The sequence below is a fragment of the Furipterus horrens genome, unplaced genomic scaffold (assembly GCF_987537825.1).
Source record: "Furipterus horrens unplaced genomic scaffold, mFurHor1.1.pri manual_scaffold_15, whole genome shotgun sequence".
NCBI classification, from domain to species: Eukaryota; Metazoa; Chordata; class Mammalia; order Chiroptera; family Furipteridae; genus Furipterus; species Furipterus horrens.
Window position 1 is genome coordinate 10,000,384 of NW_028327185.1, and position 72,089 is coordinate 10,072,472.

Sequence of the window (72,089 nt, forward strand, 5' to 3'; positions counted from 1 at the left end):
ATGTTTACCAAGGTTTTTACTGATTTCTTTATAGACAAGGTGGATGATTAGGGTTGGAGGTGAATATTCTTAGGGAAATTTGTAGCTGAATAAGACTATATCCAGAGAATCCTTGAGTCAGAGGGTGATGCAAGCAGCAGAATTGGGCAAAAATGACCCTGGAGGTCCCTCTAGGTGGTCTGGACCACAAGCCAGCTGGGACCGGGTCCATGCTCTCCTCCGGGGTATGTGGGATTCTCATGGCATTTTCCCTTGAGCGGATGGGACCACAGCATCCCATGGTCCAGTGCTGGCAGTGTGCTTTCCCAAGAAGTTCCTGAGAACAGCTGGGACCCAGGTCCACACCGCCAGGTGCCCAACGGGGCTGTTCTCAGACCTACTCTAAAAGAAGGGAAAGCAGTTGGAGTCCAGGCCCCTCTCTGGGAACACAGGGCCACATGCGAGGTCAGATGTCATACCCTGGCCCCACCCCTCTCTCATGAGGACAGCAGGAGACAGGAAGACCTATACCTTCCCTTTTCTTGCTGACTGTCACTTTATAAGTTTACCTCATTTTATAAGTTTACCTCTTTTTCTAGTAAAGCCCATTCCCTACCCAATCTGTGTTCTACTGTGAAATTCACGCAAGTCCTGGTATGTGACTTTGAAAGGAACTACCTCCCGTGACAATGAGTCAGTTTTAACCAGAAAGAAGGTTTCTTATGAGCTTTACCAGTGATGATGACTGCTGAGTGTTTTGACCCAGACAAAGATTTGGAAGGGACGGGAGGGTAGTTAGAGATAGATGATGTGTGTGTGGCGGAGTCAAACGCTGAAAGATCTCAACAAGTTGAAGGTCTGGGCCCATATCCGCTAAAGAGAAAATACAACAGGCTCAGCTATAAATGCACTCAGGTTAAAAACATGATGAAGTACCAAACGGGGGGGCCTTGCCTTCATAGAGGTTCATGTGAAAAATACCCAAACGTTCAGTAGACCCAAGCTTCTTATAAGCCAATAGTACAAAGTAGTTGACAGTGAAGCTAATTCAGCCTCAGGTGCTGGAAAGAACAGGGGCATTGTTAGTGTCCCCAAGTTCCCCACTGGCTGGCCCGGCTCTGGGACATCCTGCACCATCTGGGAGCCATGTTTGATGAAGGCCAGTGTCACCCTGGTGAAGAAGAGCGAGACCAGTACAGGATCTTCTGAAGAAAGGGTGAAAGAATTAGAGGGCTGTCGCTTGACAAAGGCAAGGTTTTATTATCACAGAATGGCTTTCTCAGAACATTTGAAGGGCTGTTTATTGTCCAATCACTCAATGCAATGTCCATTTTTATATTGAAGGAAAATATTAATTTTTGTCAGTCTGGTTTCGTGAAGCAGAACTAGTACAACTGGCAAAAGTCAAAGGAAAATGATTTTCAGAGCCAAAAAAAGAAAGAAAACAAAACCTTTCAGACAGTTATTGTTCCAAGTATGTGACAAGCTACTTCTCTGAGAAGTGCCCTCCATAGCACTGAGGTCATGGAAACAGAGCCGAGGGCCAGGCCTCACAGTGCAGAATCCTAGCAGGGAGGTCTCAGAGCTGTGCCAAGGGCTTTTGTGGCAGAAACTCTTAGTCACCTAACCAATGTACATTCCACCCCTTATTTTTAAAAAAAATATAGAACCCTGGTTTTATATGGGTGGTAAGGTGCCTAGCTAAAAGCTATGTTTTCCCGCCCCTTGCAGTTAGGTGTGGCCACATATCTAAGTTCAAGACAAAGAATTGTGAATAAAAAGGTTTTATGGGGCTTCTGGGAAGGCTTGTTAAAGAGAATCGATTCTCTGAGAAGTACACCTTCTTGGCCCTTTCTTCTTTCTGCGGCTTGGGGTGTGGTTGCAATGGCTGGCACTTCAGCAGCCATATTGGAGTATGGAGGAGACTCTGCAGGACAGCGGGGCAGGCCTAAAAACCCCCCTGAGAAACTGGCGATGACAGAGCTGATGTTCACTACATACTTATTGGGGGTTTCCTATGCTCCGTGCAGTGTTCTAGGCCCTGGGTGAACCAAACGGAGAGCGGGTGCCCTCCTAGACCTTCAGCTCCTAGGGAGGAAGCCAGGGCTGCTTCCTACATGATCCAAACTCCAGGGGTGTGGGGCATTAACATGGAATGAAAGGGGCCTCTCGAGGGGAACAAAGGGGCCTTTCTGACATTTTAGCAATATGCTTGTAATCTTGATTACATAGATGAGAACATCGGCATTTATAGTTAAGTTATTTTCCAAGGTTACTCAAGGAGTGATCGGATTGGGATTCAGCCCTTGCTGCTGACTCCAGGTTCATGTTCTTAACCATTTATTTCAGCTTGTTCAAGGGCATGAGGAAGGAGAAGGGCAGGGATGGACTCAGAGAAATACGTATAGAAAGAGCCAAGAGAATGCAAAGTTTTAGAAAAGAAAGGGAGGAGAATTATAAGAAAAAGGAGGTGTAAAGAGAAGTTAAAGAGGGTTGAGGATTGATGGCAATCAGTAGGATTTGCAGACTGGCCGTTCTTGACCTTCTTGAGGACACTTTTAGTAGCAACCTTCCTAGCTTACTTCAGTTCTCTCAACTTGAGTCTCTTTTTCTCTCTGTAACAGGTTCATAAAAACCTTTCATTTTTATATGTCTATTACTGAGATTTAGGTTAAAAATAGATTTCAGCAACTGTTTGGTTATATAATTATTCCTGTGACATCAGCAGTACACTCAGTACCAATTTCTTTTGTTGTCAATCTACCAAATGCCACCAAGAATTGCACATTGTGCAGTGGTGGCAGCTGTTTTGCAGACATTTCAGTATAGAACTGAGATGTTTTTGACAAACAATTTCTTGCATTCACATTCCTGGACCTGAAAGGTGTTTGTACACCATATGCTAGTTCTCCTCAACTGTGGAGTAATAAATAACATTGTCAAAATCACTGCTGAGAAGTAGACATGCCCATTTTATTTGTGGCGGGTGGAGAGTACTTTTCTAAAAATGTTTTCTCCTATGAAGTTGTCTTCATAGTTTACAAGAAACCTGCCCTCTTGTTGTCAAGACACTGTGGTAGGTTTTAACCATCCCAGAAACTCTTAAGCTTTGAAAGATATTTCCCCAAATGGTTTGAGTTGGAAAGATGGGATGGAAAGAGAGGCCAGGGAAGTCACAAGGTACATGAGCATCCACCCCTCTCTAACCTCACCACATCTTCCACGGCGACACCCCCTCCCCCAACCATCTCTCTCCCCTCCATGTGCTGCCCCTATCCAATCCAAAACAAGCAAGTTCATGTCCCTGTTCAGCATCGAGGATGAAGGTCTTCGGCAAGGCCTGAATTAATGCCAGGAAGTCTTTTGGGGGAGACAGAGATGGCAGTTATTCTGGGCTGGATGGATAAGGAATAGAGAGGTGTTCGAACCATCCCACGTGCCCAGGAGGTAAAAACAAGCACATGCTGAGAGATGCTCACTTCCCACCGTGGGGGAAGCATTTGGCCAGATCCTTTTACATATACTTAGTTGAGCAGAGAACACTCATGAGAAAATATTGGGGACAGAACTAGATGCATAAAAGGAATAACAGATATGGATTCAGTCTTCTGCGTTCCAGGTACTGAGCTCATAAGTACATCAGCGCACACACTCCGGATTTTCCACATTCGGAGCTATCTGGCAGTTGAGATCATCGGAATTGTTTTCTTCTCTGTGCAGGGGAAATAACAAAGAGGGAAGCTTTCATCATTGTTTAAATACACACATGCACGCCGTTTTCTGGGGCATGTCTTGGGATCATCACAGATTCAAGTCAACGTCTACCTTCCAGTTCTAGGATAAGGCAGCAATCCCAAGGAACTGGGAGGTTTCCTTAGTTTCTTGGGAATCATGAAAGACTAAATTATGTTCGGTATCAATCCATCATTGTTTTTATTTCACACACACAGAGGAAAACCAGATACATTTAAAGAACTCTCAGCCATATCACCCCTCTTGAGAAACAGGTTTACAATAATACGCATACAATTTAGCTCTTTATTATGGTACTTGTCTCCGAGTCTGCTTTGGTTCAGATTCACATGTGTTTTTCTCTTTTCCATTCACTGTGAGCTGTTGGAGTTTAGGAACTGTCTTAATCATTTTTTAAATTCTTCACAGTGCATGACAATCCTTTTGAAATAAAAGAAGCTGAATAGCCAAAATTTTTAAAGTAGATATTTTCACTTTAGACATGTTGAGCAAAGACAGGAAAGCTCTAGATTTCCTGAAATTGACTGGCTGTGACATAGTCTGTGGGTCTGTCATGTGAGGAGCAGGTGAGTTACACGTGTAAAGCACTTCCCCCTGGGTCTGGAACACAGTAAGGACTCCATACATCAGAGAATCATTGTCATTATTAAAATATATGGGAAGTTCATGGAGGAGGGAATTGACGAATGAATACATGATGGTCTATTTCTTGATATCACCTTGGACATGTTACTTAAACTCTCTGATCCTCAGTTTTTAACAATCAGCAACAATCTTTTATTGTGTTTTAAAGACTGAAATCTGATTTTTTTTTCCCCCCATATGTTGAAAGGGCTTACAAATGCAAAGACATTTCAATACCTTGGTTTTTTTTTTTTTGTTTTTTTTTTTTTCTGTTAAAACTCTGGCCTTACTTATGCATTTTCTTGCTGCAAATCCTATAAAATATTTAGTTTCCTAAGCACCGTGAATTTTAATCCTTGTAAAGAAACTTCCATCTGGAAAGGTCAGGCATAATTTATTAACTCCCTCTCCTGTGCACCGAGAGCTATAGCGTTGTATTTCTGACTGGGAACAGAATTGCATTTATAATGGAGACTTGGAAGTAGACAAATCTCTTTCAAGGTGGAGTCAGATGCAGCATTTTGGGCCCACCTGCACCCCAATTTCCGCTTTGCGAGGTCTGAGACATAAGATGATTTCTGCTCTCAGGGGCTTTAGCTGTTCCCTCTCCCTGAAAGTTCTCCTCCAGGAAGTCCGCCATGGCCAACCCTCTCACTTCCTTCAAACTGAAGGGGAGCAGAGGCTGTTACCCCTAAATATGCCTCTTTGGCGTAAGTACTATCTCAAGCTGGTTACTTTTAAGAAAGAGCAGACAAAGGAAAAGCTATGACAACCAAGTAGAAGTTACCCTTTCGTGAGACCCATTTGTAAGGGCGTCTCCAACTCTATACCAGGATGACGAAATCTCAAGAAACTCTTGTCTGGCTTGTGGGACTGTTTGGTGGAGATAGTGGGCTGACTTCTCTACATCTAACCTTTAGACACAGGCTGGCTTCCTGGGCTGCTACCTGTTGATAATGAGTTAGTTCCCTGTGCTGCCTGGTGCACATTTGGGGTCAGAGTTTTATTTTTGTATGTGACCTGGTCATTGTCCATTGTATACGAAGTCTCTTGTGGTTTAGGATTGGCAGAAACAGCAAGGCAAAGTTTTTTTTTTCTTTTTTAATCACCATTCACATTCAATATTATTTGGTATTCATTTCAGGCATACAGCATCATGGTTAGACAATCATATACTTTATAATGTGTTCCCCCCAACATTTCCAGTACCCACCTGGCACCATATATAATTATTACAATATCATTGGCTATAAGGCAGGGATTTTGAAGCAAGAAAATCTTAGGCCATAAACTGTCTATTGATGCTTCCTGTTGAAGAGTTGCCGAGTTCTTTGGGAAGTTCCTGTAATGAATAATCAGGTTATTTGCTTGGGCAAGAGTATCCTGGAATAGCAAAGTTGTGCTCACGAGGGTAATGGAACAGTAAAGTTACGATAATGTAGCCCATACCCCGAGAGGGGCAGGCAGGTAGTTTTTGCTTTCATTTGAATAAAGGAAGGGAAGAGAAGGAACTGAGATTTGACTAGTGGCACAGATGGTCCTCACTTTTAGTCCTTCCTCGCTCCCCTGAGCCATGCATGGTGCTGTGAAAAAAGTGAGAATCTTTCTATTTTATAGGAAATGGAGATTTAGAGTTTAAGTTGTCCCAGGTTGCACCAAAACTGCAGGAAAGGCAGAATTCAAGGCCAGTTCTGCAGAACTCCAGAACGCCATGCTCCTTCTAGAGTACCAAGCCTGACTTCCATATGCTTAAATATGACCCAACTCACCCTTTCTTTGCCGTGCACGTGTGTGGATGTATAATAGGTATTTCTGTATGTGTGTGTTTCTGAGGAAAGATGGGATGTGGGACAGACCTTGGAGGGGCACGAAATAAGTACTTTTTGAGTGTAGGTTTTTTTTCATGCATTTTTTTAGTTTTACTTTTTTAGGGATGAGCCTGGAATTTATACTTGTATCTGCCTTATTTCAAATATTTTCTCTACCAATAGAAGGCCCATTTAGCTACTGAATTACAATAACACATTTCTCCTTAATATATTTTCCCCTACTTTTTCCCCTTAAAAGTAATTAGCAAAGTAGGTAGAGTTAATTTCCAATAGTTAAATGTATGTGGTTCTTGCAAATCACTTCAGATTTTGTGAGTGCCATGCAGTTTTCAAGAATGATGGAGATAAAATTCACAATTTGTAGTCTCCATTGGCATTTTTACTGAGCTGGCACATTCTTTTATCTTTTAAAAACAATTACAATTATAATTAATATTGTTATTAACTTCTCAGTCACAGGAGGGGGGTGCAATGACCCAGCCTGCTGGAAATACAGGCTCCAGGAGGGTCTCCAGGCTGCCGTCATCTGGGCCGAGGGCAGGGAAGCCTCAGGAATGACTGTGTCTTTGGTGGGAGCCCTAGCAAAGGGAGCGCCCCACTAGAGCCCACACTTGGGGTCATTTTCTTCTCTTCTGTACTGATGGGTTACCAGCTACACTGGTTGCGCTCAGACCCTGCTGCACATTGGAATCACGTGGGGGGCTTTCGAGGCTCCTGATGCCCAGGCAGTACCCCAGACCAATGAAATCAGAAGTTCTGGGGGTGGGGGTGGGGGAGGCACATGTATCTTCTAAAACTTCCCAGAGGATTCCAACTTGCACTCAAGTTGGAGAGTGAGTGAATGTTAGTACAATGCAGGTAGGGTTCGCAAACACCTCAAGAATCTCCAAGAGCAGCTCCAGATAGAGTCCAGGACAAGGTGGGTGGGTGGGGGGCAACGCTGGTGGTCCTGGGCCACAGGGTGTCAGGCGCTGGTCCCTGTCCCGCCTCTGGGCAGGTCAGGCTGGCTGTGCTGGGATGTGATGATGCATATGTGCCAGACAAGCGATGGCTATAGAGTCCTTGACAGACACTTTGGACACCCCCCTCTGGGGCCTTTCCTGGACCAGCTGCTTTGTAGCTCCGCAGAAGCGGACGTGGTCTTGCCTTTGCATAACCTGTGTGTCAGGTTGGGGAGACCCTGCTACTGACTTGGCTCTGAGACCCTGTTGGGGGAGGGGAACAGCTCAAAGCTGAAGGTTCACGTTTTTGTCCTTAGAAGCAGGACACAACCACACGGCTTGAAAGGCAGCTTTTTTTTAAACCCTCACCCACGAACATGTTTATTGATTTTAGAGAGAGGGGAAGAGAGGGAGAGAGAGAGGGAAAGAAATAGCCATGTGAGAGAGAACTATGAATCGATTGTCTCTTGCACATGCCCTGACCGGGGACCGAATGTGCAACCTAGGCATGTGCCCTGACCGGGGATTGAACCCGCGACCTTTTGGTTCACAGGACCACACTCCAACCAACTGAACCACACTGGCCAGGGCAGGAAGCTCTGTAATAGAAGCTACACACTTCTTCAGTAGGCACATATCCCCATGAGACCAAGCCATACCGGCCTCCCCTGAGGACTGAGGAGCATTGGGCAGCCCCAGACACAGAGACATGGTGGGCAGAGCTAGTTGGCGTAGCCAGGACTTAGAGATTTCCTCTGTTATTATAATTTATGAGGAAGATTACTATGGACAACCTGGATTTTTAAAGGATAATAAAATCAGACATAAAAAAAATTTTTTTTTCAGCGCTTCAGTGGAGGCTGCAAAAGCTAACGAACAAAATAGTGGCTAAAAATATATTCCATATTCTAAGATACTTTCTAATTGCTCAGTCTGTATGATGAAGGACCATTCAATCCAGGGTGGGACAATACTTTTGTAAAATACAAGGTCACGTTCTTGAACTCTGTGACAATGTCAGCTTGCCCGAAACGGTTCTCACAAGTACGGGTTTCTGATAACTTTAAAAATCATACTGGGTAAAAAATTTCAGAACTCTAATGAATGAAAAAAATGATGAATTAAAAGAAACTGAATTAATTACATTGGACTATATGAACTAATGAGGATGATTAAAATTTTATGACTTTTTGTTTGACACATTTTTGGTTCTTTAATGTTTTAGGTGTTTTTTTTTTTTTTTCAAATTTAAAGAACACATTTTTTTTTTTCTTGTAAGCTGTCTAAAACAGCAATTTGGGAAACGATACTTTTGTACAGAATTGAAAATTTTATCTTTTTCTCTCTTGGTGGTCCCTCCAGAATTCAGAAACTCTTATAGCTTATTCCTATTTTCATGGAAATGTAGTTATTAGCATAAGTTCCATAAGAATCTGTTCTCCTTGTAACAGGGCACAGTCAGAAACATTGGCTATAGTACCAACACTGTGACTGGGATGCCATATTTGAGACTGGCGTGCCCAGAATCAGATAGGACGCAGACAGTTTTAAAGAACTAAGGTAGACTTTATGAAGCTAATTCTGCTGCCTTTGCAAAACCGGCCTGGTGTCCTGCTTGCAGGGTTCCTAGCCCTAAAGTTGAGGAAGGAAAGCGAGCCACTTCCTGGCAGGGCCAGGTACCTCCGAGTGTTTTGGAGACCTCAAAAAGAGATGCATCACCCAGATCTGTAGGGATTGCAGGCAATGTCTGATGCCAAGTCCTTGTTGGCTTCCGAGCCTTGAGAGGCTTTTAAAATTCCAATGTGAGATTCCTTGTTAAAAGTCCCAGCAAAGCAGACTTAAGAAGGGCCTTTATGATTCATCGCTCTTTCTGCCGAACCCCTGTAAATAATCAGGCCAAGTTTAATGAGACTAGACTTCTTTTGCAAACAAATTAGTCTGACTGTGATTATCTTTGGCAGAAGAAATAGGAGCGACTCCAGAGAGAAAAGTTGTTTCAGTAGAAAAACCATAGCATGCGCTGTGGCTCTCAGGTTCCAGTCCTGCTCCTTTTCCTTAAGGTTTCGTTGGCTGCCTGTATTTTTCTAGGTTCCTCACACACATAGCTGCAACTCTCCAAACTAACGTTTCTGATTCCTCCCATTTTTCTGATTTGGAATCACTTAGAATAAAAACTGCCTTTTTCCCCAAACTCTGAAGTTTTCCCCCAAAACTTCAGAGAAATGACCACAACAGCCCACGGATGGGCAGCCTCTGCACCTGCTGTCTGGGCTACTCAGGAGGGTTGCTGGGGCACCTGACGGCATCTCCAGAGACATTCTAACGGAGAAGATGCTGTGAGACCGACATCCAGAAAGATTCTCAACGGGCTGCCCTCTGCACTCAGGAGCACCATATAGTCTGCTCCAATCACCAGCTTCTGTTCTTCTTTTGTTTCCATGGCAAAGCTTCCTATTCTATACCTGAGTGTCCACATCAAGTAGAGGTTTAAGTTTGGTGAGAACCCACCGGCTACACCACCTCCTGAAATGCGACACAGCTGTTGAACTGAACTGGCCTCTCTCGTCTCAAGAGGAGAGACCGGGTCCATGAGACAGGAAGTCCTCTAGCAGCTCTGCTTCTGGATGGTGAAACCCCTTTGGGCAGGTTCCAAGGCCGGGAAGGAAGGGCGGCAGAATACGCCGCCCCAAAACATGCCTTGTTGGCGTAAGGAGTGTTTTAAGCTGATGCTTCAGAGAAACAGCAGCCATGGGAGCAGCTCTGAAAACGAAGTAGAAGTTACCCTGTGGTAGGGGAAATTTACAATAATAAAGGAAACCTCGATGTGTAAGGGCGTCTCCCTCTCTGTACCAGAAAAGGAAAGAAGACCAAGTCACAAAATAATCCTAGAAATAAAGAAGGCACTGATGAAGGAACAGCAAACCTTATTCTTGTTTACTCCACATTTCCTCGCCATCCCCCACCCCCACCCCTGGAAGTGGTCTCCCCCACAGCCTTTCTTTCTTTGGTTGAGCTGCAGCTGCTACTGAACTGGAATTCTAAGCCATCTCTTTGAGAGTCACTCAGTTTTCCTGGCGGGTCTCTTATGAATACATGAGGTGTACACGTTACTAAACTTGTTTGTTTTTCTCTTGTTAATTGGTCTTTTGTTCCAGGAGCCGCAGCAGGGTGAAAGGAAATTTGTTTTTGTTTTTTTTCCTCCCTTCCATAAGAATCTCTAGTCCTGTCTACTTTTCCCTTCTCTTTCTGGGCTGCAGAATAGCCAGAATTCAGACTAACTTCCAATGTCCTCCAGTCTCTGTTTGCAAATTCTTTGATTTCCTAGCAATCCCTAATTACAAACCCATAAGACATCTCTGCATTTTATGACAACATCCCTGAGTACTTACTTTCTATTGCACTTTGTAAAAAAAAAATTCTATGTGCATAGGAGTCCTTTCCATATTAATTTTTTGGTCTCCCCATGTCTTCTCTGTTGTGAAGGTAGGTAACTGGCCTAACTCATTGTCATTTGTTTCATTTCTCTTTAAAACTGCAAAGAATTCTCAGCGCGTGACTCCATCCAAACTTCTGCCCTAAGACACGTGACATGGTTCCTAGCAGCCTAGGATAAATGTCACTGAGACAACCAGCCTTTTTGACTTCTTGTCTGGAAAAGCTCAGGACTGCAGAGAACTTACTGTTTATTCTAGTCAATACCTGACAATAGGCCCCTGACCTCCCTGTCACAGAGTGATAGAGCACTTACTAAACAGGGCTTACAATGGGGAGTCCATCTCTGTCCATTTGAAGTGTGTGTGTGTATCTCTTTTAACTCAGGAGTGTCTTTCTCAGGGACCCGAAAGCCATCGGGAAACATAGGGCCTCTGTTTCCCATGTCCGTGGGAGGCTAGATCATTGCCAACTGGTATACCACGTTCGTAGTGATCTATCCTCTGTAATTTTTCACTTCTCCTCCGACTTAAACCTCCACTTTCTCTCTCTCTCTTACTCCCTCCTTCTCTCTTGAAAACTCCAGTCCTCCTTCAGGACTCAGTCCTCCTTCAGGGAGCTCAGTTCTTGCCCCCACGGTCGTAGTTGCTGAATAAATCTGTTTGCGCCACTTGGACTAATGTCCAGCTTTGTTTATCTTTGACACCCCTAGCGTTGGCTGTGTTCAATAAATATTTGACCACTCTATTAGCAAGACCAGTTTGGACTCTCGAGGGTGGGCGTCTGGGCAGCACGCATGCATTCATACACTCGTTCATTTATTTATTAATCATGTCCCAGGCCCTGTAGCATGTGATGGCTCTTACGGAGCCACGTGACTTACAGAGGGGAAGACGCAAGACTTCAGAAACCACCTTCTCTCACTGTGGGCACTCTGTCCAGACATTTTGTGTATGGAGGGATTGGTACAAATTGACCAGGCTGAGATTTAATTGCAAGGGTATTTTATGGCATCAGAAAATTTAATATGTTCTTTAAACTCTGAGGAAGGGTTGTCAAATCTCATTTTTAATGATTTCATGAAACAGACAAGTGAGAAACAGTATTTTTTGCATCTGCTTTCTAGGTTTACAGTTTCCAAAAATTGAGGGGGTGGGGTTAGTATCTGCTGTTTAATGTTGTGTCGAACACAGACTTCAGAGAATCCCATTTTAACCTTGTAGAACGAGTTGCAGGTGTTTTCCTTATTTCTTAGCCTAAATATCAAATTATGAGAATCTCGTGCCAATACCACATGAGATGCTGATTATCTCCATTTGATTCCCTAATTACTCATATGTTGTCTCTCCCTTCTTTTCTCGCCTAAAGCTTATATTTACATAAAAAATATCTAAGGATAACACCTTACCGTCAAAGTGGCTGGTTCCCTGACCATTTAAATTGCAAGCTATAATAGAGAGGCCTAATGACAGACATCTCAGTGATCCTGGAACACAGGCTTTGGCACTATCATGAAAGTCATGTCATTATGTAGCTGTCAAATTCAAATGTCTCAGTGACCGCCTATGACAAGCTTCCGCTTCCACACCTTCTGTCTCCCCCAACCCCCACCGACTTTTGTAACCCCTTCCGGTTAAGGACAAGAGATAGAAGAATTATACTAAACTCTGAGCAGTTCCCCAACTGAACTGTGCCATCTGGATCCCCTGAGGAGTTCACACACACACACACACACACACACACACACGCACACACACTCACACATGTGCTCACACGCATGCACACACACACACGCGGACACACACACAGAGACAAATTCTATACATTCAAGATGGGGCTCAGGAATTTGTATGTTCACAGCTTTCCGGGTGCTTTTGATTGGAAAGCAATGGTCTGTGAAACAGTCAAGCAAATTATAGAGCAACTGTTTCCTTACAATACACAAATAATATTCCAGAATTCAAGGGTCCTGAAAAGATAAGGTAGCCTTCCTTTTCCAGTTGGACTAATGCCGCTACTGTTCTTCCCTCCCAAAGGCCATCTTAGGGTACAAATCCCTCTCTACACCCGCTGAGTGCTACTCCACCATCACCAACGACGACACTGGGAGACAGGAACAGAGTGTAAAAAAAAGACACCATCCTCTCAGTAGAAAAAAGTCAACCTTTTAGCAAGTTTTTATGTTTGATTTTACTTTTTTTTTGTTTTGTTTTGGTTCTCCTAAAATAAACTAAGTCAAGGATTAGATGCAAGTGAGGGAGTGGGGAAATCAAGACAGGGAAGGGAGAAAAGCCAGTTAAGGGGTGTGTCATGGTGCAGGGGGCCTTACTGTAGCCCAAGGAGGTTGAAGAGGGCGTAGTTCTTAGAATGCTAATCGGTATGCAAGGCAGTAAATTGATAGCTCTGTTGACTAGGACAGGTTCCAAGTCCTATGGATTACGTGAAGTTGGGCTTCCAGATTCTTCCACCTTCCTTTTCTGTATTCTCCCACGTGGTATCCTGGGTCCTCACAGCTCCTTCCCTGAGGAAAGCAGTGCCCCGGACCCCAAGATTATGGATCTTGATTTTTCACAACCACTCCACTCACACACAGGCCTGCACCGTAATCAAAATCACTTAGCTGCCAGGGAGGATTGAAATCAGATAAGCTAATGCATAATTCAAGTTTAATCATATATGTCCTTTGAAAATCCACTTCTGATTTAATTACAGGGAAAGAGAGTCAAAGTAAAAATTCACAGTAAGTTAGGGACTTGGGTTGTGAAAGTTGTCAGAAGCCAGAAGATTACTCTGTTATTCTACGCAATTAGATGCAAATTAGCGGCCCTAGTTCAAAGAACAGAAAATTAAGCAGCATAAATGAATCAGGTGGAGAGGAAATTACCTCTAATTGGAAATAGACTAGTGTTGGATTTTTCACAAATTCAAGTCACATAGATTCCTGCCTAACTCTTTCTAGTGGGATGTCAAACTGATTATTTTAGGGAAAACAAAGCACAGATAGGAGAGCAGAAACCATCTGAATCAGCAAATCTCTAAGGCAAGGCGACCATAATGATTCTTTTTCCAAGTCTACTTTTTTTTTTTTTTTTTTTGGTTATTTTGCATTCGAATACACTTCCTGTCTGTGTACTGCCAAGAAAGAGTTACACCCCCAGTGGGACTAAATGGGTAAATGAGTTGTGTGGGAAGAACCCCAAATCCAGGTGAAGCTGAGCATACCGTGAGCCCTAACTATTTCACCCAGCAGGAAAACAATGCAGAAGTTGCCAAACTGGTGACAGAGAGAAGCCCCATGATGTACTTTGACAACCTTGCAATGACTCCCAGGGCTTAGTTCACCAAAATGTTTCTCCTGACTTCACCTCCAACTCTGGAAGGTCCGTGGTTGAGCAGGTCAGTCTGGAAACTGTCCATGAACTCAGTTCAGAGTAGATTCTGCCTAGTGACTTGAGAGGGACAACCCCTCTACACTAATTCAAACTTTGGGGACATTCTGGACCTGGGTGAATTCTGTGGGGGTGAATTCTGTGAGGGTGAGCAGCAGCATGTTACCAGACAAGAGTCTGAGGAAACTCATTATTTGGGTAACACTGGCTTTTAATAATATGGCTCATGCCTCTTATTTCCATAGCTGCCTTAGAGAAGCCATTAGGTTTCTCACTAGATGGATACTGTTTTATAACTTGGTTTACATTTAGGAATTTAAGGTTCTTGATTAAGGTTAATGTCTTTCCGAATCCAAATTATTGCCTATTTCTACTGACTATGCTAGTCATGTTATATGCTTAGAAAATATTGCTTTGGATGGTTATGTTAATTGCTATAATTTTCTTCTGTCCTTTTGAGTGAATTTCTTCTTCGAGAAAACAAACCACTACCAATCACTATTACGCATTGCAGTTTTGCAGTAGATTACAGTATATTGCACTAAAGTATTTCACTTATAACATAGAATGGAGAAAATAATCAACATTTACTACCATACTAAAATAGCTTAATGTGCATTGTGTTTTGTAAACATCACACTTAAAACAAGTAGCAATGATGAATGAATTTTGTTTGTTTGCAAATACAATCAATTCTATTCATCTATATGTTTTTCAGTCTGCATAGAACACATTGTCCCTTTTGTGACAGTTTGATACACCTAAATATTATTATCCTGGCCTTTATTTTAAATTAAACATGCTAAACAAATATTTATGGTGTGGCTACAATTGCTAGGTATTGCAGGAGGCACAGAAAATAGACAGGATTTTTGTCCTTAAATATTTAGATTTATAAGGAGATATAAAGATTTAGGTTCGAGGGTCATTTTCTACATGTTTCCACAAATGTTATTTGTACCACCCAATAAATAATCTTTTAAGTTAGAGAAACTACTTTAGGTGGATAATTAGGGTATATTATAAGGTAGATACAAAACTGAGACATCACTATTTTTCAAGGTGTGGGTTTCACGGTTAGCTTGACTAATCAGAAAAAATGACTTTCATATTTTAATGTCAGTCTGCCTCCCTCTAGCTCCCATGCATAAGCTGTAGTTATATGCATCAAAGAATAAATCTATTTCCACTTCCTCAGGATACTCGAGAGTTAGCTCTACGGTCAGTCAAATCATATTATTAACTCGATGAAATCACAATTGACTACAAACATTAAAATTTTTCATGATTACCATTGCTAAACACATCTAATCACTTATATTTTGGCAAAGTTAGCTTTTTCAACCCAAATATATTTTACATACATACACTCCTGTGAAGTTGGATCATGGTAGACTTGAGCCGTTGTTCCAGCTCACTCTCTTGGATCCTGGCTCCGTCACATTATGGAAATCCATTCCACTTTTGGGTCACATGCACCTGAATCAGCAATGCTGTAGATGTCAAAGTCTAAGTCTTTAAATTAAACTTGGGATGCGCCTGGGCCAAGGAGAGCCTGGCAACGTGATGTTAGAGACCCCTTCCCACTAGTTACAAACCCACCTAACCATAGTATCACCACTGTGTTCATAGAATACCATGAGAACCTTTATAGAATGTCTTGCTAAAAATCAAAATAATGCCCTGTGAATGATTTTCTCTTTACCCGCTTACACATTTTACATTTGAATGTGCTATTATTTGCAATTACTTCTATATGAAGTTGATTTATAAAATTGAAGTCTTTTATACATATTCTAGAAATCCAGCTGTCTAGTAAGCTTGCCAACAAAGAAAAAGTCAACGAATTTCTAGAAGTTCACTTTGGTTACAGAATTAAAATATCTAGTAGTTCTCTTCAAGTAGAAAAGGAGTAATGTTTTTGATTGACAGTTCTGCCTCTCAGGGGCTACACTGTGGTTGATAGAATGAAGACCCCCTTGGCGCTGAAGCACCGGCTGGACGCTAAGACGTGCTCCTGAGTATAACGAGGGGGATGCTTCAGGGAGCCAAACCTGTCAGTAGACTTTACTCCAAATTTGGATTTACGTAATTAATATTTTTTATCAAAATCAAAGGCCAGTCATCACCCGCATTTTAAAAAATTTAAATTAGAATGAACTAAGAATAGATTAGTCAGTTAAAAGGATATTTATAGGTATCCATCAGGTTGTTAGCAATGTGGGGGTATTTAGGTAACCTAAAATAACTGAATTTTAGAAGACTTTCTTTTAAAGTGGCAAACGAGCCAGAAGTAAGTGTGTAAAGGAGCAGAGCAATACTTTTAACTTTTAAGCTCATGATTTGAAGGTTACTTCCTTTGGGGAAATAATTTTAATAATAATTTTAATTTAGGAAAGTTAAATGAAAATTATGTGGAAGAAAGAATAGTACATGTAACAATGTAAAATTGCTCTCATTTAACAGTGGAAAAGAAAAACCAGATGACCTTCAAGACCTTTTTCAGCTCTAAAAATGTAGATTTGCCCTGGCAGGTTAACTCAGTAGAGTATTGTCCCATACACCAAGGTTGCAGGTTCAATCCCCAGTCAGGGCACATACAAGAATCAACCAGTGAATGAATAAATGGAAAAACAAATCTCTCTCTCTCTCTCTCTCTCTCTCTCTCTCTCTCTCTCTCTCTCTCTCTCTCTCTCTCTCTCTCTCTCTCTCCCTCTCTCTCTCTCTCTCTCTCTCTTACCCTCTCTAAAATCTAAAAAAAAAAAAAAATCAATGAAAAGAGACTGCTGAATTACAACCTAAACTTACAGTTGAACAGAGGACACTCATAAAAAAAACATTGAGCACAGAACTCGAACAAAAAGAATAATAGACCATGTATTCAGTCTTCTACATTCCAGGTACTGTGGAGCAATTTTGGGAACATTTTATTCTACCTTTTTCATCATCGCTACCTTCATGTTCTAGGTATTTTCCTGTAAGCATTTTCAGGATAAATATCTTGGCCACAAACATTTTCATGGCAGAACTAATTGGCGGTAAGGCCATTTTGCCATACAAGGTAAAAGGACGGGCTGACAATCTGGTTTCACGTCATTTCTCCATTGACAAAGTTCTCATAGTGCTCCTATTTTTATGTTATATACATCTCAGCCCTTGCAGTGACCTATACAGTGATGAGTATATGCGGTGGTCTGAAAATAGTGGATGATAACTATGTATTCGGACTTGAAAGAAAACATGGTGATCGTACTCTCTGGGCCAGGTTGCATACTATACCAGAAAATGATCGCGTGTCAGTCTGCAGATCCTTCAGTGATATTGTATGTACTACACACAGTAACATGTCCTATAGAGCTTTGAAATGTCTCTCAATGGACAGGTGACAATATGCAAATAAGGATCAATCAGTAAAAAAAAAAAAAAAAGTAGAACACCATGAACAAAAGACTTGCAAGGATGTTCGGCAAAAGAGCCTTAAGGTAAATCAGTTCTGCAGTGGAAATGCTTGCAGCCGAGATGGTTACTAAGATGTCCGAGGTGAAAATACCGGGTATGTACTCTCGCACCCTGCAAGTCTGTGCCTTCCCCACAGGTACTGTGCCTGGTCTGAAGGCCATTGCTTTGCCTACTGCCGAAACAGTAGTGATGGAGCAAGGTTTGTGGGTAGAATCCACAGGACTTGGTGATATATTGAATTGGGGAGGGTAAGGAAGGGAGAGGGAGGGCCCGAGGAAGATGCCATAGCACAAGTGAAGATGGCCTCCTTGTCTGCCTCTTTGGTTAATCTCGTTTTGTTTTAAGACAGTTTTGTTGACTGACATTTCATTGCGTTAGGACTCTTAACTTTTTGGCTAATTTTATCACATAGAGATGATTATTGTTACATAAGGTAACATAATTTCCAAAATAATATCCCCTTTTGAAGTGGTATCTTTCCTCACCCCCAATACTCAAACCCTCTTAACAAACTGCTTCCCAAAGACTCAAATTCATACTCAGATTTTACTGTGAGATGATGTATGATTTATATCCAAGCTCATTACTACTTGAAGTTCTTTTAAAATTAAATAGTCTTAGCTACAGTAGACAAATCTCTATATTGTTTGTCTTCTGTGGCCCCTACCAAGAAACACAAGGAAAGGGATCCGTCTAAAATGTGTCCCGCTCCATGCCTGGCACATAAGTGCTTAATAACTGAGTGAGTGAAAAACAGGTCATTCACTTAATTAAATTTTTATAAGACATTTAAAGAAAAAAGAGGTGTTTTCACATACACACAGACACACACACATTTCTATATATTTAATTGTTTCTCAGATTTCCTATATCTCTTAGACCCATTTTATTAAATTTCCATATATACACTTTTGCTAATCACTGAGGCTCTTAAGTACTAAGTTTATGACCACAGGTATGAAAATTTTACACGGTACGTCACTCCTTTCAAGGGTTCCCGGAGTCACCTGTTCTGCAAAGTCCCTCGTTCTCCTGCCTCTAGGCCACGCCTGGGTAGGCAGGTAGGTGGTAGATAGGGGAGCCTGGGGTCTTTAACTTGTGCGCACATCTGATCTGCCCTTAGTGCTTATTTCTGAGCCATACTGTGCGCCCCTCGCCCCTTCAGTGTCACAACGCCCTTGGGGGCTGTGGCGTCGCGGGCGTGGGAATGTGAAAGAGACGCCCCCCCACGCCTCAATTTCAGGCTGGACCCTCGCCCCGCCCCACGCCCCCAGCATCCTTAGCACCGGCTTGGGACCCATCCCCACCCCCACCCCCACCCCCATCCCGGCCGCCCCCCACCCCCATCCCGGCCGCCCCTGCGGCAGCGCGGGCCCTGGGCGTTGCTGGCCGTGGGCAGGGCAGCCCGGGTTGGCTGGGCTGTTAGTGGCAGGAGGGGTTGCTGCCCCGCTGTCCCTCTGGGTCGCTCCTCCGCTGCCCCTCTGGGTGGTCTTCGCCTGGATCTCTCCAGCGCGTGCAGGTCAGACCCTCCTCACTGGGCCCCAAGAAAGGCCAAGGCTGTCGTCTGGCCACACACAGCGCTGCAGGTAAGGGCGGCAGGGACCCGCGTTGACACCTGCCCTTCGAGGCTGTCTGCCGCGCCCCGGGGGCGAGGGCCCTGGAGGGACAGGGCCTGGTGCTGGTCTGGGGGCTGAGCACCTTGTCATTTCCCCAGCTCAAGTCGGGGGTGCCCCTGAGCCCCACCCGCAGTAATCAGGCAGCGGGGATTTGTGGAGCGCCCGCCAGGTTTCAGGCGTGACGCAGACAAGTGGCCCTACCCTGCAGGGGCTTCCCTTCCTGGTGTGGGGGTAGCTCTTTTTCTTAATTGACTTTATTGGGGTGACATAAAATTATATAGGTTCTATAATACATCATCTGTATATTGTGCATTCACCACCGCAAGCCAAATCTCCTCTTTATCCATGCAAGTGAGCGCTCTTCTAGATTAATGAGAGTTTGGGGTGCGTGTGTGTATCCCCAATCATTGGTGAGTAATGAGCTCTTTGAAAAACTGTGCCACCATTTATTATGTAGTATGTACATACCCATGTATGTATACACAACCCAAATGTAGACGAGTATATGTGATTTAATGTAGATAGATATAACTTCTAGTAAGTTAACGTATAGGATTACATCCATAACATTCATAGGTAATTGTACCTGCATTCATGGGATAAACTATCAATATATCTCATATATATATATATATATATATATATATATATATATATATATATATGTGTGTGTGTGTGTGTGTGTGTGTGTGTGTGTGCGTGTATGTGTGTATATCAATACTCATTGTTGGATTTAAGTTGCTAATATTTAGTATATTTTCATTTATGTGCATAAGTGTTATTGTCTATACATTTTTTGGTGCCAGTGTTCTTGTCTGACTTGGGAATCATTGCTAGTTTAGTTTCAAGAAATGAGTTCAGTAGCTTTGTGTCTTTATTTCTGGAAGAGTTCGTATAGGGTTTTCTGTTCCTGTCATGTCTGATCACGCGCACCTGTAAAGCTCTTGGCGTGGTGTCTTTTACTTCATGGGGGTAAGGGAGGGTCTTTTGAGTAGTGGTTTGTTTGTTTTTCTTCATCAGCTTTTAGTTTTATTGATTTTGATTATGGTTTTCTATTATGTTAATTTCTCCTCCTATGAGCGTGTTCATTTTCTAGCTCCTCTAATGAACAACTTATTTTTTCCAGTCTTTAAAATGCTAAATGTGTTTAATACTCTTCTAAATTTTGACTAAGAACTGCTGTAACTCCAACCAAGTTTGACTATGTGAGATTTTGATTGTTGAATAGTTCTAAGGAGTCATTTCCATTTTCATTTTCTTTTTAATCCATAGCTGTTTTCACTTAATCATATATTTAAATAAGTTTAATGCTCTTACTATTATTTTCTTTACAAGCATATGTTTTGGATTTATTTTCACATACTTTTTACAAGAAGGCCTTGTGGATGATACCTTTTCTGAATGTTGCATATTTGAAAATGTTATCTTCATAGTTACACGGAACTTGGCTCTGCATAAAATTCTTAAGCCGCTCATTTTTGATTAAGAGCAAGGCTGAGCCTCTTCTCTTAGGTCTATTGGATGTTTGATGGTAGTGGTGCTGTCACGAAATAGGAGCCATTCCAAAGTTGAAGCAGATGTTGGAAGTGAGAGAGACTATTGTAGGGGCTGGCGAATGATAGGCCAGGGTCCAATCTGGCCTCCCACCTGTGTTTGTAATGGTCCACAGCTGAGTGGTTTTTCCAAAGGAATTTGATCACTGCTAATACTGACTTGGAATCCCGATTAAGTGATGTTATCTCCCTCAAAGGCATTGTTTTTCTCATTAATAGGCCTGTAGTTTTAAAAATTGTACTCAATTTTCATTATTGTATATTGAATTTCTTCAGTAAAACATTTGTGGAAATATGTTTTCTCTTTTGTTATATGAATACACGTAACATTTTTGATTTTTGCCTTCTTGCCCACAAGCCTAAAATGTCTACTCTTTGGTCTTTTTCTTCATAGAAATTCTGCTGACCTCTACTCTACTGCAGATCCAGAATGGATTTAATTAAGGGATGCTTCTTAATCCATTAGGATTCCTCCTTAGTATCCGTTTCTTCATCTTCTCTTGAGTGTGGGCCCCAAAGTTCTATCCTTCAGATTTCCGCTGCAGTGACTGATCCTTCTATGGCCATTCCTGGTACTTGTCTGGGTCCTGACTGGACTCCTTGGGACTCCTTCTGCACCCTGAGTCTCCTCACTGGGTAGACTGTCCTACACTGATACTGTAGTTGTCTGCGTCGTATCTGATACAGAAATTTCTATCACTTCTATTCTAGTAAGAACCACTTTTGCCCTGGCCTATTTCAGTCTGTCTTATGTGATTTGCCTGAAGCTTGCTCCCGTGCCAGTTGAAGCTATTTCTACAGTGTCTTGCATTGATTCTAGCCTAGCACCTTGGCTTATAGAGTTTACTTCCATGCAGTGTGTCATCTGTATTTGGAGACTTTCTGTATCTTGTTAGAGTTCCCTCCCTAATCAGAAAGAGACCTTCTCTTTTTCATATTTCAAAACCCACCCCCTTTTGTTCTGTTCTGTTCTATCTGGTGGACGCCGCAAGTGTACGGATGTGGCCTTTTAGTACTTAATGGTGAAAGAGTTCCGCAGCCCAGGCTGCCCGTTCTGTTGACTTCCCTCAGTCCTGTTTTGAAAAATAATTGATTTGAGAGAAGGGAGAGAGAGAGGGAGGAAGGGTAGGCAGAGAGAGAGAGAAACATCTATTTGTTGTTCCACTTATTCATGCATTCACTGGTTGATTCCTGTAAGTGCCCTGACCTGGGAATCAAACCTGCAACCTTGGCGTATGGGGATGATGTTCTAACCAACTGAGCTACCTGGCCAGGGTCCTAAGTTCTTTCTGATAATTTTCGCTGAGGAGATGATCTTAAAATTTATTATCTTCAGTCAGGTAAATTAGAGTTGTATTTATGTAAACTCATCACTGTAAGAAGGAAAACATTACCCGGGAGAGGCAGTTAGGCTGCACCAAGACTTCCCTGAGAGGCATCACTAGCACAGTGATGGGTCTAAAGATTCTCTTACACCTAAGACACACCCGAAGGTACTAGGGGTGTTAAGCCTACCAAGAAGTTGGGGACTGTATGTGTAGTTTTGAATACCAATAGTCATAGCTGTGAAATCACCTTTTATATTTAAAAATGTTTTTTACAGCCCAGTGCTTTGTAGTTTTATTCAGGAAAAAAAAAATATGGCAACATATATTCCCATTGATTGGACAAAAATAAATCAAGACGTGAACAAGGAGAGGAGCAACACAAAACCAAGGTAAAATGCGAAGTAATAAAGTTTCAATAATATATGGCCAGTGGTAAGTCAGTCTGACAATGGAAACTGTCCTGTGAGGGCTGGCGAGAGCTCCGAAGTATAGAAAACCTTGCTTTCTTGGGGAGAGGGACCTAACGAGAGGCGCAAATCAGCACTGGCTGCTGGCTGCTCCCCCCAGACCAACCTTGGGTCTGTGAAAAAAGTGAGAAAGGGGTGACAGGTATGAGACATGAACCCGCCACTGAGAAATCCCAGGAACGCAAAAGGTGGCAGAAAACGGTGGCTCCGAGCAGACGGAGAAATTAGAAATCAGTCACAAGAGGTTCAGTAGGAAACCCCCATACATTTGGGGCTGAAACAATATCTGAAAAACAAATACACACTTTTATGAATAACTCCTGGGTGAAGGGAGGACCCCTAAAGGGAATTAGGAAAAGACTTGGAACTGAATATATAGTAAAAGAAAGAAAAAAGGAAGGATCTTTATCTACTGCATTAACCATGTCACACATATGAAAACTGCGTAATTTAGCTATTTTGGTGTTTAGAGAGAAATTTATAGTCATAAAAACTTATATGAAAACAAGAAAGCCTGAGAAATTAATGAGCTAACAAACTGCTTTGAGGAATTAGGGGGGACAAACTGAACAGAATAAACGCAAAGAAAGTTGAAGGAAGTAGATAAAGATCAGAAATCAACAAAATAGATATCAAAAATAAAATAGAGAAAAGCAGCAAAGGCAACAGTTGTCAATAAAATTGACAAACCGATGATATTAACAACACTGACCAAGCAGAGGGAAACAGGGAGAAATCCAGACACAGCGAGGAAGCACCACGGACACGGAGCTGTCTTCACATGTCACCTCCTAACACACAAGCCCAAGGGACTGTGGTTTGAACAGTGGACTGTGGACTCATGCCACGCATGGCCCAGTGACCAGTACTGGGTCGGAAAAGGAGATAAATACAATAAACCTGCAATTAAAAAGATAAGAGAAAATGAACCATTTCATGGCAATAAGGAGGGTAAGACAGGAGCATTGAATTTAAGAAAACTGTATTCTGCCCTTACTCTGCCACTCACTTAACTGAATAATTTTTCTTCATCTTTTAAAACTAGATGAGGATTCTTAAGTCCCTTCCAGCTTTAAAATGTTAATGATACTATCACTTAGGCCTATTTAGCACTTAAATAGACTCCTCATGTTTTCAGATCTTCTTATCAAAGTGCCTATCAAAAACTGCTTGAAAGGATAGGTATTGTAAAGTACAGAATAAAGATGTAAACTTTGAAGTTATAGAGAATGTTAGCCATAGCGTGTTCTTTCCTGTGTTATATTAGACTTGTAAAACATGAAAAGCAAAATTACAGATGTGTGACACCATCAGAGAATCAACCAACTCACACGCCGGGAATGGAAACATTGAAATACAGAACCTTTGCTGCACCCCTGGAGGCAGAAAAAAGAGAAGTTTACGAAGATGATTACTATCCAGGCATGTTGATTTGTCTTTTCTTTTAGAGAAATGAAAAGGAGTTTCATAGCATTCAGTCAAGGTAACAAGTGAAATGTATTGGAACACTAGTCTACTTTTATTTTTATTTATTTATTTTTAAATTCTTTTCTGAGGGGAAGGGAGGGAGAAAGAGAGGGAGAGAAACATCGATGTGTGGTTGCCTCTCAAGCATCCCCAATTAAGCACTTGGCTTGCACCCCAGGCCTGACTGGGAATCGAACCAGCGACCCTTTGGAACACTAGTCTACTTTTAAAACACAAGGTTTGGTACTTTACTAATTTCATTAGTCATCGCCATCAGCAATATCTTTTAATATAAACATTGTCTTTTAGGGGGAACATAATCTAAACACTGATGATAATGTTAAAAATAACAGTGACATCACTGCCACCACCGAGAACATCTGACATTCCTATAACAATTTGCCATTCCCGTCACTCTTTCAAGGATATCATCTCTCTTTTTTAAAAAACTTTTCTTTTTACTTTTTGAGGTCAAGACCCTAAAGGCGGGCCAGCATTCTCCTGAGTCCCCTCTGCCTTCCGGCCGTGTCCTGACCTCCTTTGTCGCGCTCTCTACCAGTGTCCTGCTGACGCCTGCACAAAACTCCATTTTTTAAGCCTTCCTCCCTTCTCCTTATCCCGAAGTGGACCATTTTTAATATGTACCTTTTTTTCAGCCACATCATCCCCTTCTCTCCAGCTCCTCTGTAGCCGCACTTGTCTAAGGCTTACTCCTGGGTCTCCGCTCTGTCTGGGGCCAGCCACTCCGTTCCTGTACCTTTCCCTCCATTTCCCCATTTCTCCCTCTTCAGCTCAAATCAGCGCTCCTGTCCGCTTCCCCGCATCCACGCTGGGGCTGGCGAGCCGGCCTTTCTGCGGAACACGGACACGATCACGCCGCTCGGCCCGGGCCCGGATCGCGGTCTCCAGCCGCAGTGGGGCGCCCAGTGCGACCCGGTGTCCGCTCACGTGCCCTCTCGTGCTTCTCCCGCCCGTGCACCGCAACCTCTGTGACACCGTCACGGCTTCACCGCTAGCCTCTCTCTTACTTGACTGTGCCTCCTGCTTTATAAAAAGAAAAATTAAAAACAGGGGTAATCAAACAGTAGCATTAAATGCCAGCTCCCCAGGCCCAGCTGCAGGACACACCTGTCTCAGAGGAGCGGTGTCTCCTCCCCGGCAGGGAACGCCCCGCGCCCCAGTCCTGGAGCACCTCTGGGCCACACCCTCAGGGGCTCAGGGCCCATCTGTTATCTTCCCTCTCGTCTCCCTGTCTCCCATATCATGCAGCAGTTCAACTTCTTGATATTGATCCAAAGAAACAAAAACTCTAGCTTGAAAAGATATGTTACCCCTCCGTGGTCACTGAAGCATTATTTACAAGACATGGAAAGGACCTACAAACGGAGAATTCTCCCGGGCTTCCTCGCATCCCCGCCCAGCAATTACGATTCTGGCTGAAGTAGAATTTCCTCTTTCATTTGTATTCATTTCGTTTTGGTTGTAATTACTGCGTCTTATCACCTGCTTGATTGCAGCTCAGCGCGGTGCACTACATATTCGTTATATCAATGAGCAGAAAAAGTAAAATTTATTTGCTTTTGAGAAACCCTGTTTTCAATAATTTCCCCATTCTTTTTGTGTTGAAAATCCACCAGAAAGGTGAGTCATAGAAGGAATGAGAAATAGGTCCTATGTTACTTTTCTGCACTTGTATCTGAACTTTTTCTGGGCTCAGTTACCAAATTACAGTTAATAAAAATGGTTTTGGTATATATGTCACATGAGGATTCACATTTTGTAATAATAAAATCAATAACATTTATCTCAGTAAGTGCTTTAAACATATTAACTAATTTAATCCTTGTAATACCTTATGAGGTTTTTACTGTAACAATCCTTATTTCACAGGTGAGTAAAGTAAGGCAGACGGGTAATTTCCAAAGTAAATCACAAAACAGTGGTAAAGCTTCGAAGTGAGCTTAGAACCAAGGTGTTTTGACTCAGAGCCTGTGTCAATACTATAATGATACAACGATCAACTCTATTCCTTGGTATTTGGAATTACTGTGGTATTTATAGCTCACACCTGTTATTCAGTTAATGACGGGTTAATTTTCAGATTACCTTCAAGAAAGTAGCACTCAAGATGTTGCTCCAGAACCAGTCCCCCAAAAGGAGAAAAAGAAATCAAAGGAAAAAAAAGATCAAACTCCTGCTTGTCTAAAAGCCAGGGGGACACGGCGCGTATCGTATGATAGAACAGGTATGTGGCAGTACTGACCCAGCTTGCTTAGCAGACACTCCGCTCTTTCAGGTTAGTCTGTGGTTTTGTCTGCTTATATTGGACAATGATTTCAGAAGAAACAGTCTTACTGAATTTTGTGTTTGATTGCTTGAACAATTGCTTACTGTCTTTTTGAAAACCTAAAATATCAATAGATTAAAACCTGACAGATTATTCAATGACTGTGTTCTTAATTATGACAAATCTCTGAAGGTTATGGTTATAGAACTAGAAATAAGATAAACTTTGATGGTTTTGTTTTATTTCAGTAGAACTTTATGTTATCCTTCTATTGAATAATTTTGTCTTTGACATAGAGTTGAAATCCCCAAATAAATAATTCATTTAAACGGATTTTCCTCTACTAGCATTTTCCAGTTTGTACTTTTTCTATACCTGAAATTCTCATTTGTATTAAGATTTTAAGTTTTATAGGGAAAACAAAAGCTTTTGTATTTTTCACTGAAATACCGTGATCCAGGGCAGATGTATCATAAAGCTATTGAAGCTTAAACTTCAGGGCCCCTCACTTACCTGGGCTTCTTTATAAAAAAAAAAAAAAAAAGAAAGAAAAGAAAAGATCCTCATAATTATAAGTGCCTCAGAGAGCCCAAAACCTGCAGGAATGTGCTGACGTTCATGCCCTTGTTGGATCCGCTCCCCTGGGCGTAGGCAGTTCCCGTGACTGGTTCTAACCCATAGAATAAGGCAAAGGTGATGGGCTATCACTCCTGCGATTAACATTGTAGATGACTCTGACCTGCTAGCAAACTCATTCCAGAGTCTCTTTCTCCTCTGCTGGCTTTGAAGAAGCAAACAGCTAGGACACCTGCAGACGCAAGGATCCCTGCCCAGTTGAGTCTCCAAAAAGGAATCCAACCCAGCCAGCACCTTGATTGTAGCCTTTGAGACCCCAATGGAGCGCCCAGTAAAACCTTATCCAGACTCCTCACCCACAGAATGTGTAGTGTTTTAAACCACTAAATTTGTGGCAATTTGTAATGCATTCCGGAAACTAATACTGTGGGTCTCGTTGCAACAAATAGAGTCACTGTTACATGCGTTAAGAATTCTTAGTCTTTTTGTCACTTTGTTCTATGTTTTGAAATTGGTATCAGCGTAAGAAAGAGCAACTATTTAGGCTTAATGGCTGCCAGATAAATAAAAATTCTTTAATGCTTATATTTCTTTAATGTGCCTCCCTATTTAGCATCTATAGTCCCATGAAGACAAACTGGTAAATCATAAGTACTTAGGATTTTTTTAAAAACTATGAAAAATGTTAAATGTAAAAAGTAGCCGCTGAGAGATCGAGACCGATGTGGTCTGAAAGGTGTCTGTTGGATGAGTTTTCTCAGGGAGAATATTGGCACCTTACACAGCCATCCCTTCTTTTCTAATCCTATAGCCCTCAGCCCAACTCAGGCCTTTATTCGGAAAATCCTTCCAGCCAGTTTCTCTTTAGTGTCTTCTTGCTAACTACCTGTGTAATTAGGTCTTTTGTGAAATCTTTCTTAAGTAGAAAACTATTGTTTCTTCCTTCCAGCTTCAGTTAAAATGGAATTTTTAAGCTATATTTTCTCCCCCAATTATATAGTCTGTGTAGACTTTCAGTGTAAGTTACCACTTATATTTCTCTCTGTGTAGAAATATTTGGAATATTATGCATTACTCTTAACAGATGCCCATATTCACGCTTATATTGGATCTTGTTTTAATGTTCTAAACCAGAGCCAGAGGATGATGATGTGATAAGACACATTATTAGGCTAAGAGAAAAGCTTGGTTGGCAAACAACGTTACCATACCATAATTCAGAATACGGAAATCCCCAAACTGCAGTTCAGAAGATTATTCTAAAGGTATTACTCACTTTTATTCAGTTTTGTACTATAAAAGTTAACATTTGAAACTGTATCTTAATCTTTATTTTAATTATTATATACATTAAAATCTTCTATATTATTGTTAATATGGAATTATCTCATGGTGAATGCTAATGAAAAGTGAGATCATTTCATTTTGTTTATTTAAAGAATGGAGAACAGATAAGACATGGGCCTGAAATTTGAATCTACTTCTGTGCCTGTGTATCAGGGGTTTTTGTGTGTGATTTAAAAAGAAATCCTAACAGTACTTCTTAGTTGTTCTCCCTCTCTTACTTCCTAGTACTTGACTTTTTAATCTCCCCATCTTTGCATTTCCTTATCCCTTCCATTTCTCCTCACCTATTAGCCTCTTCAGAGAAACCTTATCTTGTCCCGCGTCACATGGCCAGGGTACAGCCCGTGGTAAGAGCTAAGGTCTGCTTCCTGTGACCTCACTTATACAGGATGTAGGACTGAACAGGCTCACCTCTTCCTACTTTGAGATCAGGGTTCCTCCAAGTGCAGGCCCCCGGCCGGCAGCCCGGCAGCCCCTTGGAACTTGCCCAGACACCTGTTCCCATCCCCACCCAGACCTTCTGAGTCAGAGGCTCTGTGGCTGGGGCTCAGCAACCTGTATCTTATTAAGCTCTCGGGTGATTTCAATACGCAACTGAGAACCGCTGTTCTAGACCAGGGGTCTGCAAATTTTTCCTGAAAAGGGACAGATAATAAATATTTTAGGCTTTGCAGGCTCTATGATATTTGTCATAATCCCTCAACTCTGTCACTGTGGCGCAAAAGCGGCACGAGACAACACACAGACGGGGTGGCCGTGCTCCTGTAAACCGGCCAGAGTTTGCTGGTCCCTGCTTTACCATGAGAGGCAATGTCGTCTGGTCTGGTCATGGTCAGGGGCAGCGCTCGTATAAACGAAAGTACATACATAATGGGATCAGACTCCCCTAGTTTTGAATCTCTGTTTCTATACTTACTGTGTTATTTTGGGCAAGTTCCTAACCTCTGAGCTTTAGTTTCCTAGACCTTGAAATGGAGATAATAATACTTACTTTCGAGAGCTTTGAAAATTAAGAGAGGTGATGTGTGTGGCGTGGTACCTGGCAGCTATTGGGCACGGTAGTTAAAAAAAAAACAACCATAGCTGTTCATGAATGTAATATCCTTGGACTCTAAAAAGGTGTGTTTTATTTGTGGAGAAAGAATTGAGAATATGCGAAACTTCACTTTTCATTGAGAAGGATAATTATAACAAATTATTCTTATGCTTCTACAGTTGAATTATTTAATTATACATATGATCTGTTTAGAATATTGTCTGCATTAAGTTTCTCATACTCCCAACTTTTTGGACACATAATTTAGAGCAGAACTGTCACAAGGGGCTAATAGCTACAAAAATCCCATGTACTATCTATCCATCATCACTCAGAGGGTACTTATTTTATTTGCAGCTGTTCGACTTGTTTTTTAAGGTTTCTAGGTACACACCTTGTCAGAAGTCGAAATAAGAAAATGAAACAGCTGAAACAATTGAGAAGAAACAATAACATCTTTAAGGATGAGTTTTTCTTTTTAGAAAGTAAAACTGGATCCAAAGTTCAAAGTTACAGTGATTAGAAGCTGTTAAGTTACTCAATTCAACAGCCTCTGAAGGCATCATTCTTTAAATAAATGTTCTTGCATTATAAAATTTAATTATCCAGAAAAGATTAAATTAAACTTTGTTGTAGTGTTTTATCAATAAAATTTAGAAGTTTCAGAGCTCAAAGAAATAAATTGCACTTGAAAACTTAATGTGGAATGTCTGATTTCTCAGTGATTTCACTGCATAGGGAGAGGCCTTAGCGTGTCTTGCAGTAGCTCAGAACGTAGGTTTAGAGCCAGACATGTACTCAAAGCTCTACTTTTCCACTCTTTGACTTTGTGACTTTTCTCAAGTTACCTAATTTCTCCAAATATTAATTTCTGTATCTGTTTAATGAGATTAAAAAGAACTACACTTAAGAGATTAAAGTTAAGAGGTCCATTTAAGAGATTAAAGACATTAAAAACTCTGTGGTTATAAAGATATGTATGTGAAACACTTATTATTCATTAAATATTTATTACTTGACAAATATTAGCTATTATACTAAACCACCATCATTATCAAAAGAAATACTAAATTTAATAGACTCGAAAGGCTTCCCTTGTTGGCAGAAGGCTTTCCTGGAAGCATAGCATATATGTGAAAGGTATTATTGTCAAGTTTTTTGTGGTTAATAAGCATGCATTAGTAAGTATACAAGTCAATTTTCACAAATGTTTTATTACCACATTATGTAGAAGAATGAAAATTAAATTATTAAATCTTAAGATAGATCTTGTTGAACTCTGATTAGACACAGTTTGGTATTAGCTTTTCTCAATGATATTATTTTTAATCTATATTAACATTGTTTTAATTTCCTGAGTAATCTGTTCGGCCATTTTACTACTTGATTTGGTCAAGTTAATTTTTTTTTTAAAGTTTTTTCTAATCTCAGGAACCTTTGCAGGATGATGGAGAATTCCTATATTGTCTTCCTCGGAAAAATCCTAAAGTCTTTTATAATCCATATGATCTTCAGGTAGTCTCTGCCCACAGAGCTAGACATTGCAAAGAATTTTGGACCATTTCTGCTTCAGTTGTGTCAAAGGTAATATATGGTGAAGGGAAATCAAGTTCGGGGGTAGCTGGGGTGGCGAAGGGCAGACAGAGAAAAGGCTTAATTATCAAGTCAAGTAGTTCTGAGCCAAGACAGGCTTTCTTGGTTTCTTGGTTTCTTGAAGATACCACTCTTCTTTTTTCAGAAGTGAAGTTACGTTTTTGTGCTTTGTATTTCCAGTTTACCAAAACAGGCGGCGTAAAAGAAGTAGAACTCACACCTGCTCTGGAGTGGCTATTAGAAAGGAGATGTTACTATTTGTTACAGCAATTCAAGATATTTTCCGATTTTCGGTGAGATGAATGGAACTGAAACCAGTTATTTGTAATAATGATCCTTTTGCAGCAGTGATCAGCTGGATGGCATCTGGGTTCTCCTCCAGTAACATCATATTTCTGGGGAATTACAGAAGAAACGGGGTAGTCCATGAAAAAACTTTAGATAAAGGGAGCTTTCCAACTTAAGTATTACAACTCCTTCATCTTTCTTGGAAAAATATTGTAAGAAAAAGATGTCTTAAAGTCAAGCAGACTTAAATGGACTATAATGACCTTAATTTACCTTTTGTTTTCATGCATTTAATTTATTAAATGAGTACTTATTGAGTGTCTGCCACAAACCAGGCATTATTCTAGATGCTGTTGAACAAATCAAATAATTGTCTTGCTCTCAAAGAACTTAGATTATAGTGGGTGAGGGATAATAAAAAATCCATATACTGTATATGCAGAACATTTGATGGAGGTGAGCTATCACAAAGGAAAATAAAACAGAACTAGGGAACGTGGGGCAGCTTATTGATTCAAGGTGATCATTTAAAAGTTTGTCTGGTTCTAAGTTCATATCACACCACATCACATCAGGACTCCTGAGACTCTGATCCTTCACAAAGTAGCCCCAAACAGTTGTTCTTTTCGTGTTTGTATCTAGTTTTAGAAAATTTTTAGAATTCTTCTCTAATGTCTATCTTTTCTTGTGGTCTGCTGCTACCTGCTGGAGACTAGGAAAAGAAAAAAATAGTATTTTAAATTGCTACATTTAATATTATAAATAGTTGAAATAACTAAGAACCTGAGGAAGTTTGCGGGAAGAGAAGTGAATGGATGGTGTGACAGAGAAATTATTCATTTACTGAGCAATACTTTCTTTGTATCTCTTCTGTTCCACAGTTATGGGCCCTGCAGATAGGCCTCTGTACCTATAGAACTTACAGTCTATGGAGGGAGATAGTATCTGAAATGATCTTATTTATTTACTTATCTGATAAGGGCCAGAAAGATATGTAAGACAGAAAATAAAACAGTTTTGTGTGTGTGTATGTGTGTGTGTTGATACTCTAAGTAGGATGGCTGATAGAAAGGATGCATCCATGTGGGGTCTTGAGAGAAAGGAGTCCCTGAGAGCACAAAGCCAGTACAAAAGTTTTAGGCAGGAACAAGGTTGGGGTATATTCAAAGGTAGAAGTGGTGTGACCAAAGGATTGAAGAGGTTGGTAGCTGGGTATTGTCTGGCCCCTAAGTCACATGCAGCATAAATGAGTAACAATTCTGAGAGGCTTCTTTTACAGAATATATATATGGCAGCTGCATCCTTGTAAATCAGACCCTGGTAGTAAAGTTGGATGTTTTTGATTCTGGATTATCAGCTTATATTACTCAAAGGATTATTTTCTGTGTTTATTTGAACTTGGTCAGTGTTGGACTTTCCATTGTTATCCTTGCCTTGTAATAAACCGTCAGGGTCCATTCTGCTCTAAATAATTTTTATGGACTAAAGTTTTGAAACCTAATTGGAATCGGGCCAAGAATCATCTTTCTGTAGGATATCTGGCTTCAGTGAAAATCATTCATTTTTCTTTATTCATGTTAAGAAAAATATAAGTTAAATTTTAGTCAGCTTAAAACTTACAGATTTATTTTATTTTATTTTTAATGTATTTTGTAAAGCTTTCATCACTAATACTGTAACAAGAGACATTTCAAAAATAAAAATGAAATACATATGAAGTGTTAAAGACTAAAGCGGGCAAGGCGTGTGTACAGGGCAGGGACAGCTTCAGCATCGTCATTAGCTTTTTGCCTCCTGAGACTTTTGGGAGAAGTGCTGTATCCCGGGGCAGACACTCAGCACAACACCTGGGGTTCCCCCGGAAGTCATGGGGCTTCCAGGGCTCTTGTAAGTCCTGAGGTACCTGGCGTCGATGGGCCTCAATTAAGGCGAGATAGGATTTTGTTTAAAATACCTCTTTAGAGCCTGATTTGGGGTCACGTTCCTAGATTTACCTGAGGCATTTCTGATTTCTGAGGCCTCACGGGTGCCTGTTGGAATGACACCCTGAGATGCTTTCTGAGCCGCTTACAAGGCTCAGGCTTCTTAAATTCAAACCAGCCACTGACGCCCCGAAGATTGGCTGGTTGGCTGGCCCCTGGGGTGCCCCTCTTGCCATCATTTTCTCTTTTCCTTCCAGCTCTTAACCGGCCGGAGAGGGAGTCTCACTTTGGCAAATAAGTATCAGAACACATCTCCGTGTTTATCTGAGTGTTTCCATCAAGGTGGAAACGCTGCGGAGAGAGACTGTGACAGGCACTAGTCCCTCAAGCCCACACAAGGGACAGAACGCGCTTAGAGCAGCTGAGGCAGATTTGCAAAAACACCTGAACGCGTCTATTTCATGAGTGAAAGCTAAGGATGATGAATAATTTTTTAAAAACAGAAGTGCTAAATTATCAAAATGACATATGTTATCTTAATTTTTTTACTTACCACTATACAACGATTTATTATTAAGGTACCTTTTCATTATCCCTGAAAATTGAGTCTTGACTTTTCTTGAAATATGAGTCTTTTAAAAGTAGTGAGCCAATAAATGTATAAGGGAAAATAATATGTTTGTATAGTTTTTATATTTATTGGAACGTTGCAAGTAAATTGATCATGAACCTAAGAGAATTATAATAACATTCACTTACATTTTGCTCTATATCCTGTTGATCATTTGGGAGAAAAGTGATAGGGTTTCGTATTTGCTTTAGGTAACTCATATGGATGAGACTTGTTCTAGAGAATTTTTTAGTATTACTAAGCCTTTACTACATTTATTTTATATAATTATAATTTATGACTATAGAATGTAAGAAGTATTTTTCTTTTCAGAATTAATAAAGCATTTGTCACTTGGAAATTGAATGTTAAAAGAATTAAGACAGACAAGAGCAGGTACGTCTTGATATGCAATAAACTTTAAAAAATTTCAACAGGAAGCATTATTTGAAAGATGCAGTATGGAAGGAGATATAAATTAACTTCCACTCAGTGATTAGAAAGTCGATTCCATAACCTTTATTATTTTAATCCATCTAACTTTTAAAGACAATATTTTTGTATATTAAACAAAATGTATGTGTGTGTAAATGTGTATATATGTCATAAACACTTGCTGTATATCCCCGTGTACTGTTCCGTGCTGTGAGGAAATCATGCTGCTGTGAGGAACCTATGCTGAAATCCTTGGTCATTTGATCTAACTTTTTGCTTTCAAAAAGGGGATGTAATCCAAGCTAGATGACAGTTAATTCTATTTTGTAGGCTATCCAGCAGCCAAGTGTTGTTGCTATTGTTGTTATTAAACATTTTATTTTGAGATTACAGTAGCCCCTCTCTATATTGCGGTTCACTTATCGTGGCCTCACTATCACGGGATTTTAAAAAATATTATATTTAATTATTGTGGATTTTTCGCTATATTGCGGGATTTTGCGGTACTGTATATGTATGTTAAAGTTATGTAGGTTTAAGAGTGTAGAATATGTTTAAGAACATATGTAGTGTTTATAAAAGTGTGGAAAAGGTCAATAAGGGACTGGGAATGGTTTGTAAGTGTGTGGGAAGCGTTTATAAAGCCTTAAAATATGTATAAATACTAAAATAAATGTAAGGTTCCTACTTCGCGGATTTTCACCTATCACGGCGGCGGGGGGCGGGGGGGTCTAGAACATAATACCCGCGATAGGTGAGGAAATACTGTATTGTGATTGAACTGCAGTTGTAAGAAATGATACAGAGAGATCCCGTGTACCCTTTACCCAGTTTCCCCCGGTGGTCACATCTTGCAAACCTAGAGTAAAATATGACAACCAGGCCAGTGACTCCTTCCCACTCTCACCTTATCCTTAACCTGTGCTAAGAGCTCACCTGTTCTCCATTTCCATCATTTTGTCTTTTCAAGAATGCTATCTAAATGGAATCATACTGTGCATAACCTTTGGGCTTGACTCTTTTCTCTTAGCATTACTCTCTGGAGACAGAGAAGGAAAACTCTGACTCCAAAAAACCTCCGCTGCCTTGCGGCATACCTCTTCAGGGGAAAGGCTAAGGGAGTAAACCCCGACAGAAAATCCGGAGCCGGAGTCCCTAAGGCGGTTTGACGTTGTAGTCAACACCGGCAACTCCTGCGGCGCACCTGAAGCCAAGCTGTATCGACTCCGTCTTTCCCTTGGACCCTTCAGCTGCGAAGAGAGGGGGGGTCTGCTGCATGGGCAACAGCAGACCCTCCATATCACCCTGCCCAGGCTCTGTAGCTTCAGCGTCATCGCAAGATGTCGATTCAACACGGGAGGAGACAGATACCGTGTCACTCCCGAGTCGGACTGCACAGCCATTCTTGGCGGTGCAGATAGACTCTTAAGAAGCTACACCATCGTCTCTCGAGACGGACGGCTGCCGACGACGACGACTCTCTGGAGACTCATCCAGGTTGCTGCACATATAAATTGTTCCTTTTTGTTGCTAAGTAGCTGTCCATGATGTGAATGCACCGCTGCCTGTTTAACCGTTTACCTGTTGAAGTACGCCGGGGTGTTTTCCAGTTTGTTTATTACAGATAAGGCTGCTATGAACATTCATATTCAGGTTTGGGTGTGAACATACGCTTTTATTTCTCTGGAGTAAATGCCCAGGAGTGCAATTGCTGGGTCGTATGGCAATCGCATGTTTAGATTTTATGAAACTACCCAAGTGTTGCAAAGTGACCATGCTATTTTTCATTTCCAGCAGCAATGTATAAGGGAGTCAGTTTCTCCATATTTATGCTGCAATTTGGAGTTGTTACTATTTTTTATTTTATATTATTTATTCTTGGAGGTATGTAGTAATATCTCATTGTGGTTTTAATTTATATGACCAGTTATGTTGACTATCTTTTCATGTGTTTATTGGCCACCAGTATATTTTCCTTGGTGAAATACCTCTTCACATCTTTTGTACATTTTCTCTTTGGGTTGTTTGTCTTTATATTGTTGAATTTCAAGAGTTCCTTTTATATTCTAGATATATGGTTCTTTGTTAGAGAAGTGGTTCATAAATATTTGTTCCCAGTCTTTGGCCTGTCTTTTTTTGTTATACAAGAATATTTGTTTAGCATCTACTACCTGCCAGGCAGTAGTTCACCTGCTCCTTGAAACTAGAAAGCAGCTCTTTGGCCTTAGTGGTCGATGGATTTGAGTGGGCTTTAATGCAGAGGCCTGGCTTTCCCTCAACAACTTCCCCTTATTAAAGTGATAGCGTTATTACCACTTCCTCTCTATTTTTCTCCTCCAGTCTGTCCTTCTGCTCTTTCCAGTGTGGTTAGACGTGATTGGGTCACTGTGGTGACCGTCACACCAGTAGAAAGGGACAGAGAAAAGAAAAGGGCCTCTCTCTATTTTAGGATGTAGGTTTTCAGAGAAGTTATTTAAATTTAATAAATATGGGAAATATGATTCCTCTTGGATATCACTCTCTACTATTTCAAAATCATTAGAATCTGGTGGCATAACAAGAGAGCATCATCACTCGTTCCCCTCCTGTTTCGTTCTTACTTGGCACACCCAGCACCAAAACCCTGCCTTCGGCATTACCAGCCGGACAAAACCCGTAAGGCTTACAGTCTTTATCAGTGTGGTTTAAAATGTGAAGGACGTAATACATCTTAACTATAGGCATATGAAACCGATTATACTAGTTATCGCTAAATTAACTTCATTCCTTTTGAAGGAGAGAGGCAAGTCTGTGGAAAATTTTTAACTTTCAGGTCATTTTTGTACCGTCATCTTTTTCTGGCTGACGAGTTATTTCAAGGCTGTTTGTGTTACATAAAGGGACTTTGTGAAGATGCAGTTCATCCCAAAAACAATAATGAACATGAGGATAATCCATCTGCCATATGCCTGGTAAAGGTGGGTAGAAGTGTACTACTTACTATAAACTAGTACTGGTGTGTAGAAATGAGGAAGAACAATGGGGCTTTGAACCAAAGGAATACAGATACCTAGATCCATAAGGAAGCTATCCCTATGGATAACTGCTGTTCTAAAATACCTGCGAGGGACATTATTCCCTTAGGTAGTCACTTTTAATAGTTAACATTTCTTATAAATAATTCCCTTTCATTTCTATTATGAGGCTTCTTCTTTATTTTCAGAACTCCAGATGTGTGATATTATTTTAAAATAATTGGTTATCACTAATACATAATTGATAGTTACTAACTAATCTTCCCTCAGTTTGTAGCATGTCGAAAAAATTATATTAAGTTGCAACTCAGAGGTTTAGGTTTAAATTTATGAATTCTCCTGTTCCACAATTCTAAGAAAGGGTGATCTTCTTAATAATTTAATTTACATGGAATAGTTTTAAAAGTATATAGAGGTATACATTTTAAGTGTTTACTATACAATTGATCAGGATTCTAGCAGCTTTACTTACCCACTGTGTGAGGGAGATGCTAAAAAAGAAAACTTATAGTCTTCTAGACCTAGAAAGAGAAATAGGAAAAAGGTTTGGACAAGTTACAAATTTGACAATCAGTTCAAAAATTAGTCGTGTTGACTATACACATAAAGTTAATATTGTAAATCAAGAACTTAGTTTTTTTCATTTTTTTAACATCAGTTTTATTATTTTTGTCATCCATGTCTTTTACCCTTCATCTTTCTCTTTGAAAGGTTAAAATTCAGAATAATTTTTACCTAGTTGTATATTTAATTTTAACCTCTTTATTCTACATTTAGTGTTGATATTTTTAAGTTTTACAAATAATTAGGACTTCAAGGCAAAGCAATTCCTGGGATTGTTAGTTCCCCTTGGGTTCATGGATATTTCAAAAAATACATTGGCTCTTGAGTTATTTTGCTTTGGCTTAATTTAAGTTACAATTAAAATACTGTATTTTTCCATCTTTTATCAAGATTTAGTTATATTTAACTATGGGTGCTTGAATATGAAAAATAAATAAGGCAGACAGTATACTACAAAGCATAACATACAAATGAAAGTATAAAATATGCTCTTCTTCATGACGTGAAAAGATGCCCGAAATGTGTTCTCTCTCTCTTTTGTAAATGAATTTTGATTTTGCACACTCGGCACTCACTGTCAATTTAATTAGCTGGACAGCTCTCGGACATATTCTCTCGATGAATTTTGTGAAGAACAGATGCAGCAAGCTGCCCACGCCCTGAAACAACTTCAGGCTCTCAGGGGTCAAGCTATTTCAGAAGTGAAAAGTACAATTTTAAAGGTAATTCTTTAATTTTATCTTCTCCACTTATCGGCGTTTATGTACTGACTAAAGCAATTGCTCTAAACTGCACCCCTGGAGAAAGTGTTGGAAATGGGCAGAGGGACAAAAGGTGGTTCATTAGCCAACTGCCTAGTGCTGCGCATTTACAAGGTACAGCACGGGAGATTTCCCCAAATGCTGCTTAGAATGCAAATGTATGTGTGTGTGTGTAAATCATTGTGTATATTTACATATATACTTTCCAGATGCTTAAAATAGAACTCGAGCTGACATAAAAGCAAACGCAACTTGTTACAAAGTTCAGTGTCCCCAAGACAAAAACTCATTGCTCAGGAGAAACATGACTGGATGAGCTAAAACTTCCCTAAGTATTTTATAAAAAGGACTCAATAATACAACAAGCAATGTCCTCAAAACCTTCTTGCCCAGTAGGCTATGACTCATTTCACAGGATGATTTGATATAGCTTCCCCATGCAGGAAAGGACAGGACACAAGACATTCTCCAACGCCGCTTGGGAAGGGATGATGCGCCATCACCTAGGGATGGACTCACTGGCCCCCTCTGCTGGCGTGGCTGGATCCAGGAGGATATCTGAGGCTCTCTGGAGAAATAAATGGGCTCGGTCTCCCTCAACTAACGTTCACGTTATTTCTCTGAATTAAACTTTTGATAGACCCTGGGTAGCAAGGCCTGTTGACAGGAGGACCAAGTGCAGAGATTTTATGTCCATGAAATAAAGCCTCTTCCTTTTCTTACTCCCAATAGTCCCCCTCACCTCCCTGAGCCCAGTCATATGTAGGAGACTCCGGGACAATTTGGCCACAGATAGCATAAATCAAAAAGGTATTAACAAAAGAACCTAGGCCACTAAGATACAGCGAAATATTACAGTCACCCTGCTTTCTCCCATTCAGTGTCACCAGGATCTGCTCGTAAATATTTAAGGCATTTCCATTTAAATCAATTTCTGATAAGGATTTATTAGACCTACTGCCAATCCTGTTGTTGAAATCAGAGGGCTGTCTTTTTGTTTTGTTGGTGGTTTCCTTTGCTGTGCAAATCATTTTAGTTTGATGGAGTCCCATTTGTTTATTTTTTTACTTTTGTTTCCCTTGCTTGGGGAGAGATACCAAATATATATATTGCTAAGAGCAGTGTCACAGAGTTTACTGCCTATGTTTTCTTCTAAGACTTTTATGGTCTTGGGTCTTACATTTAAGTTTTTAATCCATTTGTATTTATTCTTGTGTGTTGGCTCAGTGGATTGAGCGTCGGCCTGCAAGCTAAGTGTCGCTGGTTCGATCTTCCAGTCAGGGCACATCAGAGAAGGAAAACTCTGACTCCAAAAAACCTCCGCTGCCTTGCGGCATACCTCTTCAGGGGAAAGGCTAAGGGAGTAAACCCCGACAGAAAATCCGGAGCCGGAGTCCCTAAGGCGGTTTGACGTTGTAGTCAACACCGGCAACTCCTGCGGCGCACCTGAAGCCAAGCTGTATTGACTCCGTCTTTCCCTTGGACCCTTCAGCTGCGAAGAGAGGGGGGGTCTGCTGCATGGGCAACAGCAGACCCTCCATATCACCCTGCCCAGGCTCTGTAGCTTCAGCTTCACTGGAGAGGACACTCCAGCGTCATCGCAAGGTGTCGATTCAACACGGGAGGAGACAGATACTGTGTCACTCCTGAGTCGGACTGCACAGCCATTCTCGGCGGTGCAGATAGACTCTTAAGAAGCTACACCATCGTCTCTCGAGACGGACGGCTGCCGACGACGAAGGTATAAGAAAATGATCTAGTTTTTTTTGTTTGTTTGTTTGTTTTGCATGTATCCGACCAGTTTTTGGAACACTATTTATTGGAGAGACAGTAATTACCCCATTCTCTATTCTCGTCTCCTTTGTCATAGATCAATTGACCATAAAGGCGTAGGTTTATTTCTGGGTTCTCTATTCTGTTCCATTGATTATGTGCCTATTTTTATACCAGGTAGCATGATACCACCAACTTTGTTCTTCGTTCTCAAGATTTCTTTGGCTATGTGGGTCTTTTTTGGATTGCAGCCATTTCCTTTACATGAGCTTCCTGCCCTCTGCTTCCTCTATTCTCCTTCTGGAAAGCCAGTAATTCACAAATTGATACTTATGTTGGTTTCCCATAGATTATGTAGGCTTTTTTCACTCTTTTTCATTCCTGTTTCTTTTTTTCCTCTGATTGGATAATTTCTGTTTTTTTTTTAATTAAAAATCATTTTAATTACAGTTGACATTCAATGTTATATTAGTTTCAGGTGTGCAGCATAGTGGTTAGACATTTATGTACCTTACAAAGTGATCCCTGATAGGTCGTGTTTGTGGCTCCCTGAGCATCTTTTGGACAACTATTTTGAATTCCTTGCTGGGTAATTCCTGGATATCCATTTCTCTGGGGCTAACCTGGAGGTTTGCTATATTCCTTCCGTGGGGGTATGAATCCCTGATCTTTGTGACCCCTGTAGCCTTGCATGGGTGTGTGTGCATTTAAAGAAACAGTCATCTCTTCCAGGCTGTATGGACCGACTTCAGAAAGGGAAGATTTGCACCTGTGGGTGGGACATGCTGGGGTGCCCTGTGACCCTGGGTCTAGCGGTGCAGGGGGCCAAGTGCAGAGCTGTGTGGAGACAGCAGGTCCTGTGAGGGGTGTGCGTCTCTTGGCTCAGGCTCCTGGGGACCACAGCAGCGACAGCTGTGTGGTCGCTGGGAAGCACTGCGGTGGGCCCACGGTGGCTGCGAGGGCTGTTGGGGTCCTCAGCAGTGGCCCCAGGTCCAGTGGCTCGGGACCGAGGCGGGTGGTGGTGGCGGCTGGAACTGGTGCTGTGCACACACTCGGCCGTTGGGACACCTGCAGGTGCCCATGCCGTGGCAGGGGCCTGCTGGGGACACCCGCGTAGCAGCGAGGGCCAGGCCAGCTGCGGGCGCGCTGGAAGCTGCGGGGGCCTGGCGTCGGCATGCAGCGCAGCGGCCGCTCGGGCCTGTCACAGGTGACTGGCAGTGGACGCTGGCGCCCCCTCCACTGCCATCTCGGGTGAAGTTTTAAAACGGAAATGTGCAGCTACTCTGTGGCCAGACTCGAGGCTAGTGGTTCTCAGGTAGGCTGCCCACTAGAATCACCTGGGTGGCTCTTCATGAGCAATTGGTGCCTGGGACCACCCTAGCCCAGCTGAATGAGAATTTCTGATGTGAGAGCCCAGGCAGCGATAAAAGCCACTCAGGTGACTCTGAAGTACAGCCAGGGTGGGAAGTGCTCTGGGCAGATCGCGACGGCCTGACTCTGGAGGAATACATCGCAGGTTCAGAACAGATGGAATGGGAACCGAGAGCCATAAACAGTGATGTGAACCTCGAGCAAGAATTGAGATAGGCCCTACCCAAATCGTACCCTGTGGTGACAGGGGATAGGTTAGCCTACCCAGTGTCAGAGTCTTCATCAGCATCACCTGCGTTTAATAAAAACACCAGGCCTAACACTGTATGATCTGTGCACTGAAACACTCACATATTAAGCTATTTAAAACTGTTTTAGTACCAGTGCTAAAAAACCTTTTTTTGAATAATTAATAGGCTCTGCCCATTTTACCAATTAAAAATTCATGCATTATGCACGTAAAGTCTTCAGAGCACTTCTTGGAAAATATAACTTTTCAATGAAAACACAGCCTATTAAAAATTAGTATCTCAGGGTGGCTGTGCCCATGACTAGTATAGAAGTTATGTACTCTGTCTTTCCTTAGCCCAGCTTCTTTGCGCAACTATTGAGTCAGTAAAGAACTTCATCCCATTGGTAACCATTCCTCCAGCCAGGCAGCCAGCACTGGAGAAAAACTTCCAAACTGGTGAACAACTGACCTAATTAATTTAAAAAAAGAAAATGCAAATGAACAAAATGAAACATGAAGAGAGGCAACATCAAAAGCTAATGCAATCATGTTTTTGAAAATTAGAATACAAGTTGAAAAGGATCCTACTTACCGATGGAGCAAAAATTAAAGAGCGTGAATAACCAGTACAAGAATAAAAATTGGAAGTATTTTTAGACTTTTAAAGGTCCATCAGTAATTGTTTGTGTGTCTAAAAGGAATCGTTTTGGGTAACTTCCAGATCATTTTTAGGACCACAGCTTAGAAGTGTTTGTTGGTTCTGATGGTTCTGAAGCCACCCCGCATTTCTGATCAAAACATGCCATTCCCCACTGACCTACTAAATCACTTGTCTTAAGAGAGATAATTATACTTAAATATAAAAATCTTAACACCAAATTTGTTATTATGTAGCATATATGTGTTAAAAAAAAAAAAAAAAAGTCTAGCCCTGTTCAGTGTGGCTCAGCTGGTTGGAGTCATCCCGTCAACAGGAAGATTGCAGGTTCGATTCCTGGTCAAGGCACATGCCTAGGTTGTGGGTTCATCCCCAGTCGGGCTGCATACGGGAGGCATGCAGGAGGCAGCATTGGACTGAGTTTTAGGCATCCTTATATTTACACTTGACCCTCCTCCACTGATAACTCTCGGTGTATCTGAGGAGGGTCCCCCTGCATAGGAACACTAGATATTGACGAGTATGTACTTCCTGTTCCCGTGTCCTAAAGTCACATGTTTTTATAAGTGAGACACCAAACTTCATAGGCCAGAACACAAGTTGTTTTCCTTTTGACCGACGTTTAATCACAGTGTAAGCATAACGTAACGCTTTAGTGGAAATTGTTACGTTTGGTTCCAGTGTTATGTTTAGATTAGTGAAAATACTAATTAGAAACCATGCTGTGTTAACCTAGGAAGTCATCACTTGTCCCTCAATTGTTGATTGAATTGTAGGTGGCAGAAAAGGAAGAAATTAGAGAATATTTTGAGTCAAAGTTCTCTGAAGATGGCAGAACGCATTTCAAGCTGCCTAAATATCGACGTTTCTTAAATACAATTTTGAGGTTTCTGATGCTGGTTGACTACATATTTCAGGAACTCATCTGCCAGCTCATGGGCGCGGCAGTCACGCTGCTGTTGGAGTTATTTAATAATTCTGCTACAATGCCATTCTCGGTGGAAAAAAAGAATGAAAATCTCATCAAGTAAGTCATGCTTTTTAATTATAAAAGGAGTTTGTAATCAAAGTGCTGTAAATATTGATTGCCACTTATGGAGGAGATATCCAATAATTGAAGTTAAAATTTGAAAATTCTCCTTATAGCTAATTGTATGTATTCAATTTTTACAATTATCTGAACTTAGTATCTGGTAGTACTTTACTTCATACTGTTTAGAAAATTTCAGAAAATTTCCCAGTGTTTTTTTCAATATTCTGCATATGTCAGATTGCCGTATAAAATATGGGATGTCCAGTTCAATATGAAATTCAGAAAAACAATAGTTTTTAGTATAAGTATGTCCCAATATTACCTATACTTAAAATTATTGTTTGCCTGAAATTCCAATTTAACTGGGTGTTCTGTACTTCTCTTTTCTACATATGGCAATTCTATGTGTAGATATAGTGTTTTCAAAGTTCAGAGCTAGTTCTTAAAGATAGAAGGGTGATTCTAAAAGGAACCATAGGTTCAATTGAACTTGAGTTAATTTCATTGTAAGATCTATTGGATACAAAATATTTTCACCTTCTATTCAAACACCACTGTTTTTTTAAAGGACTTTTCTTATTTTTCCACAAGTGTATCTGTCTACTGTAATTTGTGAAGCAAGGAATATGAATTGAAATTGTGGGATACTTATAATTATACACGAACTGTCAAGATTTGGCAATATCATTTCAGCCAAATCAAAGTTTTAGTATCATAACTAAAGAGTTACAATATATCAATTCATAAAATTTTGAAGAACCTTAAATGAATATGTTGTTTCTCTAATTTTTTACTGACTCCACAGAGCTTATCTCACTTAGCTAAGGCCTCATACCTGATGTGAGTCAGTGCCAGGACTTGAACCTGTGTAAAAACAAAACTGCCTACTGATAACACATTATAATTTTATTTCTTCTAAAGCTGTTGTGTGTGTGTGTGTGTTTGTGTGTGTTTAGGAAAAGTTTTTCATTCTGAACATAATTTCTTAAAAATTATTATTCTTTCATTATATTATAGAAAATTTGTAGGACAAAAATTCCATCACTTATATACAATTTCTTATTTTACGATAATATCTTCTAGACTTTTCCTATATATTCTTCCATTGTTACGGTCCTAGTATATTACTTTATAGCTCATTGAAAAATACAGCATGTCTTGCATACATTTGTTAATGTTAATAGGAGGAATACATGGGTAGTGGTTCAAGTACCTCTTTTTGTGGAGTCAGATCATCTAGGTTATAATCCCTTTTTTCATGGTAGTAAAACATAAGCAACACGCATTTAGCATTTTTAAATATGTAACTCAGCAGCATTAAGTACATTCGGGGTTGTGTAACCATCAGCCCATCCACTTCCAGAACTTTTTCATTGTCCTGAGCTGAAACTCTGTGCCCATTAAACAGGAACTCCTCATTTCCTGTGCACAGCCCCCTACAAGCCCCTGGAGCCTCTATTGTACTGTCTGTGTCAATGAATTTACCTGTTCTAAGTATCTCTTATAAGTGGAATCATACAGGATTTGTCTTTTGTGTTTGGCTTATTTTACTTAATATAAGATTTTCAGGGTTCCTCCTTGTAGCATGTATCAATTTCTTTTTTAAGAGTGAATAATACTCCATTGTATAGATATACCACATTTTTTCATTCACCTACTGATGGGCAGTTGGGTTATTTTAACCTTTTGGATATTCACATAATGGTGTGAAGAACATTGATGTGCAAATGTCCATTGGAGTCTCTGTTTTCACACCTTTTGTTTATGTACCTAGAGGTGGAATTGCTGGATCATACGGTAATCCCACAGTTAAGATTTTGAGGAACTTCCATCCCATTTTTCACAGAAGTTGCACCATATTAATTCCCACCAGCAAAGCACCAGGTTTCTACTTTCCCCACACTATTATTTTCCTTAAAAAAAAAAAAAAATCCATCCTAATTAGTGTGAAGTGATGGCTCATTGTGGTCTTGATTTGTATTTCCTTAACAATTAGTGATGCTAAGCACCTTTTTGTGTATTTATTGGCCATATTTCTTTGGAGGAATGTCTAGTTATTTACGTATTGTGGATGTTAACAGGATATGAGTTTAAAAAGACGTTTTTGTCTTTCCATTCCCTAATCCAGAATATACAAGGACATGTATGCTTTTACTGAAAAGATAACAAATGATTATGAAGAACTTGTTAATAATTCAAACTTACCTGCTACTTCTGTTCAAAAGACAGAAGTAAAAACAGGAACTAGTATTAATGAGGTAAAATGGTCTTTGAAAAATACAAACATAGATTTTAATGAACGAATAAATGAAAAATAAGTAAAACGGTTGTTTTGAAAATAAAATGTGACTCATGATTAATACAATTTCTTACCTCAAACACACACACGCTCCACACACCTGCACACCTACTCCCACCATAGAAAGCTGTATTTACACTTCTCTCCTTTGGTTCCTTTGTTCATGTATTATTGTGTCCTCACTATCTAACAGGCACTGAATTAGGCACTGAAATACAGCCTAGGGCAGTTCCAGTGAAAATACCAGCAAGTTATTTTGTGAATATGGACCAACTGATTCCAGAGTTTATATGCAGAGGCAGGAGACCCAGAATGGCACAATAGTGAAGGATAAGAACCAAGCTGGAGGGCTCACGCTACCTAATTTGGAGTTAGTATGAAGCCGCAGTGATCAAGATAGTGTTTCATTAGTGGCAGAATAGACAAATAGATCAATGGGACAGAATAGAAAGCCCAGAAATAGAACCCCATGAATACAGTCAACTTATTTTTGACAAAGAAAGACAATACAATGGAGCAAAAAGTCTTTTCTATTGTACATTTAAATACTACTTTTATTTGATATTTATTTTGGTGTACATGTTATAAGAAAGCTAAAATAGTATTCCCCAAATACACTAACATAATTTATTGACTAATCCTCTTCCAGGTAATTAAGATGTAACTTTACCATATGCTAAATTTTTACATATTCTTATACTTGTTCTTTTATTATACTTTTTTTATTTTTGAAGAGATCAGATCAGACCCCTGAGTTGATCATCCTCTTAGTTCATGGAACATTATTTCTGTCAGCTCTTTCAAGTCCTCTTGTTTGTCTTATTTTATTTTTCTTCCCTTTCCATATATTTAACCAATCTTCCTCCCTCTATGAGAACTCACCATAATATAGTTCGTGTATATTTCTTCAATCTACTTTCCATAAGTTTACAATGAATTTTTATGGGATGTGAGGGATCAGTACATTGAGAACTCATGCCTAGCCAGCGCCCAAGAGCAATTACTTATGTTCATAATGTATTTATACCTAAAGTACTCCTGTTGTTTTTCAGTAGGGATGCCTGTACCAGTATGTGCATGTTAGGACCTGTAGTAATGAATCTGAAATGTATTCCTGGCTTGTAAGTCCTGAACCTGAGTACACAATAGAATCACCTGTTCAGCTTCTAAATAATTCGGCTTCCTGGGCCCTGCCCCTGACTTTATAACTCAGTCCTTGGGATAGGGCCTAAGAATTTGTATTTTTAATAAGCTCTACAATGATTAATATGTGGCCATTCTGGCATCCATTTAAACTGTTTTTTTCTTTCTTTCTTTCTTTCTTTTTTTCTTTTTTTTGATGGGGGAATACTGGAGTATATCATTTATTTTACATTAATTTATTTTAATATGCAAATACCAGTTATGTGGTAATATAATGTTATTCAGTTACACCTGAAGTTATTGTTTATCTTGTAAAATTTAGGTCTGTACTATCCTAAATGAAATGTTCTCTTAGGTTACTGTTCCAGTGACAATACATTAACTGTATGTTAAATTAGGTTTTAAATAGCATTAAAGTGGATAAGAATTTGAGAAAAATATATGCACCGGTATTTGAAGTAAATCTACACTTGAGAATTCCTGCTGAGAGCGATTCTTCAGAAGACTCTAAAGAAAGCTTTCAGGAACCTGATAAGTACTCTGAAAAATCTGTGATGTGTGAAGAAGATGAAATATCAAAAAATAAAGTCAGTTCTGTCATAAAACACCCAAGTGATGAGCTCCCAGTGATGCAACAGAAAAAAGTGAGCGACAGCCTGGAAGAAATTCTCTCAGGTAAGACAAATGAGACTATTAAGAATGAAGGGAACCCTGGCCAGTGTGGCTTAGTTGATTTGAGCATCATCCTGTAACCAAAAGGTTATGGGTTCGATCCCCAGTCCAGGTGGGTATGGGAGGCAACCGGTCAGTGCTTCTCTCTCGCATCAATGTTCCTCTCTCTCCCTTCCTCTTTCTAAAAGCTGCGAGAAAAATGTCATCGGATAAGGATAAATAATTAAATAATAAAAAGGAATGAAGGGAAATATCCTAACAGCTGGAAATTAACAAGTGAGAGAAAATGTAGTAGTTTATGTACTATCATTTAGTAGGTTATGATTTTTATAAATGTTACAGGATGCTCAAAGTAAGCTTACACTTAACAGATCATTTGCAGCCTATGAGAGTGATCACACCGTTATTCATTTCTATCTTAATACACATACCATTTATCATGAGGGGGACCTGAGGACCCCCTTCACGAGGAGGAACAGCCCCTGGGGTGCCAGTGAAAATGCAGACTCTCGGACTCCATCTGAGCATCCTTTAATCAGAACCTGGGCATGGGGTAGGGTTGAGTGGACTGCTTGAATACTGTCTTTCCAGTTTATTCTTAGGGTGATTGGAAAGCAGTGACTCTTATCGACTTGTCATTTAGCCAATATAAATGTTAATCAATTTTTTATTCTGTTCCTTTCACTGGATCCTAACAGATATAGATGTCATGGCTGATTTTGAGAATAAAGATATGTATGATGAGTAAGTAGTAAACATTTTTGAAATTATAAGTAATTATATTTTATATGTTAGTTACTGCATTGTTCTGAAATGTGCTTTTACTGTTTTTTTTTTTTTCTCCTAGACTTTTGGATTTCCCTACAAATTTCTTTATTGCTCCTAACAGATTGGAGTTTTCAATAAAAATTCAAAATATGGTGGCTGATATTGAAAAATGTATAAGTAAGTATTTTAAATGTTTAATTAGATACATCATACTCTTCAATGTTTTCTTAAATTTAGGCATTTCATGCTTTTACCCAGGGATGTGGCAGACATTAAGGTGTATTAGGATACATAAGTTCACACTCTTTGGGAACAATCAATGTGAATTTGGAATTATTTAAGGATGGGGGAATTATACACATAACCATAGAATCAGGAAAATAGAGAAAGCTTGGATTTTTTTTTTTTAGTAGTGTACTACAAAATTTTATGAGGCTTAAATAAGCAATATCTTATATATTATAGCAAAACAAAGATATCGTTTCCACCTCAAATAGACTTTTATTCTTTTCCAGTTGCACGTACAAAATCTGAAATTACGTGGTAATGACTAGCCTGACCAATGAATTTATCCCTTCTCCACAATCTGAGTCTTACAAAGATCTTGAAATAAGACCCTTTGCAGCTCCTTAAATGTTGCCTCATCTCCAGTCTCACTGTGACAGTTTGCTGTGTTCAGAGGACGGACCCTCTTTCCAGTGCAGGCTGGTACCCAGTGCATTATCTGATTTCTTCTGCAAGCCTCGGGAATCCAGCCTGTCTCACTATACTTACCGTTGAGTGCGATGTCTTTATATGTACTCTGGGTCCAAGTTCTTTACCAGTTAACAATTTGCAAACATTTTCTCCCAGTATGTGCTTTATCCTTTCATTCTTTTTCAGAGCTAAACTTCTTAATTTTAATAAAATATAGCTTATCAATTTTTTTCCTTTCATAGATTATGCTTTTGGTTTTGTATTTAAAAACTCTTTGTCTAACTCACAGTCACACAGATTTTTCCTATATTTTCTTCGAGAAGATTTATAGATGTGTGCTTTATTCTTAGCTATAAGATTCATCTTGAATTGATATTTTAAAATGTATAAAGTGTAGGTCAAAGTTCTATTTTTTTTTTATTTTTTTATTTTTATTTTTTTTGCCTATGAACATCCAATTGTTCAGCTAGATTAGGAACTGATTGGTAACAGGCTGGATCTTAAAATCTTAATATCCTCACAATGGTATAGTGCTCTTCACATAGCATATACACTTCCAATTAATGTTAAGTTAATGACTTATTCTTCATTTTTGTTTTAATCATGCCTTGCCCTACCACCACCAGTCATCTGCGACTGGTTCTTTGGTTTCCATAACACTAAATCCAAACTTTTACACCTGCCTTTAAACTCCGTTTATCAGTGTAGACTACTATCTACTCCCCTTAATAAATCAGCCTCAGTTATCAGTAGTTCTACATGTCATGGATAATTTTAAGGTGTTGTTTACATTGGGACTTCTGAATATACTAACTTTTTACTTATGTATTTTAGCCAAGATCATTCCTCTTTGCCAAGATCCCCGCTTGTCTATCTTCACTAATTTGATTTTAATTACGGATTTATCTAATAAGACACAAAGTATAATGGACTATAAGGAGCAAACCAGGTGGCCAGATTGTCACATTCTTTTTGAAATGGATCCTGTCTACCAAAATAAAGTAAGTTTATAAAACAGTTTGTCTTAAGGAATATTTGGTTTAATGAGCAGAAACCCACTGACATTCTTGGATGAAATGGATTTAAAGAAAAATGACAGTATCACAATTTATAGCAGCTGGAAAATCATTCCCAGTTTGTCTTCCTCATGCTGGTTCATCACTGTTCAACTTTTTCCCCAGCTCCCCCTCTGAAAATGTGCTTTGTCCTTCACTGTTCCCTCATAGTGTTGCCTTGCCAATATGGTGACTTGCCATGGCTCTGGCTTTCCCCATTACCTTCTACCTGGGTATTTTCGTTCAAATTCACAGGGAATGTACTAATCTTAGCTTGGATCAGGATTCTACCCCATCCAAAGTAGCTGTGTCTTGGGAACTGAGTAACATCACATAGTATACAGAAATGGCCCTTTCTAGAACATAGAGCGTAGTGTATGCAGTAGCACAGGGTGACCGACCAGCAAAGGAATCAGTGACTGGGGTCTCTAGAACATGGCTCAGAATAACATGCTAATTACAGATTTAAATAACCTTGTTAACCTTTCCATAAAAGCCAGATATAAAAAAGAGATGTAAATTTCTTTGAGTCTTAGGTTTTCAACACATGTATTTATGTTGACATGAACTCCACATACAACTGTTGACTATTTTTAGCAGAATTATTAGTATATCAGGCCATGCTTTTTCAACTCTTAAAATAAAATTCTGACTAACTTTTTAACATTTTTATGTACAGGTTGTGAGTCTCCTGACTATTATTGGAAATTCAATGGGCCTCGTTAGTGCTTACAGCTGCAAGTTTAAAAAATATTGCACTATGGTAGAGAAGGCCAAAATTATGAGTATGAAAATATCATCTGCAGAAGAATTAACTTCAACACAGTTTAGAACTGTATTAGCTAGATGCAAAAGTTATCTTAAACGTATTGTTCTTATGGCCATTGAGAAGCGTATTAGTATTTTCAATGTTGTAAGTCTTGACTATCAGTCAGAATGCTTACCACATGTTGAGAATATCATACATATAAGCCAGGACCTCCTGCGATCTATAATTGAAAAAAAGAATGCAAATCTATTGGAAGTAAGTATTTTGAAAATTCTTATTTTTTCAGAATCTTTAAGATTAGTAGATTATAAAGTTAAAATACATACTTGGAAAACATACACAATGACTGTTTTCCTCAAAAAAATTCCAAAATGCATTGTATTTGTTTGGGTCTTTGATCAAATTTCAGTTCCTCAAAGAGATCTTCTCTAAAATTGCATCCCATAATACTTTCTTCTTCCCTGTTTAGAATCACTGCATGGTTCTTAAGCAGGAATATGACATGATGCAATCTGAATTTTTGTCTAGACCATTCTGGCTACAATGTGAATAGATTAAAGTGGAACCAGAAGGGAGGAAAGCTGTTTCTGCAGTCGAGGGGGTATATAAGATAGCTTGAGCCAGGGAAGTAACAAGGTGCAGTCTGAGAAGTGTATGGACTTGAGATATATTTGAGAGATGGAGTCACCAGGGTTTAGTGATTGACACAATGGAAGGAAGAAGAGAAAAAACAGGAATTAATGAAAAAAATCATAATATCATTGACATGTAAATGATTTCAGGTTGTAGAATCATCACTGCGAGAGCTGGAACGTGATCCCACTGAAGTGGAAGAATTTTTGAAACATTTTGCTTTTTTGAATACAGTTTCCTCAAAAATATCTGAATTAGAAAAAGAGTATTCGACAGTTTCTCAACTATATTCTGTTATAAGGTATTACCAGATCCCTATTTCAGAAGAGCAAGTTGCCATGCATAAAATTCTTCTTACCAAGTTTGCTCAGCTAAGATCTGCTATGAAGTTAAGCGCAACAGATAAAGATGCCACTATTGCTAAATTCAGAGACAACTTGGAAGTGTATGTCTCTGGTCTACGGGTTGACATTAGTAATTTAAAGGCCAAAGTAAGTTTTTGATTTTCATTAAAAATCAACTTGATCTTAGTCTCACATAGGCCTAAAGCAGGTAGATATTTTCTTTCTGTGGACTCTTAAGTAATTAATTTAATCCATGTGTTCTCAACTTGGAGTCCATGAACGGAATTTTGGTGATTTGTGAACTTGAATGGGAAGTAAAACTACATGTCTGTTTTCACTAACCTCTAACTGAAATTTCGCATTTTTCTCAATTATGCAACAAAGTAGGCAGCATATTACAGCGAAGCTGGGAGCTTTTTCCATAGATTTCAGCAGGCTTCCAAAGAGGGGCCGTGGCCTGAAAAGGGCTGAGAAACCCTGAAATCTTTCTGGGCCTTAGGCTAGGCCAAATGGTAATAATGATCGTTCCAACTACACTCACTTATCATGAGGATCAGACTGTAAAATAAACACCTAACATTTATCAAGCCTTTACTAAGTGTTGGAAACTATGCTAGATGCCTTACTCATTTATCTGCATGAAACTGATAAAGACAATTAATTACAATAAATAACACTGTGCCTAATACATACAGTATTCCCTCACTTATTGCAGGTATTACGTTCTAGACACCCCCGCAAAGTAGGAACCTTACATTTATTCTACACTCTTAAACTTTCGTAACTTTAACAACATACGTATACAGTACTGCAAAATCCCACGAAATAGCGAAAAATCCGCGATAAATAATTAAATATAATATTTTTTAAAATCCCACGATACAGCGAGGCCGTGGTAAGTGAACTGCGATACAGAGAGGAACTATCTGTATTAGGTACTCAAATGTATAGAATAAATATGAGAACTTACAATGGTGGTGAGGTACAGGGGCGGTGAGGAGCGAGACTTCTGGTCCCACAGCTCTTACTTGTCCACAGCAGGCAAGTGACTTGACCCCTTTCAATCTAAAGGCTTTTATTTTCATGCAGACTCACACCACCTGGGGACACCAGGTAATAATTAAACTCATTAAAATTAATCAAAATAAACACATGCAATTATAGACTACAGACCATCTTTTTAGATGATGGTTGCGAATAATGCTTGGTAAAGCTTAGAATGCATGCTGAAATGCCGTCAGTAAACGTGGTTAAGTTCTGAACATCATGATCTCTCAGAATGTCTCACTGTGACTTTTCAGGTAAGCACCCCTCATCTGTTATGTGCTGGGACTCGGGTATCAGCAGCGAAGGAAATGATCCAGGCCCTCTCCCAGGAAGCCGCAAGCTTAGCGAGCAAGGTGAAAATGTGTACGAAGTGTCAGGATTGTTTCACCGAGGCCCGTTTGCACAGGCATTCTCTGAACTTGGACGAAACCACGCAGATTGCGCTGTCAGAGATCTCTGACATTGACTACGACTTAACCTTAAGGAAAATATTGTGGGATGCCCGAGAGGAATGGGGAGCACTCTTTCAGGAATGGAGGAATAGTACTCTTCGCGATATTGATATAGAATCAATACAGAGAAATGTTTCAAAATGGACGAACATAATCTTTGCACTAGAAAAAGGTAAAAGGGATTTTCTCAGGTTTTCCCACCTAGGACCACACACGAAGTGCCCTCTGGGACAGCAAGACCATTGTATCTTTACCTGTTCCCAAGGGCTGACCATTAATGGCTGGAGAGACAATGCAGGTGTATAGGCACAGTTGTTTTCTAAGCCAAAAAGAGATGAAAACGTTACCAAAACATTCTTTAAAGTAATCAATAACAATTGGTGTATTCTTTTAAAGTTGGTTCCCCAGCTAGAGCCCCAGACACTTCCCCATGATTCTGGCTCTTCTTAAGGCGAGCTGTTTTGATGACAAGGGCCTACCTGCATGCAGCACCCTCACCCAGATCCTCACCGTGGACACCTGCAGTGTCCCTAGGGCAGTGGAGAAGCAGCTGGAAGCCATGCTGAGAGGTTTCCCTTCTGCTGACCATCAGATCTGAAACCTTGTCAGTGCAGAGATGCTGTTCTGTGTGAGCTGCTCTGTAATATCCTATTCTTTCCACAAGGAAACTTGCTTTTAAATTCCTCCCTTATCTCTCAGCTATACCCCACACACTTCCATCTGCCTGTTTTTCAGTTACACTGGGATTACAACATCACAGACGTTTAGGAAAGAGGGAACTCGGGAACAGATCGCCCGGGATCTCACTGCTTCCACATAACGCATCCTCTCTCAATGTTCTCTCAATGTTCTGTCGTCTGTTTTCGAGAACAATATATCAAGTAATAAATAGACGATACCTTCTTTTATCATTTGTTTCCCAGATAAAAGCCTGCTGTTTGCCAAAGTATAGACTTGCAGAAACCAAAGTCATTTTCTTGTCCTTTTATTTAACCAGCTTATTCGACATGGCTTTATAAAAGAATCCCCACCTGTACAAATTGGATATTTAACAACGTGTATAGTTTTCAGTTCTCCTGAGTCCCCAGCTTTGGGTGTTTCTCCTCCCCACCCCCCACCCCCGTGCCCTGTTCTTTTAAAGCTGAAACCGCACAGGCTTTGAGTTCTGTATCTCAGTGGTTTGTCAGTGCCGGAGGCCAGACCAGTGCGGGTCTATGGCAAAGTTTTTACCCATATTTCCTATAGTTCAACGTTAAAGTAGTTTCCATATGAAGTAATGGCGACTGTTTTCCCCCCCATAATGTTCTTACTGAGCAACATTTAAAAGCCCCAAACCTCTTACAGTCTTTTGAATGCATATGTGTGTATCTTTCTATCTGTCTTGTCAGTGACAATCTGGGAAACCCTGTGGCAGCTGGCTTCCCTAGTGTCAAATTATATGAGATGATTTGGCTCTGGTGGTCTTGGGTTTTCATCTCCAGTACTGATAACTGTTTCTCTTTAATCCATAGTTCATTCTGTGGGAGGGAACCTGAATAAAACTCATTATTTTAGTGCAGACTAATAACTGATCAACTAAGTCCAGTTTAAAAAATATGCTGAACATATTGTCAGCCTGCCGATCCTTGGCTATTCACAGGGTTACCTAAAAACCACATGGTGGTGCACCTCCAGCGATCCGTGATGGACTTTAAGCAAGAGCTGCCTGTCATCACAGCTCTGGGAAACCCCTGTCTCAAGCCGAGGCACTGGGAGGCTCTCCAGGAGATTACTGGAAGGTCGGTTTCACTCGATAAAACCTGTACCGTAGAGAATCTTCTAGCGCTCAAGGTAAGTAACAATAGTTTGAAAAACTAGGTTGAAATGCCAGAGGGGCCAGTCTTAAGTGAGCAAGTAAACATATAGAGAATAGGAATTAGAAAAGCGAGAAATTTATAGGATGTCAGGGATGTAAGTGTGTGTTAGTGAACGAGGGGCAATGGATAGGCAGACTGTTTTCCCCAGCCACACTGGTGAAGCCGTTCATTACGTCCTTATTATCTAGGTGATTAGAATCTTGGTTTCCACGTGTAACATGAAATTAGTGTTTTATTATTTATAGTGTTTTAATATAGAGAGAATATATTTCATGGGAATAGAAAAATCAAAATACTATATTCCACTTTACATAAAATGAAAATATATTAAGAACGTGTTAGGATAGCCCTACCAATAACTTAATATTCTATTTTAAATACATAGTTAGCAACTGTTTCATATGCCATGTAGGTTTTTGTTATAAAAGTAGGATTTTTCCATGTTTTTTATGGTTACAGTAAGCTCCATTGATGGTTCATGTTTCAGTGTAGACAGTCTAATGAATTTGGTGACAGTATTTTATACCTATAATTTTCTACTAAATGATTTGTCATAATGAGGAAGTGGGAAATTTTTTAATTTAAAAAGAATTTTTTTTAATTTCGGTTTTAAAAAGAATTTTAAAAAACAATTTTAATTGGCAGTTAAAATTATATTATTTTGTATCTCCAGCCCTAAGCTCATTCTCCGTCCTGAATTCACATATCTAATTTCCTCTCCACTTAAACGTCTAAAAGATAGTCAAAATTAACATATCTGAAAATTCACTTCTTATTCTTCATCTCCCAAATTCTATTCTTTCTCTCCCTTCCCCATCTCAGTAATGGCATCTCCATCCCCCTACCTCCCCAGCTGCTTAAACTAAAAAATATGAAAAAAAATCTTTGAATCTGCTCTTGTTCTCTTATTCTTCATCCCATTTAAATCTCTCATTCTTTCCTGGATCATTACCAGAGCTTCCTAAGTGATCTATGTGCCGAGAGTGAATTCAGCAATGTATCTAGATCATTTCAGAATACAGAGGTCAATGCCATCTGCTAAGTTTATTCAACCCAGCATTCCAAAAATCTAGCACAATTTCAGTGAAATTTTTATTTTCAGAGGCTCGGGTTATTGGAATCATTTCTGGGCAGATCAGATAAAGGGTGAAATTTGGCCAACAGAGAATAGCAGCAAAGCCATGCAAGTTAGGATAGCGAGTCCTAGAGGGGATAGCTGGTGGCCTGCGTGGGTTTGGTTCCTCAAAGGACTCCAGGGAGCTACCCTTATGTTCCGCATATGAACAGATAGTTTAGAAAGGAAGTCCCACACAATTCTAGGAGGATCCTAATTAAAATCATTCAACATCTGAACAAAAATGAATAGTCTTCAGCCTCTGAAATACTGTAGCCAGGAGTCAGAGGTAACCCTTCCTCTTGAGGCTAATTATTATAATAGAGGAGATGAACAATCAGTTGATAATCTTAATTGAACCGTTTAAGAGTTCCTGGATGATTTTGATCGTCCTATAGAGATGCATCACTGTATCTGGTATAATGGAAGTGCCTTGTTGGACAGGCTTTGGCCCAGAAACTCAGCCTCCATTTGCTACAGCATGCTGGATAACTCAGGGTCATGCCGCAAGACTGTCCAGGACAGGCACTGGCAGAAGTTCATCTGTGACCCTGTTAATTGAATGAATTTTGATGTTATGTAACCACCGTTCTGTCCAGGATGTTAGGCCGTCTCTGCAAAGCCAGGATGTGAAAAGCACGTCACAAAGCGAATAAAATGGAAGAGGTCAGTAGTGTGCATAAGGGGAACACAGTTGCGTCATGGTTGATCATTTCCACTTTGGACAGCCATGTGCTTTATAACAGAGGCAGTGATTATTATAGGTGTTAAGGTTTATCTGAAACTCTCAAAACATTACCAAGTCATTTGGGAGATCTGACTGTTTGTTGGTCAAGGACCATAGAGAAAGGCCTAGGTCCACTTGGTTGAAATTTTTCTTTAGATATTATCAGTGTCTGGATTTAGTAGTACTTAGTAATTTCGAAATGTCAGCATTAGGCACAAAGTTCTTCCTGCAGCATGACCACTTGAGATCCTATGGTTTTTTATCTGCCTTTAGCTGAGTCATCTGTGTCAAAGGACAAGCCTCTTTCCCAAAGCTGTTACACTAAGGCCATAAGCAGTCAACTGATCCTATTATTCTTACACCCATCTCTGGCAGTCCCATGAGAGAGGTGACGAAAACTAGTCATATTTGTTCAGAGTCCCCCTGAGCTGCATTAACAAAACATTCCCCATGGGAATGACAGAGGAGAACAGCAACAGATTCTTCTTTCATGGATGAAAACAGTCAGCCCAGCCAATTAATCCTAAAATGTGGAGGTGAGGCACTCTCTGAGTATTTCTATTATGATGAGTGAATGCAGAGACCTTATATCAGGATCTTGTCCTGTGGGAATTGTCAGCCAGGGCACATGGAAAGGAGACCTACATAAACCTCACTGATATGTTTTGAGAAAAACTTATCGAGAGATGTGACAGAGAAAGGGAAGCCGTGGAAGGTTGGGTCCATTAGAGTAACATTCTCTCATATAAGATTATATCCCAAGAATTATCATAGAAAGTTAAAGTGTGTCACGGGGTAATTAAATGGCTGACATTAGTGCAGAGAAAACAAAGCTGAAGGAAGTTAAGCCACCCACACATACACAGAGGTGCTGCTAACCAGTCTTTGCGCTGACGGGAATCAGAGGCAACAGGCTCAGCAGTTAGAAAATCTCACTGAGCGTGAAGGGTGTGACGAGGGTGACAAAGTCGAGGGGGCTGCGCCGGGAAGGCTCCACCAGGAAGCCTGGGGTCAGGATGCAGACCTCACTGGGACCAGATCCTCAATACCTCCAATGTGCCTTCAACATGCTCATTTAAATCTTCCGTCTTAAACGTATCAGGAATCACTTCCTCCACTGGAAATTAAAAAATAACCTTTTCATTTTAGATGTTTCAGTATGAAAGAGAAATAAAGGAAATATCAACCTCAGCCACTCGTGAAAGCACTCTTGAAAAAATGCTGTTTAAGATTATCAACCTTTGGAACGCGACTCCTTTACATTTAGTTCTCCATCACACAGACACTGGCTCTGTCCTGATCATTTCGTCCTTAGATGACTTATTGGCTCAGTTAGAAGAGTCTCAGATCATACTTGCAACAATTAAAGGATCTTCCTATATCGGGCCCATTAAGGTAAATATTATGGCAAAGCGGAGATGTTTAAACTGTCTGTAATTTTATTTATCCCTTTAAGTTTTTGCAGCCTTGGGAGCTTTTGAATTGAATACATCACTGATACACTTACATGGAAGTGGATTGAACATTTAGTAGTTAAACTACCAAAAGTAACTTTTTAAGGGAACATTGTTGATTGTTCAGGAAGAAATGCCAGGCAGGCGAGTTCAGGGAACACACAGGTACGGGCCCTATGAGCCATGGCTTCACCAGCAGGCCGCTGCTTCTCCGCCGGCCCGCAGGGCAGCCGTGCCTGCCGCTGCCCCGGAGTCTGCCTGCGGAGGTGGGTGCTTCACCTCCATGCCCTGTGCCCTCGCCCTTTGGTACTAAGTGTGATTAGACCCTCGTTAATTACTTCCTATGTGGCAGTGACTGATAATCAACTTCGATCTCAGTTTCTATTTTATGACTCTTGTAATTTCATTCATTTAGATTTGTGTGTTTTTCTCATTGTAGGCTCTGGTGGATAAATGGGATCAAAACTTGACTCTCTTCTCTTACACTCTGGAGAAATGGGTGAATTGTCAAAGATCTTGGCTTTTTCTTGAACCAATCTTTACTTCTTTAGAAATACAAAGGTAAAACCTTAAAATACAGGCAAAAAAAAAAAAAAAAAACATGGTGGGTAGTTTATTTCCTGTAATCCTTAGGAAACCACTTCTCGATGACCGTTCTAAAAGAATCCTACCTATAGGCATAGAAATATAATCTGCCAAATATTATGTTTTTTCTTTCATAAAAGATTACAAATGTCATTTTTTAAAGCCTTATTTTTCCATTATTGTTAGAAAGAAATGTCAGATACATCAGTATAATCCCTAAGCATCATTATAATCCCTATGTGTCTGTTTAGTTCTAGAATATTAGTGTGGTTTTGGTGTGAACAGTAAATATGTTTTTTATACCATTCATACATAAACGATAGTTTATTACTTTGGACCATGTGAACGAATAGAGGACCTAGACAGTGTTAACTTTTTTACCTTTTCTCTTTATCATTAGCATTCAAAGTGATTGGTTTCTTTGTAAAGTGGCTGGTCTTAAGAGTGGTTAGATTGAGACATATGTGTCACCCAGGCAGGATTTAAACTGTGGGCAATCACACAGGCTGGTCTAGGAGCCGTGCTGAAGTAAGGGAGGAAGCCATGGAGTGTACGTATGTCTCTAAGGCATATTAGAGCAGATGGTAGAAAACCATGAATATCAGGTGAAGTATTTAGAGCTTTATTTTAGAGGCAAAAGGGAACTGCGAGAGGTTTACAAAAGAGAAATGTTTAGATGATTATCTTGTGGGAAAAGATATCTAATTTTTGTTCTATGTGTCTAGTTCTTGTCACACGATGCTTTACACTCTTCTATTAATGTAAACTTACTCCTATAGTCCTCAGAGGGGAAGCCACAAAGCAAAGGGATGTATCCTTTGTGGTTACAGCTCAGTGCCTTAAATTCAAACCTTACTACTACTTTTTACTAAGCATTTCATAATTAACAGAGAAGGCTCCTAGGTAAGGGAGTTCAAACTGGCACCAACTTGTTCTTTCACAGGATTCGCTATGAGGTGGAAAATAGGGTGGCTTTAATTTAAGGGCCCAAAACTCCTTTACAATACTTATAAAGAAAGTGGTAAAAAATGGGTCTGTAACAGATCTGCCTTTGACTAATACAGGAGGACAATGGGCCCTGGTCCTAAGGAGAAAATGTGAAAAAGAGGGAAGGCAAGAGCGACTCATTAGAGGAGAGAGTTCCTGTGAGGGTGGAGGATGCTCTGTTGCTGACACTGACTCCAGACTCACTGTGACTTGCACTATAAGCTCCCAGAGACACTGGAGCGTGCTTAGCAGTGGGAGAGCTGGAAGTATCCACTCTGGTAGGATTTCTCCTGAGCTGTAATTTTAGGCACATCATCTGACGTGGAGAGAGGAGTAATGGTGGGAGGGCTCTTGGAAGCACTTGACTTATATTGCTCTAAAGCCAGGGGCATTAGAAACTAGGACTTGCCTCTTCTCTGGAATTCTGAAGCAGCCTTTAATAGCAGAGCAAAGAAGTGCAAGAAACGGGGTTAGCTTAGACCCCAGTTCTCTGCCAGAGGAGACATTGCCCCCTAGGGAACGTCTGGCAGTGTTGGGGACATTTTTGACTGTCACAGCTGCGGGGTGGGAGGTACAAATACCATCTAGTCCAGTGACTAGAGGGGGTTACACATGTACAGTGCACGGGAAAGCACCCCACCCTCTAACAAAGAATTATCTGACCTAAAATGTTAATAGTGTTTTTAAGGTGAGAAATCCTAACTCAGACCTAGGTGGCAAGTAGAAGGCTCCATCCTGAAAGATCTCCACTCAGAATAGTCGCTGATCAGAGCAGGGGAGTATCGGAGGTGTAGTGTTCAAAGCAGTAATGGAGGATGGTCATAAGGGGTCAGCTGGAGAGAGCCAGGGAGCGCTGCTGTGTAGCCCTTCCAGCAGAGAATGCAGAAAGAGCTGGACGGCCCGGCCTTTGAAAACGCTTCCTTCATTCAACTTAAGCAACAGCAGAAACAGAACTCAAATGAGCATGTGGGTGGGTTACCGTGCCAGGCACAGGCTTTGCTTGCCTTCCCCAAGGGGAGAGAAGAACGATCATATTCTGTAAGGGAAAATTTCTATACCTGTGCTGAACCTGCAGTCCATTTCCTTAGCCTCGGGGGCAAGATCAGTACAAATGGAACTTGGATTTTCTTAACACGCAGCTCTCTGCCCTTGTTCCGAGGCCAACCACCCCGCGCGGGTCTCTCCGTGTGAAAGGCCACTCCTCCTGTGAACGCAGATGAAACACCTTCTCCACCAGGCAGCCCTCCCCAGGGCCCACTTCCCCGCTCGCATTTCAGTAGCCCTTCGTTTTACTTCATTTCCTCGGACAAAATCACTTCCACTTCCTTTACATAGAATCTTTATAAGTATGATCCTGTCAAATGGTGGATGGATGTCCAGTTGGCCGTAGGATTTCCTATCTTGGGCGTCAGGACAGTCAATAAATGAATGCATCATCAGCAAAAATGAGATGCAACAGTTTGGAAGTCGAACAATATTCTATGGCAAATGCATTTAGGTTATAGGTTTTAATTATAGTCCCTTCAAAAAATAATCACTCCTTTTCTTTCCAAAGGCAGCTCCCAGCAGAAGCAAAACGCTTCTCTCAAGTGATATATGCGTGGAAAGAAATCATGTCAAAAATACAAAACAAACTGGATGTTTTGCAAATAGCCACCTCTGCAGGAGTTCTTGAAATTCTGCAAAATTGCAATACATCTCTTGAATATATAAAGAAAAGCCTTGAGGTAAAACTCTGGAAGTCCCGAAGTGCAGGACCACTGACCTACAAAACGTAATGTAGCACATCACAGAAACCAGGGCCAGTGAGGATTTTCTTTAGCTGCCAACAGTACTTCAAACTCTCGCCGTCTACACAGTCAATGAAAATGGTATCGGAAGGGACAAGAACTGGATGGACCAATCCAAATGGCCTTCAGCAAAGTATCAGATTTTTAAGTGCCTGGTTTCCCTTATCTTTAAATCGGGATTAATGATAGTGCCTGCCCCGAGGGGCTTTGTGCGAAAGGAGATGATGCATTTAATGCAGGAGAGCTGGCACACAGCAAGTACTCAGTGAATGGTATTCATATTCGTACGACTGCTGTTATTGTTATAAAGTCAGCAAAAGTTGAAATTGAATTTCTTGATGAGTTTTTAAATTATCGATTCATAAACTTTTACGTTGTGAGAACATTGAGTTCTCAGCTAGACATATATATCTTTAAATACCGGGCTTTAATGGTTGAGATTTGTGATAAACATATTCACTTCGCTTTATAAACCAAGGTATTTTCCAAGCCTGCATCTCTTTTCCTTGTTGCACATGAGTCTCAGTGGTGGGGCTGAGTCCTCCAGAGTCCCGGCCTGTGGCACTGACTGCCTGTAGGAAGTTCTCTGCCCAGGACAACCCTCTGCTACTTCAATCCATGATCTGGGGTGGGCCCAGGGTCTGCACGCAGAGTGATCTGGTTCATAATAACCAGATTACCCAGTGACCATGGAGATAAACTTCCTACTTCTGTCTAGCATGTCTTTGGACTATTACAAAGCATCATTACCAACCAGTAATTTTCTGAGCACCTACTTTGTACCAGGCACCGCTGCTAGATGCTGGGGCTACAAAGATAGAAGATGCATTTCTTACTATGACAGAATTCAAAGTCTATTCCAGGCAACAAAAGTGGTAAAGATGTATTACATGGTGACGGGTGCTGGTTTGGAAGGTATGACCTGAGTCTTGAAGGAAGTGTAGGGGTTAGCCAGGCAGAAGGGGCGGGGTGTGGGTGGGCAGGTGGGAGGAGCATCCGAAGCAAGGAGGGAAGAACAGATATGGAGCTGTCAGCAAGTACCGCACCTTCTGGAGTCGTAAACAAGATGGTGCAAGTGGGACATAGATTGCAAACTGAGAACTGTTGAAAGATGGGATTCTCCAGGGAAGCAGGAGACAGGTGATGAAGGGCTTTGGATACCACAGTGAATTTTGAACTTACTGAGTAGCCACTGAAGGATTTTAAGCATGAGAGTGAAATGATTTAATTTTTTAAAAAAAATCTCCCAGTAAGGGAGCATTGAGTGTACATAGGTTGGTGGCAGTGAGAATAGGCATAAAGCAGCGAAAAGATCACAGGTATTGGGCACTAAGGCAAGACCATGGTGACAGTGACAGAGGGCGGGGCCAGGAGCTTCTGAGAGGTGCAGAGAAAGAGTTCCAGGATTGTGCCTGGATTTCTGGCATGGCCAACAAAGTGGAAGATGATCATGCCCCTGAGATGGGAGGCTTGTGTGCAAAGAAGTTACATCGTTTTATTCATAGTGAAAGTACTTATGTGACCGTCAAAACTTATCCAGTCGGCATTTGGGTATATAGATCTGGGGCAGAGGGAGGTGACCTGAGCCAAAGAGCAAGTGGGTATGTATCAAAATGTCTCAAGAAGAGCATAATGGGAGGAAGAATAATGAGACTGAACTCAGGAGGTGTCAGCCTGTGTAGGGGACCAAGAGGGATCCTGGTAAGAAGTGGCTGAGGGAAGAAGGAAAATATAGTAAATCCCGGAAATCAAAATGAAGGGCAGAGTCAACACAGTCAAATGCTGTGGAAATATCCTGCCACCTGAAGCCTGGAAAGCTCCAAGTTCAGTAACAGTGGGGACTGGAGGGCAGAACACGAGGATGACTAAGAGAAGAGGAAGTAAAGATTCTGAGTTTATAGACTCCTTCTAAGAATTTGTGGAGCAGAGGTGGGCAAAGAGTAGAGAGAGTGTCTTGTATTTTGAATGAGAGAAGTGTAAGAGGGAGGCCTGTTTGCAAGGGGGAGGTTGAAGATACAGGAAAGTAATAAACAAGAATAGCCTAGCCTGGCATGCATGAAGGGGTAGCTGTTCCCCTGAAGAGAAGGAGAAGAGTTAAAACCGCTGTGAATGCAGCTTAGTTGTGGAGAGGGGTGGAAAGACAAGATTTCTGTGTACAGAAGAAGGTGAGGTGACCTGCTGGGATGACGGCTTATTCTCTAGGAAGACAGGGATCTAAGAGCAGGAAGTTGGGAGCAGGGAAGGCAATGGGACAACACCCAGGTACACTGCTTTATCAGTGGTCATAATACAGGGGTGTGTGCGCATGTGTGTAAGGGTGGGATTGGGGGAGTGTGTTTTTGTTTTGGTTTTCATTTGTTTCGGTTTTGCCTTACTACCAATTTTTTAAAATCAATTTAAGTATAACTTGCATCAAGCATGGGATGTTATTTTGACTGGTGCCTCTACGAATACTGCGATTTGGATAGTGTGTCTTTTGTGTGTAAATGTAGGCCCCAATGAGGCTGTGATTCATGTCATGACTAAACATATTCTGAATTGCACTTCTTTTGGTTCTGGACAGGACTACCTGGAAGTTAAAAGAATGATTTTCCCAAGATTTTACTTTCTTAGCAATGATGAACTTCTTGACATTCTAGCCAAGAGCAGAGATCCTGAGTCTGTACAGGTAATATCATCATTCTTCGCTCAGGAATGTTATTTCCCAGCCAGGTCAGAATTTTATAATGTTACCGATATTTGTTTCTGGTCCACAGCCTCATCTCGTAAAATGTTTTGAAAATATAAAACGATTATTGATATGGAAACAAGACATTGGCCCTCCTACTGTGATAATGCTCATATCTGCCGAAGGAGAAACTCTTGTGCTGCCCAAGTATGATATTTGTTCCAAACTAAGCACTTAGACTCCCTAAAACTTTATTTAAAACATCTGCTTGGAAACGTCTACTATATCTGACAAGTTTGCTAAACTATTTCTTCAAAGATAATAGTTACATGGAACTTTACCTTTCCGTGTCTGTATCGATTAACATTATCCTGAAAGCCAACACAGGTTTTGTTAACACAGGAAGGAAATTTGCTTGGGGTTGTTGGTGCTGCTCCCACGGATGTGTCTGTGACCCTGGCCTTGCCATGAGTGGCTCCAGGCAATTACATTAAGCCAGGCCCTTTGCTCACACTGGTCCCATTCGCCAGCTGGGACAAGGGCGTGCTGACTGGGGCACGCGGCCCCTGATGTGAGCTGATTGAAAAAATGCTGTGCCCAAGTCTTCCTGTCCCCTAAACCCCCAACCGGGTCCTGATCTAGGCTTACTGTTGAGAAGATCTGATGAGCAATTCAAAGGTGCTTTGTAGTATAATTTATCTGTTTTATAAATTCATATTTAATGGAGCCGCTTCGGTAAATTCATGGGTTTGATGTCAGAATTTACTAAAGCGGAGTGATATGTTTTTTTGCATAGTTTTCCAAATTAAGATCTAGAAAAAACAAAAGATATTACAGAATTATAGTCCTTTGGCCTATGAATATTATAGGTGTAGAAAACGGTCCACAGGCTTATGAAAGGAATGGATCAGGAACTTTTTTTGAATTACAGGAAAATCCGGGTAAGAGACTCTGTGGAACAGTGGCTGGTCAATGTGGAAAAGGGCATGTTTGATGTGCTAAAGAAGTAAGTATAATGGTCAGATCCTAAAATTATTACACATAAATTTAAACTTGGTTAATTACCTGCTAATCTAAGTGGGCACAATACAGAGAAATACGTGGAATTAAATCCTGTCTTGTCACATTCTGATAGAACATGAGGGCAAAATAATCATTCTGACAGTGTAGATGTCACTTTGATGGTGCGGTCATGGACCACATTCAGTTTTTGTATAAAAATGGGCCGGATTTGCCTGCTTCCCTCAGACCCGGTGCCCAGGAGGCCTTGAGCTACAGCCCCTTCCCTGCTTCCCATTTCCGTCTCACTCCGCTTCCTGGCGTCATTTACTTGGTATACTCTTTTTAATGTTATCCCTTTCATATTTTATCTGTCACTGCTATCTGTTTACAGTAACTTTGACTACAACAGTCTTCTACAACTCTAATTTTTTACTGTTGGTTATAGAAAAGCTATTGGTCCTGAAGTTTTAAGACCTATATTTGCTAATATTATCCTAAATACCAACACAGGGTTTCTAGAACAGAGCATGTTATTATTTACTTACAAAAATAACTACAGTGTCTTTCCTTTGCTCCCCTTTTTTACCCCTGGGGGTGATATGAGAAGAACCAGACCTCATCTCACATGTGAGGGGGGCAGTACTTCTGTAGGCAAGGAACCCCTGAACTAGATCTGGGCATTTGAGAGGCAGGCAAATGTTCTGTGGTTGTTCTGGGACTCTTCTGGGTAGACAGTCTTATCATTTGCTAATAATGATGGTCCTGTCTCTTTCTTTACAATTCTTTCAAAATGCCATTTTCTTTTCATGTTGTTTAGGAAGGCAAATTTTGTACGATGTTGAAAAGTACAGGTGCCAGTGAGCCGCCTCTTTTGTTTCTAATGTTATTGGGGAAGCTTCTAATGTTTCACCCAAAATATCACCAAACCATTTGTTGATAAGACAAGCTAAGTTTATTGAGTAAAGGAGAACACCGTAACAATATCAAAACATGAACTGTTGAAACATGTTAACTTTGGTCTTAAACAAAAGTGTCTGGATATTTTTCATAAATCCTATTTGCTCTATTATAATTAATTTTTAAAGCTAAATGCAGCATCTTACTGTTAAAATTAACCTGGAGTTTCAGCCCAGTACTCAATATTGTAGAAATTATTTTAAATACTGATTTTGTCATCGGCAGTATTAGAAATTCAAAGCTAATAGGTGTCATCTCCTAGTTTAATATAGTTTTTCCATCCTGAAAACTCACCAGCCCCATTGGAACAGTGCAGATGATATTAAAGAGGAACTTAAGGAATATAAACTATGCATGAAGTAAGGCTCTCTTAACGCTCTTTGGTCCCATACATATACCTAAATTAGAACCAAAGAATCAGAGATCCTGAAGGAAAATCCCCCTGCGATCTTGTCATGCTTGGTCATTAAATGGTCACAATCAATGATTAGCTGTAAATGATATAAATACTGTGTTCGTTTATAGATTTGTGAAGCAAGGGGTTGAAGACTGGAACCGCCAACCTTTCTCCCTGTGGGCAGTGTCTCATCCGGGACAGGTGGTGCTCACCGTGGTAAGTCAGTGCTGCAATGGTGCCCAAGTACTCTGTGGTGGCCACAGAGCCACAGAAGCAAAGATCTAGAAATGGGCCATTATGAAAGGTACTCATATGTGTAGCTTCCTCTGAAATGCATCAAGAAGTGAGATGGACAGCAGGATGGCCTAATGGACGGATATGTGATAAAGTAAATGTAGCAAAAAGTTAATTGTAGAATATCGGTGGTGGGTATATAGGTCTTCATTTTATAATTCCTTTAACTTCTCCAGTTTAAAATTTACATAATAACATGTTGAATAAAAATAAACCATAAATTATTTTCCTAGGTATACCGCTATATTGTACTGTATTAGCTTTTTACTGGGGTCATTAAAAAATTACTACAAACTTAGTTGCTTAAAAACATGCAATTAATTATCTTCTAGTTTATAGGTTAGAAGAACAACATAGGCCTCACCAGGCTTCAGTGAAGGAGTCAGCAGGGCTGAATGCCTTTCTGGAAGCTCTAGGGGAGACTCTGTTTCCGTGTCTTTCCCAGCTTCTAGCAGCCTGTGGCACTCCCTGGTGAGGGCCTCTTCCTTCATCCACCACGCTAGCTGTGCTGCGGCTCTCCACCCATTCTTCTGTGGGCACCTCTCTCTCTCTGCCAACAGGCAGCAAATGTCTCCAATTTTAAGGATGCGTGTGATTACATTGGGCCCCCTCGGATAACCTATAAGCCTCTTGACGTATGCCCCTACCTTAACTCCCAGGCCAATCTGACATTAATCCAGTAACCTTCTCGAAACAGCTCTGGTATGTATGAGAAGAGTGTCAAGAAATGAGTCAAATGACAGAAGTTATATAAAGTTTCTGAAAACTATGATTACAGACAACATATTCTAAGGGCAGTATTTCTGGGTTCAACAGAGGAAACACTGCTAATTTCATCTTGACTTTTTTTACCATTATTACTGTCCCCAGGTTGCCACTTAACCCAGTGATTAAGATACAACATTTAGAAAATATAAGCATTGATGATAAATGTATTTTCATTCAGTAATGCCTAAGGCCCTCGCTCTCAGGCATGTACAGATGTGTAAGCTCTGTCTTTTACACCCACGCAAGTGCGCTCACCCATACACTGTGCCACTCATATACTTCTTGCAAATGTTTGTTTTAACTTATGAAATTTATGCTTCAATATTCATATTTATATCTTTTTCAGAGCCAGATCATATTTTATAATGATTGTGTCAAAAGTTTTGTGACTTCTCATTCAAGGGAAGAGCTGGAAAAAGTCCACGCGGGTGTTACATGTCACCTAGAAGAGACTGCAGAGCTGGTGGCTCTGGGTACCAGTAGCACCCAAACGAGAACTGTGCTGGGGGCGTTGCTTACCCTTTACGTTCACTGCAGAGATATCGTGAGAGATCTTCTGCTTAAAAATATCTTCAGTGCAGAGGATTTTGAGTGGACGAGGTAGGTAGATCTAAATTGTAACGCTACGTAAAATGATTTCTCACACCTCTAGGTCAATTAATTCTCTGCCACAAAACTTTGTCAAACCCGAATTTTAATTTTCTGGATTTACAAAAATTCAAAGCAAACAGAAAAATCTGTGTTCCTTTCCCTAAAGCCGCAGCTTTCGACTGGCGGCCCCTGTTGTAAATAAAAGATCTTTTTTATAAGCCACAAAGCAAAAGCTTATAAACATACAAAAGATAAAGAGAACGGAATCTAAGCATACCATGACTGAATAGCATCAAACCACAAAGAGGCACTGGAGAAGAAAGAAATGAAGGAATTACAAAACAGGCCAAAAGAAAACCAGTGAACAAATAGCCAATAGTAAGTCCATACCTATCAATATTTACTTTAAAAGTAAATCCACTAAATTCTCCAATCTAAAGACAGAGTAGCTGAATGAACGAAGAAAATGAGACCCAACTATTTGCTGACCACATGACACTCACTACAGTTTTAAGGCTACAGACTGAACAGAAAAGGATAGAAAAAGGATGTCCCAAGCCAGTGGAAACAACAAGAAAGTTGGGGTAGCTATGCTTATGCCCAACAAAACAGTCTTTAAGTCAAAGAGTCTGTAACACTTGTAGATAGATATTTATGCACCCAACAGAGGAACTCCTAAATATGTAAATTAAATATTAACTGACCTGAAGAGAGAGATAGACATGAACATAATAATAGTTGGGGATTTCAGTGCCCCAGATTCAATAGTGGATAGATTATTCTAACAGAATATCAATAAGGAACAGTTGACTTAAAGCAATGTTAGCCAATACGGTTTTAACAGACATTTGCGGAACACTCTGTCCGGCAGCAGAATACTCACGTGGGGACAGTCTCTCTTAGATCACCAGTGAGACCACAGGCTACGTGTTCAATTTAAGAACACTGAAATCATATCAAGCATCTTTTCCAACTGTCAATACCAACTACCAGAAAAACTAGAAAATTTGCAGATGTATGGAGATGAAACAACGTGCTACTGAATCAAAGAAAAAAATCAAAAGGGAAATTAAAAAACGGAGACACGTGAACATGGGGATACAATGTGAAGTGGGACCGGAGGGCGCAGCAGAAGCAGCCCTCAGAGGGCAGTCCGTGGCAGCGAGTGCCGGTGTGAAGAACAGTGAGGAGGTCAGATGAACAACCAGACTTCACACCTAAGGAACTAGAGAAAGAATATTCAACTAAGTAGTGTTTTAAAAGTTAAATGAATAATAAACTCAAATGTAAAAGTTAAAAAAAAAGAACAATGCAGGGAGGCAGTCACAGATCAGTACAGAAATAAACGAAATACAGCCTAAAAAGACAAGAGAAAAAAAGCAAAGAAACTAAGAGCTGGTTTTTTTGAAAATATAAGTAATATACAAAATAAACGAACCTATCACTAGACTTACCAAGAAAAAAGAACTTAGATAAAATCAGAAAAGAAGAAACGTTACAACTGTTATCACAGATACACAAAGGATCAGAAGAGACTATGAACAATTACATGCCGACAAACTGGGCAACCTAAAATAGATAAATTCCTAGAAACGGACCACCTACTAAAACTGAACCATAAAAAAATAAGAAATCTTAACCGACCAATCGCTAGTGAGGAGATTTAATCTGTAATCATAACCTCCCAACAAATAAAAATCCAGGACCGCGTGAACAACGCCTTACACCACACTGTTATCTGAAACCTCAGTGAACTTCATAGAGACGATTCTTTTATAAATCCCCCATTTATGCTCACAGCCTCACACCAAACAGCCCGACTCTCCTAGGGGAGGGCGCTCGGAGCACTCAGATGTCGGCAGTCTTCTGAGTTCTCATTTTGACGGCTAATATAGTCATTGTGAATTACCCACCACTCTTCATTTGACTTTAATTTTCTTTAATTTCCATTATGTTTCTGCATTTGAAAAAACTATAAAAATAATTTTGCCCCAATCATACGAGCCTTTAAAATATTGTTTTCAGACATTTGCAATATAAATGGAATGACAAGCAAAAGCTGTGCTATGTGTCTCAAGGAGGTGCCAGCTTCACTTACGGCTACGAGTACTTGGGCTGCACCCCGCGGCTCGTGATCACGCCTCTCACCAACAGGTGCTGGCTGACCCTCACCGGGGCGCTGCGCCTGAACCTCGGCGGCTGCCCCTCTGGGCCAGGGGGGACAGGAAAAACCACAAGTGTCAAGGATCTAGCAAAAGTAAGTGGTTTTGCATCCAAAGTGAAACCTGTTTTAAAGTCACAAGCTTTAGTGAGTGGTACCTTAAATTCCCACCATTTCTGTTGTTCGGAGGTCTATAACAGTTAACTAGCACAGTCATTCATTTATACAATTCATGGACTCACTTTTGCACGGCTGTTATACGTTGGGATTGAGGATCTCAGTAAGCCAACATATGCTTGGTGTTTACCTGGAATACCATTATGCTAACCAGCTGACACAGGAATGGTAGTTTGGTTCTCCTTCCCCTTCCTGTGAGGGTGATCCATTCAGTTGGAACCCCAGACACAGGTTTTTGCCTGGTCTTGGTGATTAACAGGGGAGTGTGTGTGTGTGTGTGTGTGGGGTGTGTGTGTGTGTGTGTGAGAGAGAGAGAGACACACACACAGACAAGAAACAGAAGTAACTGTTGCAAGGATATAGTCTGATTTCCCTGGAATGCTTTCCTCTTAGTAGTTTTATTTGTTGATGTGTTTAAAAACATGACCTTAATGCTCCATCTACTAATCATCTAAACTATAATAGTATATGTGTGTTTTTACTAACCTGACTTTTGTGAATTTTTAACTTGGCATGTAATTTATCTTTAATTGCAAAAGCTTTCTCAAAAGATTAAGACATTTTATCACTCCGGAAGTTTTAACATTAATATTTTGTGTCATAATGCAAGAAGTACATTAAAATCGATTTTTATTTTCCAGTCCTTAGGTAAACATTGTGTGGTTTTCAACTGTTTTGAAGATTTAGATTATAAGGTAAAACTTATATACTCAGGTAAAAATATTGTACAAATAAAAAATAATTTATGGAGGATTAAAAGAACAAAAAATACCTTAGAGATACATTAAGTATTAATAGAACTATAAATGTTATTAATAATTTAAACTAATAGAAAGAAATTTAGAATGTAAAATGTAAACTTAAAACATTATACATTTTGCTTTTATTCAACTGAACTACTTCTTAAGACTGTGGGATCTTTCCAAACAAAATCTAATATAGAACATAAGTATATTAAAAAACTAAGAGTACTGCTTTATTTGATATGTTGTAATCATACGCATTAATTTACTAAAAAGGTAAAATCATTAAGAACAATGAGGCTGTTATGATTAACACAAAAATTTGAGTCAGTTTATATAGATGAACACAACTTTGTCAGCCTTATTTTGTTTTGGTTGCACATTATCTAAGATATATTTCATAGTAATCTTAAATCTTTATTAAAATTCCATGTATCTCTGTGCCTGTCACAAACTTAATTGAAGTTCAAGACATTTTACTTTACATGTTAAGTCCCAACATCTTGCATTTTATTGCTGTTGTTTTATTTGTGGTTCAAAGCACATTACCTCTGAGATCCAGCATTACCAAAATGTGCTCACTTAGCATGTAAAAAAATCAAT

General features: G+C 40.3%; 1 protein-coding gene across 1 annotated transcript; it reads left to right on the forward strand.

Moving 5' to 3' along the window:
• Positions 1-22,215: 22,215 nt before the first annotated feature.
• LOC149992379 (dynein axonemal heavy chain 14-like) lies at positions 22,216-43,335 on the forward strand. Its single transcript, XM_090263163.1, is given in 10 exon segments — positions 22,216-22,292; positions 23,638-23,767; positions 25,917-26,082; positions 27,835-27,965; positions 30,515-30,601; positions 30,857-30,969; positions 33,830-33,892; positions 36,744-36,888; positions 38,100-38,231; positions 43,081-43,335. Coding segments are annotated over 10 exon segments (1,299 nt in total).
• Positions 43,336-72,089: the final 28,754 nt, after the last annotated feature.